This window comes from Aedes albopictus, chromosome 2 (assembly GCF_035046485.1).
Source record: "Aedes albopictus strain Foshan chromosome 2, AalbF5, whole genome shotgun sequence".
Taxonomy (NCBI): domain Eukaryota; kingdom Metazoa; phylum Arthropoda; class Insecta; order Diptera; family Culicidae; genus Aedes; species Aedes albopictus.
Genome location: NC_085137.1, coordinates 136,458,992 through 136,531,080, shown reverse-complemented (window position 1 = coordinate 136,531,080; position 72,089 = coordinate 136,458,992). Strand labels below are relative to the sequence as shown.

The following is a 72,089-nucleotide window of genomic DNA, read 5'->3' as shown; positions in this document are numbered from 1 at the left end:
CTGGGGAGAAAACTGCTTCGCTGGCTGGGCTGTTTGTTCTATTGGTAAGGGGTTGATTCGATTCAGCATATTAGACAAATAAATAAAGTCAACAAAGTTGGCAGCATCCGAGTCCATCAATTGGGATTGAAGATGAAGATGAAACAGGGCAGTCGCTACTGTGAGGACTCTTGAGTGCAGGAGAAGCAGAGTAAGGATGAAATGTCCTTCTGGTATTGGAAGAGAGGGTGTGTTTTGGTTAGTGATAGACACGGAGGAAAATTGACAAGAGCATTTAAGGACCAGAATGTTCATGAAATCTTCTTTTCTAAATCTAGCTTACAGTGCTAGCGCACCTTACCTTGACACTTTGTTGGCTACAAAGTAACTTTACTCCAACGCCTAACGTATAATAGAGCACTACCTTCGTCAGTTATGGGCGATAGTCCTTCAGTTACTTTGGACGTGTATTTAGGGATCGCAGATCATCTTCAAACGCATGTAGCCAGCTCGGTCACGGCCGCTCACGAAGTCACAGACCTCTACCTGATTCCCTGCGGAATATTGCTTTCGCTATTCTTTCTTCCGACAGACTATTTACGTGTCAAGTTCATAAAAGTCTGCCGTAGTTTATACGTTTCACAATATTCAGATCTTTGCACACTTGGTACAATTTGTGATTGGTGGTCTGCGCCACACTTCATTTTCTTATTTCCCAGCGAGCCACGTGACCTTAGAGGGCACCCGGAAAAATCAGCGTCTTCTAAAGAGGGAGCTTCGCTGGCGTTTGCCAGTTACGGGATCTAAACTGGTTACGCAATCCATAAAAGGCGCTATTCGCAGCTGAAATACGCCATTTCACTTCACGGGAAACGTCGTTGTCACATGTCAGAAGTGTTATAGGATAAACAAATTCTTCAACAACTTTAAACAGATCCCCATCAATCATTTCCTCAGCACTAACACCAATAGGCCTGCCTCTGTCCCTACCCGCTATCATGTACTTCGTCTTGGCAGAGTTAATCGTCAAGCCTATCCTCGCTGTCTCTAAGCTTCCTCCACAGTCCTACGATCGATGTGCCAGACCTCCTAATGTGTGTGTGAATTGTTAAACAGCAAATTTGAAAGAGCATCACCCTGCTTCAGTCCATCCAAGGACCAAGGCCATCTGCGATCCTAATACTTGATTCTGATCTATCCAGCGTTGCGCGTATCAGCCTGATTAGTTTCGCCGGAAAACCATGTTCTGAAATTATCTGTCAAAGCTTATTTCTTTTCACAGAATCGTACGCTGCGGATGGTGAATCCCCCCCCCCTCCCCCAATCTTTATAATAATCTGGTGGATTGATTGATGTAGCTGCTCGCTTCTGTGCACAAGAAGTTTCACCGGGATTTTGTTCTCCCTCTGCTTGACTGTCATCCATTATGGTAATCCTATTTCTAATTGCTTCTTTACTGCTACTATTCAACAAATCTTCGAAGTGTTCTTTCATCTATCTTCCTCCATTGCTTTATATGTTAGCAAATTTCTTTTTCGGTCATTGCACATGGCGGGCACTGCCCAAGTAACATCTTCTTCTTCTTCTTTATGGCTTTACGCCCTCACTGGGGCTTGGCCTGCCTCACTTCAACTTAGTATTCTTTGATCACTTCCACAGTTATTAATTGAAGGGCTTTCTTTGCCTGCCATTGCATGAATTTGTATATATTGTGAGGCAAGTACAATAATACACTATGCCCAGGAAGTCGAGAAAATTTTCCCGACCAGAACGGGAATCGAACCCGCCATCTCCGGATTGGCGATCCTAAGCCTTAAACACTAGGCTAACTAGAGACCCCAAGTAACAATGGATGCTGAATAGTGAGAGTATTAGCTGAACATTGTTTGATAAAAGGCGCTTGTAGCTGAACAAAATGACAGCTGAATATTGGTCTGAAGTAGACCTTGTTCAACCTCTTTAATCAGCCAAACCAGGATGGCTGTCTATCAAGTTAAATAGGGTAATCTTTAGCTCTGTTATCAACATTAAAATATTCACAAAGAATAAATGAACTGTTGTGCAACTTTCAATCAAATATTTTTTGACAGCTGACCGGCACAAGTTTTCGTATTTCCAACTTCGCTTGTTCAGCCTCAATGCAGAATTTGTTCAACTTAAATTTTCGGTCAAGTTATGCTTCCTAAGTCTTTCTTTCAGTCAAATTATGCTTTCTTATTCGAGAACGTATATGCAATTGTATGTGGTTGCAATTCTTAGCGGTGAGTGACTATGAATCAGGAGGTCCAAGTTCTATTCCCAGTTTTTCACATAAAATTATTTATACATTCTAATACGTCTCTTATGCGAATTGTAGGTAATAAATGGTGAAAAAAGCGAATTTGAGTGTTTATTTTTATTTTCGACTACAATAATGATTTTTGGTTAATTACTGATCAAGTGTGAGATAACGATCGAGAATGCGGAGATGTTTCCTACTTGAATACAGGGAACAGACTGATTTATTGTTCATTTCGAACCTAGCTGCTTGGGCCCTAATGCTGACTTTACCTTTTCTGATTTACTCGGACTCTGAACCACGGACTCAGTCCATGCTGCTTTCAACTGTATGGTGCCAGGTTACGCCGCCGTTGACTGTCGTTCTTCTAGTCGTTGAAGTTCGCGTTGCAAATCAGATTTCTGATGTTATTCTCACTTGTTGTTGTTGAAGAATGTGCTCTATCTTCAGCTGATTGCTTACTGATGCTGGATGATTACGTCTGTAACTCGTATATAAAGCCTTAATGCAGCTTCCCATAGAACCTCAAATCAGCTAAAGACTGGGTAAATTGCCGGGGCCCGTGGCATAGTGGCTACACGTTTGCTTCATAAGGAGATGGTCATGGGTTCAATCCCAGCCCCGGCACTTTCGTCAGTTGCTCTTTCCCCCTGAGAGCAGCTGGCAGTGACCCTCTTCTGAGCCCATGACTCAAATGAACCCAGATACTAAGACATCGGCGAACGGCAACCCACAATGGACCTCCAATAGGACTGTTTAACGTTTTGACGTTTTTCATCTTTTTAAGTAAAATAAAGTTTGAGTTCAGTTCGACAAACTTGGATAAATATGTTTTTTTTTCTCAATATTTAAGGTTTCTAATTCAAAGTTCGTTTCTTTAAATTATTACTATTTTAGTTAATTTGCAGCTTTTGACGTTTTTATCTTTTTTAAGTAAAATCTCATTTGAATTAGATTCGTTGAATTTGACTCTGAGTTTGAACCGTTTCATTTAGTAGAGATTATCCGTTTCATATAAGGTTTATGTCTAGGCTAAGCTAATGACGATTCATGTTATGCATCTTATAGGACTTTTTCGATGGCGCTAAATAGTTTTTACGGCCATGTGCGATTTAAATTTGGCGCACTTGTATATAATAGTTTTTAGATTGAATAGACGACTGCTTCAATAGCAGGAAATTTACTTGACAAGAAGATTAGACTTCACTCCATCACTTCATAGTTAAGTCGACTGGAGAGCAGAAGTGAGCTTCGGCGACCTTCTCCCAGTTTGTACAATTTTAAAGGTGTGTAGTGATTATTAGAGTTGTAGCTTAATAAATCAGTGTAGTTTGAAGTGAATTTAAATTTATCCCAAGTAACAATTATACTTTTGTGGTAATCCTGAAGTAATTTCTAAGATTGAATAATAAAACTTAGCTATAAAGCTCTTTGTTCTGCAAATTCGAGATAAAATAGGTATAAACTATCCATAAGACTAATCTGGCCCACTCTTCAGGAGATCTTCAAGACTGGTTTTGAAGACTGCTTTGAAACTAGTTGTATTTATGTACTAGCACTGATGATTGGTTATAAGAACTTCATAAAACTTTAACAAGAATAGCTTGAAGCATGTTGATCTTTTAGCTGTCTTTCTCAAAAATGCTAATAGTGCATGATAAATGAAATCTTTTACCTCAGCATTATGCAGATGCGAACTAGTTGTGTTTCATGGATGAAATGTGAATTGAACTGCGAATTAATTTTCATCAAATTGAAATGGCTAATGCATCAAAATTGCCTGACAGATCATTGATGACAGGGAATCAAAATTTTCCGTGCCATACCCACTTTGTCGTTGATATGCCACCCAAAACATACGAAAATAACGAAGCGCCTCAAAAATAATATCATTCATTAATATACGAAGACATAAATTTCCTGTAAAAACAAAAGGCTACGCCACTTTTTCAATTCTTTCTAAACATGGCTGCCGTTCCAGGCGAACAAAACTCATGCAGCCGCCATCAATTGTTATTACCTTTAATCCAAACCACCTCAAAACAATGATGGAACCAAGTCACCTTGCATGAAATCTACAGCATTTATTGAAGATTGTTTTTACTAGTGATGATCTTAAGACAGATTTGTTCGTCTTAAATGAAACTTATTCGTTTTATTCAAGAGTAACAGCCTTCGACAATTGTTTGTTTACCTTTTTGGAGTTAGAAAGTTGTTTCTGTACATTTTGCTTCAGGAACTGCTAATTCTATTATAATTTCGTCTATTTAATAAGTGCATTTCTAAAACTTACTAGTACATATTACACTATTTAGCATACGCACGAGGAGAGTCACAGTAAGTACCCATTTTAGTTTCGATTCAAGCTGCTGTGGCCTGTGTGAGTAACTGGCTGAAGGTTGGACGACCTCAGCAAGCTACTCGCATTTTTGATTGGCTATAAAATGAATATTTCGTCGATATGATTACTTTTGAGCATCAAAACGGCAAAATTAACAGTGAGCAAAAATGTTTGAGTGTTTATATTTGCATAAAAAAGCCAATTTATTGCATAATTTATTAATTGAATTAATAAGATTTTATTACTCCGCTTAGTTCTTGTTCCAGATTAGTGGCTCTAGCTCAAGAATTGAAAGCTTTAAGAAGTTTTTAAAGGAGAATAACTCAGATGAATTGTACTTGAATAAACGAAGCATATACTTTTAATAAAGTTTGTTGATGTTATGTGTTGAAAATAACTTCAAATGCGTCTTAAAACTCATAATAAGATCAAATGCCTTAGGGAATCAAGTTGTTTTATGCGGAGTTTTCAAAATTAACTTGAAGAAAACTTAAAAACCGCATACAAACGGAGATTATTTTCTCTTGATAAAAACAACTATAAATGTTTCATGAATTCTTCATGCTATGATAAAGCTTCCATAAAAATAAACAAATCTAAAAGGAATTTAAATTGTTACTAGTTTGTTTTTCGTTTTGTAGTTATTTAAATTGTGGATTTAGTCGCCAGGGGCAGACACTCTGTTCCCTAAGCATTTGTTCGTTTTTCAAAAGGTAATTATTGAAAGTGAATTCGTTTTAGTGTATATTGTTTTAATTTGGTGTCTCGTCTTTGGACCTTAGCGTCCAAGACGCTTTTTATTTTGGCTTCAAGCCTTTTTCGCTGCTCCTCGCCCGCCAAAACTGGCAGTTAAACGGAGAGTAGGGATGATATCTGGCCTACCCGCGTGCGGTTTAAGCACGATCGGGCAGAGTACCAGACCGCCGACACTCCCCCTCCGCACCTTTAGTACGGCGAACGTTTTGGAGAGCGAACCGACGTCGACGACTGGCCACGACGAAGCACCGACAACGGAAAAGCCTGCGCAGGTACGTCGTTTTTGAGGTTCATAGCCATGATATTACACACACACACACACACACATACACACACAACACTTGACGAGCATTTTTGTGAAATAATATACATTTAAAATGAATTCGATTGTTTATTGTTCTTGTTTTCATTGGTTTTGTGTTCGTTCTTTTGATTAGTTAATTAATAAATTCACTTCAAATACTTTTGATCGGTTGTTGTAGTTTATTTAGTTCTTTAGTCTTTTTTTGAGTAAGTTTCCGTTATTGTTTCAGTTGTACGGTTTGTGTATTGAATTTAGTGCGTTTAGGGTTAGATTCGAGCCAGCGACCGTTCGAGAAAGCCCTTGAGAAAAGAGTCGTCAATTTAGTCGGGCAAACTTTAGAATGAACCGGTGGTCTCTCGTCCGCGAGAGTGGCGCAAAAGCCATCGCGTTTTGAGATTCTCTCGAGCTAATTTGGCGAACGGTTACAACTGGAAACAGGAACAACCAACAGCCACACATCAACATCCTCGAGCTCATCATTCTACCATGATAGGGTAGAAAGTGAAAGCAGTGCAACGGCCACCAGTTCGATGTAGTACAATTAGAAATAGAATAAATTTAGGCGCTGTACACAGTGTATGTACAGCTACCAAATGGAATCGCTCACGCAGTGTCCAAGTGGACAATAGAGCTGTAAATTAGGTTAAATGATTGAAGAATAAATAAAAAGGCTGGGTAAAATCACCAAAACTAGATGTTTAGGAGCTGCGCCCGCAATGCTCAGCTTTTGTCCAAGTTCAAATGAAGGCTGCTTTGAAATAGTTTGAAAAACGTTTGTACAGCATCAAATTGTTACCTGGGTGCTTGTGCCGCGCGCCATTGACAGTCGCATAAAACCTCCGCATATCGCTCCTGTTCATAGTTTCCTGCGCTTCAGCAATCACAATCTTTTCATACTGCCATTTTTTATACTGCGGTGGATTCGTTTCTTTTCTGCTCTTGCTACCCTGCCTGTACCGCTACCTATATAGGTGGCTTTTGGTGAACTTTAAGAACTTTAATAGAAACTCCTGACGGATTTTCTTGGGGAATCATGAAGCAATACCAAAAAGATTTTAGGAGACATTCTAGGTGAAATCCATGAAAAAAATCCCTGAAAAGTTCATCAACATCTTTCTGTATGAATCAATGAAGATGCTCCTGTAGAAATCTCTGAAGGAGTCCAGGTGAAATCTTTGAAGGAACTCCTTGGGAAATCACTCCAGCAATTTCAGGAGAAATCTCTGAAGAGATTCCTGGAGAAATGCTCGCAGAATTTTTTATAAAATCACTGGATTACAGGAAATGTATTTGCAGCAAATACAGAAAACTATCCAGCACTTTCAGGAGAAATCCAAGAAAAAAAATCTTTAAAAAATTCCTTAAGCACTTCTTGGTGAATCCTTGAGTCCCTGAGGGAGTTCCTGGAGGAGCCCTCAATAAATTCCAGAAAAAAATCCCCAGGAGCTCCAGGCGAAGTACCTCAAAGAATTCAGAGAGAAATTTCTGAAGGAATTCCTTGAAAAATATGAGGAAAATCCTGGAGGAATTGCAGAAGGAGTCCTGAATGATCTCCTTCAGAAGTCTTTGAAACACCTTTTGGAGAGATCCTGGAAGAAATTTGAGAAAACAGTTCTCTGAAGGAGCTCCTGAAGAAATATCTCCAAGATTTCCGGGAGCAATACCTAAATATAACCAGAGAAATTCTGTGAAGAAATTCCTGGAGGAAGTCCTGCAAAATTCTTGACAAAAAATCATCGAAGGAGTTTCTAGACGAGTCTTCGAAGGAATTTATGAAACAATCTTCCAGGAAAAATCCCACAAAGAATTTCACAAGAATTTGCTCAAAGAACTCCAGGAGAAATCTATAAAGGGAATCCTAGAAAAAAAAAATCCTAGGTGAATACATGAAAGAACTGGTTTAGGAACCCTTGAAGAAGTTCCTGGAGAAATATTTCAAGGAAATCTCTCAAACGATTTCAGGAGAAATTTCTGAAAATATTAAAAGAATCCCTGAAGGGTTTCCTGGAAAAATATCTCCAGAAATTACTTCTTTTTACTTTCAGTCCTGAGTACCCTTGGTAGAACAGAGGGCCTCAGCAGTTACAGGAAAACAAACCAGCAGTTTTAGCAAAATTCTCAAAAAGAATTTTAGAAATAAGCTATGGAGGATTGCAAGAAGCAATTCCTGAAGAAATCCCTAAAACATCTCGTGGAAACCCCTGAAGCACTTCCTGGTGAATTCTTGAAAAAACCCTTCGAGAAATTCCTGGAGGAGTTCCTGAAGGAGTTTTGAAGACTTCCAAAAAAACCCCTTAGGAACTCCAGACGAAACTCCTCGAAGAATTCAAAGCAGCATTTCTGAAAAAAAATCTTGAAAAACCTCAAGAAATTCCTGGAAGAATCCCAGAAGAAGTCCCTGGAGGAGCTGTTGGAGATCTTGGAAAATAAATAGTTCCAACATTTCCGGAAGAGACCCCTTCAAGAATTCCTGGATAAATTTCTTGAAAAATTCCTGGAGGAAACAGCTCAAAAATCGTAAAAAAATAAGCAGAAATCACCGAAGGAGTTCCAGAAGAAGTCTAGACCAACATTTGAAAAGGGCGTAACAGCCATTTCGAATTTCTGCTTCTCCCATCCCTCCTAGGCTTACCCCCTATTATTCATGAAATCATTTACCAGTAACAGATAGATCTGACTCCCCTCTATCTGTTAACGGGAAAAGTTAGCATAAAAATATTGAAATACGCCCAGGAGGAACGGAACAAGTGAGAATTTGCAATGGTTGTTCCGCCCTTTTCAAATGTTATTCTAGAAGTCCCTAAATAAGTTTATGAATAAATCTTTAACGAATTCCAGAAAAAAAAATCCCGCAAAAAAAGCTCCAGGAACAAGCCCTCAAAGAACTCCGAGTGAAATTCCTCAAAGTATTCCAGGAGAAATCTTCTAAGGAAATTCTGGAAAAAAAATCCTAGAGTTATCCCTGAAAATACTGCTGGAACCTCTAACGAAATTCTTAGAAGAATCGCTGATTAAATTCTTGAAGGAACTCCTGAAAGAAACTCTAAAGAAATTTATAGAAGAATACCTGAAAAAATCTCGGAGGAATCGCAGCAGACATTCATGGAAGATTCTTCAAGGAGTTCCTGGAGAAATTTCTGAGGGAATTTGAGAACAAATCCCTAAAGAAGCTCATAGAGGAATTCTGGATAGACCTTAAATAATGCTAGAGGAAATTCCTAAAGAAATTCCAAGAGAGATCTCTGACATAGTTCCAGAATAAATCACTGAAGAAGTTCCTGGAGGACTCCGTGAAGGAGCGTAAGAAGAAATCCCTCAAAGAAATTACAAGAAAAATCTTTGAGAAGTTCCTGGAGAAATCCATGAAGTAGTTGCTGGAGAATTCCCTGAAGCAAGAACTCCCTGACGGAATTTGAGAACGAATTCCCTCAAAAAGTTCCTGTAGAAATCTCAAAGGTGTCCAGGTAAACCCTTGGAATTGAAGAAGTTATTCTTAAGGGAATACTTGAAGAATCTCTGGAGAGATAAAAAGGAAATGAATTTTTGAAGATATTGCTTAGGCCTTCCCGAAAATATTCCCACAAACAATTCTTGGAGAAATTCCTGAATTAATCCTTGAAGATACCATGGAAAAACCCCTGCAAGGTCCCTGGAAAAAATCTCTGAAAGAGCTCCTGGAGGAATTCCTGAAGAAGTTCCAGGAGGATTCCCTCATGGAATTCCAGAAGAAACTCATCGAGAAATTCAAGGGGAAATACTTGAAGGGATCCTGGAGGAATCCCAAAAGAAGGTCGTGGAGGAATTTTTGAATGGTGTTTTGGAAATAAATACTCAAGGAATTTCAGGACAAATTCCTCAATGAACTCAAGAGAGTTCCTCATAGAATTAAGGGAGAAATCTCTTAAGTAATTTCTTGAAAAAAAAAACCTGGATGAATCCCTGGAACAGCTTCTGGATGAATATCTGTTCAAATTCCTAGAAAAATCGTTTAAGAAAATGTTTGAGGAATTCCTGAAAAAAAAATCAAAAATGAATCCTAAAAGAATTTTTCGGAGGATACCATGGAGAAATTTCCAGATGAATCTTCTATAGAATTCCTGGAGGAATTTCCGCAGAACGTCTAGAGGAATCTTGAATTAAAACCAGTAGAAACCTGTAACGGATCTTCTAGAGAAATGTCTGAACGACTCCTCGAATAAATTACTGGATTAATCTCTGAAGAGTTTCCTGCACCAATCTTGAAGGAATTCCAAAAGGAGGCTGCGAAATTTCTGTAGAAATTTCTGAATGAAATCCAGGAGGAACCCTTTAAAAGGAATACCTAAAGGAAAGTCTTGAAGGAATCTCAGAAGAAATTCTTGGAGGAATGTTTGAAGGAACTACTAGAGATCTTGAATAGATTTCAGTCAAATCTCCAGGGGTTTTAAGGGAGACTCAAGGGGTTTTAAGTGTATACTGGTAGATCTCAGGGGCGTTTAAAGAGGGACCGAAGGGGGTTCAGGAGGTCCCAAGGGATTTCAAGGGGTACCAAAAGGTTTCAGGGTCTTTCAAGGGGGTGACAGGCTTGTCTCAGAGGTGTTCCAGGGGGTTTTATGGAGTTTCAGGAAGTACCAAAAGATCTCGGGGCGTTTAAGAAGGTCGCAGTGGCTGTCAAGGGGCACCATGAGATCTCAGGGGCCTTTCTAAGGGGTCCCAGAGTATTCGAGAGGGACCCTTTGGAAATGAGGCTCCCTGGAACGCCCCTAAAATCCCCTGAGACTCTCTGAAACGCTCCCAAGACCTCATAGTATCATCCGAACATCTTGCGCCCAGAGCTGCCAAATATCAGTCTTGTCAGTTGACTACTGATTTTACACCATCGTCACTATCACTGTAGGCCGATCAATATCAAAACGATAGTGACCGGCAACGACTTGATACTGACCAAACACTCCAGAGCACTATCAAAGCAACTGAACTGATATTTTTGCGATTTTAGTCAAAACTCAAAATGTTTTGTGACCATCATACTTTTTATTCTGTACAACATATTTAAATTTCATCACTTTAAGTGTTTATTTTGATTTTTAAACGAATTTTAAAGATGGTCTGTCAGTGATATCTACCCACCATCGTAATCACTCCAGTTGTGATGGGAAAAGAAAAGTGGCGGTGACGCGGTGACTCAACAGAGCACACGCTGACTTGGATCGCAGTCAGCCTATCAAAATCGGCAGTTTGCCTACCATTGATAGTGACAGATAGCAACTCTGCTTGGGCCCCCTTGAAACATCCATGAGATCTCCTGGTAGCTTTTAAAACTCCCTAAAACACACCTGAGACATCCTTAAACGGCCCTGAGTTCCTCCACAACACCCTCAAAACTCCATGAGACCCTTTAAAGCGTTCCACTTGGGATCCCTTGAAGCGCCTCCAAGACTCCTTTGTACCCCTGAAATCCAATGGGTACCCTTTGGCATACCCCTAAGATCTCCTGGAACTCTTTGAAACGTCCCGATCTATTGGTACTCCCTGAAGGGCCCCTGTGATCCTCTGGATCTATCTGGACCCTCATGAGACCTTTGAAGCATGCAAAGATTCCCTGGACCCCCTGAGACTCCCGAAACGCCCCTGAAACTCCCTGAGACAACTCAGACCCTTGTAATGCCTCATGGTACCATCTGAAACCCCTTAGAAAACCCCTGGGACTCCCTTGATACGCCCCTGAGATCTCAGCTTTTTAAAATGCCCGTGAGATCCACTGGGTCTCCCTAAAAATACCTAAAGCGCCCCAGAGGCACTTTGGAATTTCCCTGGTGCCTCTTGAGACCCTTTTAAGCAACCCAAAGCCCCCCAGCACCCTCCAGGGACCCCTTGAAACGCCTCTGATACTCCTTGAAACACCACACACTAAGATTCAGATGTTCCAGCTCAGTATTTTTTTCAACGAGTTCAGTATTTTTTCCATCTTTTTACTGAGTTTTCAACAGCAGATTTATCTCGGTACACTCGGTAATCGTATTTACCGTTCACCAGTGACGATATTTATCGTGCATCAGTAACTTTTGACAGTTTATTAGCTGAGCTCGGTAATTCATTAACGGAATATCCGCAAAAGAAATAACCGAGCGTACCGAGTTAAATCTGCTGTTGAGAACTCAGTAAAAAGATGGGAAAAATACCGAGCTGATCTTAGTGTGCACTGAAATCCCCTGGAACACACCAGAGACTCCCTGCAACCCCATTGAGTCTCCCTGGATCATCCCTGAAATGACCTGAAACGGCCTGAGAACCCAGGAGCCCTTTTGTAACCACCTGAAGCCCCCTGAAACGAGCCTGATACCCCCTCGAACCATGCGATGATCCTGAGACCACATGGTACCCCCTTAAACCCCCTGGAATCCCTTGAAACTCCCCTAACATCTCCTGATGCTTCCCCTGAATCGCCCTTTAATCCCTCTGGAACTTCCCTGGAATTCCTTATGAAGCGTCTCTGAGGCCCTCTGGAACCCCGTTAGGTCACTTGGAGCGCTCCTGAGACCTATGAAGCAAAAGCCAGTGAGACCGCATGGAACTACTTAAAACCACCTGAGACAACCCTGAGACTCCCTTAAACGCTCCTGAATTTTCTCGTGACCCACTGAAACCCCCTGAGACCCTCTGAAACGCCACTGGGATTACCTGGTACCCTCTGAAACCACCATAAACGCCCCTGAGATCCATAATTGAATTTTATTGGCTTTTCTCGGTGAACTTAATACTACTCAAAGAAGGAGGGAGTAACGAAAGTAATGAAAGAAACGGTGGATAGAATCGCAAGTGTGCGACGAGAGAAATTGAATAGAAGTTGAAAATTAACAGAGGGCCATAATTGAACAACACAATCACAACGACGACCCCTTTGCCTAACGCTCTCGTGTTGAACGTTCAACACGAGAGCGTTAGGCAAAGGGGTCGTCGTTGTGATTGTGTTGTTCAATTATGGCCCTCTGTTAATTTTCAACTTCTATTCAATTTCTCTCGTCGCACACTTGCGATTCTATCCACCGTTTCTTTCATTACTTTCGTTACTCCCTCCTTCTTTGAGTAGTATTAAGTTCACCGAGAAAAGCCAATAAAATTCAATTATGATAAAGTCATGCGGTGATTAAACCTAGAAAGTAGCCCCTGAGATCCTTTGAAGCGTTCTTGAGACCATCTGGAAATCCCTGAGACCGCTCAAAGTATCCATAAGTACCCCTCTGAGACCTGCACAAACACCCCTTTTTTTGGGCTCACTGGACACCTTACAGTTTCAAGAGCTTCAGTACCTGATGTTGTAATTTTTTTCAAGCGGATTTCCCGTGAGAATAAAATGGTGGAACTTTAAAAATTTCTTGGCAAGATCCTTCAAGGATTCTGAGGATTTCTATAGTAGACGGATTTTAAAGTGGAATATTTTGATGCTACTTTGAAATTCCAAGTAATTCAAAAAGCCGGAAAGGATGTTGAAACAAAATTAGGTTTTCTCGGTGTAATCCTCACAAGTATGTTACTCCCCGTCGTTGGCAGAAGCTTCCTAATCCGCTAAGGGTTTGTTTTTCGGTTTGGGTGTCATCCACTAGGGATCAGTTTCCACCGCTTTGCCACATATTCTTCTAGTCCTTCAACGACAACAACAACAACGGCAGCAGCAGGTCGCCGTGGTGGAAACGAATCTTCTGCAAATTTTCCCTCCACGCCGCCAGGAAAAGAGTTCGTTCGTTCCGCTTCGCTGGCAATCAAAACAAAGAGCGAGAAAATGGGAAAAACACCCTCAACCCTTCACCCTGACACGGAGCGAGCCATACACAAACTTCTCAGTATGAAAAATGCTTTATTTAAAACACATGTGACATATGTCAGGTTGATCTAATGGTTCTCTAATACAGTGTGGATCTTCTGCCAGCAGCTTGGGCTTCTCCGCTCCGGAAAACGAGATTACGCTGAGAAGACGAAAAACTCACCAATTGGATTCCAAACAAACAGGGATTTCTCCTGCCGATGGGAAAGGAAGGTTTCTGCAAAGTCGGCATCATCCGACGAAAAATGTGATTTGCCAACGAAATGTCGTTTCGGTCTTTGCTTGTCTTTCTGGTAATTTGGTGAAGTCAGTTGATTTATGAACCCATCAGCAAGTTGCTTCTCTTTTGGAGTTTATGACAGTTTTTGTGATTTTGAGGGGGATTCGTTCATGGTAATGAGGGCAGCCAGATATGGAACCATTTGTTTAGAAAGTCTCACCATAAGTACTTCCTCGTCTATTACAAACTATTAAACTGAGAAACAATTCTATAACAAAAGAAAACTCCAATTTACCTCCGGAAATATTAAGACTCATTTGGGGCCTCTCTAATAGGCGCCATCCTCACTTGAACTAATTTCTTAATCTACAACCGACAACCGCGCTCCTAAACGATCGCTCTACTTACGGATTATGAGAAAATATCCACGGAACAATCACATCAATCGCTAAACGGCTTTCCTCAACTCAACCAAGGCAGGCAAGGCAGCTAAAGCAAAGTGATCAGCGCGCTTTCAACTGTGTTGATGATTTCCTGTGTTCTACGACAAGGCACAAGCGCTTCAATTGTTATAGGCAGGTATAGGCACTTCTTCTCTCGCTAACGATGCCCAGAGCAACGAGATTCCCATCATTCGGTGACGCGGCTGGAAGCGCGATCATTCCCAAGTCATGTAAACCTCCTGATCAGAGGAAAGTAACATGACTGAATAGAAAAAAATATGAAGTTTCTGAATTTCTTCTGGATCATAACATCAGAGTGGTTTGGAAATATCTATGGTATTGGTTCCCTTATTAAACATGTGGCTCCCATTTTCATCCTACGAAAAACAAAGGATTAAAGCGCTGGTTGTTTTGTTTCTTATTTTTTGTTAGAAGTAAGAACAAACAAAAAGAACGGAATCAATCGGTGCCGTAATCGCTTGTTTTCGAATAGGATGAATATGGGATAGTCAGATTTCTGATGGCACACATACCCTACACATGAAAAAAAAACAGAGATTATTGATTCATACGGCTTCTATTTTTGAAAACACTTCGGTAATTCCTTCTGATTTTCCGAAAATTTCATGGGCAGCTAGATTCTACGACAACTTACTTTGGCAATTCATTCAGGATCTCTGGACATTTTTCACACAATTCTTTTTTTTTATCTGTGTTTACTTCCCTTCCGAAGGAAGAACTCACATTTTGCGAGTCTGTCGGGAGTGGGATTCGATCCCAGGTCCTCGGCGTGAAAGTCAAGTGTTCTAACCATCACACCAGGTCCACTCCTCACACAATTCTTTTATTTCAGAAAGAATTCACAAAATAATCACGTTTTCCTAAATTTGTTTTATTGGAAATGTCAGAGAAAAAAACCGTAGAAGTTTTCGAAAACTTCCTGAAAAGTTGTCGCCCTTTCGAAGAAATTGTCAAAGAAATACCTATAGGAATGACCGAGGGAATTCCTTATGAAATTTCAGAAAAAGATTCCCATGGAGTTTCCGAAGAAATGTTAAAAGAAATTTCCTCAAGAATTCAATAAGAAATTACAGAAGGACCTCACCAACAATATGCTGAAGAGAGATTGGAAAGGATTTCCAAAAATAATATTGGCCGAAGGATTTAAAATTTAATTCCAAACAATTTAAAAAAATGCCGCAGAAATTCCTAAAGGAATTGCTTGAAAGTCTCGTTAATAAAGACAGTAAAAAGAATAATAAAGGAATTGCTGAAATACTCCTCAAGGCATTTTCAAGAGAATTACCAAAGCTATTTCCAAAGGAGTTTGCAAAACACAATAGTGAAAGAGCTTTTAAAATAAATTCTAAGAAAAACCTGAATTATATTTGCCTTTTGACAACGATTTTTATTATTATTTATTTTTAACTTTTTTTAACAATTTCAAGAAAAGGCCATTCAAGTAATATCCGTAATTTTTAAATCGTTTTCAAACAAGTACAAAATCCGTGACAAAACCTCTTGATTTGTTCAAAAACATCGTTAAAAATAAATTTTAAGCTAAATGCTTCTCCGGAAAAGTGTCTTGATGGGGACTCGCCCAGGGATGAACAACAACCAAGATACTCTGTCTGCAAGCGGATATCAATCAAGGGAAACCCCAAGGACAATATTCGACTTGGGCATAGTTCTTGAAATCTGATAGTTTCAAACAGCATAACCAATTTCAATAAAATATCTGAAAAGAAATTCCATCATAACAAAATATTTACAACCTAGAATAGGGTCTCGTACTATTTGGGCAGGTGTACCTATTTTGGGCACTTGCCGCTATAACTAAGTCAATTTCGAACTGATTGATTTGAATTTTTGTATAGAGTTAGGCACGTGCAGTATCTAACTCTATACAAAAATTCAAATCGATCGGGTTGAAATTGACTTAGTTATAGCCGCAGGTGCCCAAAATAGGTACACCTGCCCAAATGGTGCAAGACCCTTTCTCAAACAGATACAGGCCTAAAAGTTTTCAAAAAAGTTGTCGATGAAATTCCCAAAGAATGTTTCAAAACAAGATCCAAAGGCGTTTGCGTAGACAATCTCAAAGAAACTGGCGAAGAGATATCCGAAATCATAACTGAAGAAATGCAGAAGAAATTTAAGATTTTTTTCCAGCGGTTGCCAAAAGTTCCCTCTAACTGTGGAGATCTTTTTTGTAAAAAATTCTGAAAAATGCCATTTGAATTGCCTCGGGAGTTTCCATAACAATTGTCGAAGAAGTGTTCAAAAAAAAAGTTGTCGTCATAAAACCTAAGGGAATTGTCAAAGGAATTCCTGAAGTAATATAAAAAAAATGGAAATGCTGAAGTACTCTACAAGGCATTCTCAAAGGAATAAATGAAGGAATTAAAGTAGCTGTTTCCGAAAGAGTAGTAAAAAAAAGTTCTGAAGGAATTGCCGAAGAAATTTTCAAAGAAATTCCCAAAAATAGACCCTGAACAATGTTTGCCTGCGAATTTTAAAAGTTATTGCCGAAAACATTCTCAAAGAAATTGTCGTGAAAATTCCCAAAAATATCACTGCAAAATTCACGGAGATGCAGTCTATTGAATTAGTAGGAATTATAGGAGGAATTCACAAAAGAAACTTGCGAATTTCTTAGGCAAGGATTTTTAAAAGGGATTGCCGAAAGAACCCCCAAATGAATTGCTAGCAGAAATCCGAATGGCATTGCTGTAAAAATTTGTGAAGAATTTTAAGGAAAAATGCCCAAAAACCCGGAAAATGCTGCTAAAAAAATGCCAAAAGAATTTCCAAAATATGCGAATAAATTACCAAATTAATCAAGAATTACCGAAGGAATTCGTAGAGGGATTGCCTAAGGGATTTCTTGGTAAATACCTGAAAATAAAATGGTCAGAATAATCGCAAAAAAACTAACAAAAGAACTGATGAAGCAGTAAAAAAACTATGAAGGGTTTGTTGACTGGCCAGCGACTCACCGATGCCCTTGTTAATAGAAGGTAATGGCCGCATTTGTTTAGAAAATGTTTTTTTAGTCTGTATTAACGAAATTTTCAATCCTAGGCCATTTTATACACATTTCATACACATTTTATAGGTCTGGGATTCACTATAAGTAAATACTCTGTAATAATCTCGATTGTATATTGTTTTAGTATTTCCAAATATTTCTTCTCGAATTCCTACAGCAATAATCCCTTTCAAAATATACGAAGCTTCATAGGCACTAGAAAAACGAATTTCAAGTATTTCTATCACTATTATTTCGTTTTATTTTTTGTGAACTTTTGGCAATTTCACTATAAACTTCTCAGATAATTTATTTGAAAATTCAAAAGATTTCGAATTTTAAAAGGAACTCCCCAAGAAATTCAAAAAGAAAATTCAAAAAAATATAAAAATATTCAAAAGAATTTAAAAATGGAATTACCGAATCATTTTCCGAAGGAATCTTGCTAGTAACCTAGAAATATGAAGGAATTTCCAAAGAAGTGACCGTAGAATTTTTTTAAGAAATATCTTCAAGAATTGCAAACACAATTTCCAAAAAAAATATTCCTATGGAGTTGTCAAAGGCTTTTCAAAAGAAATTTCCTAAAGAATTCAAAAATAAATTTCTGAAGGACCATTCAAAGAATATGCCGAAGCAATTTTGGAAAGGATTCAGAAACGAAGTGCTTGAGGAATTTTCATAGGAATTATTACATGATTTTCCCTTGACAATGCTACCCAGACAACCAGTAATCGTAAAAGATGTTGCATGAAATGATAACGTGGAGGCCATATGCGTGCATGCCTCCATTTGGGCGCATATAAAATGTACGCATATCGCCTCCACTTTATCATCTTATTCAGCATCTTATACGATCACTGGTTGACTGGGTAGAGAAGTTCCTAAAGGAACTGCCGAATGAGCTCTGAAATAATGACCAAAGAATTTTTTAAAAAACCTCTTGTTCTCTCCTCACAATTACTATGGAAAAGAGTTCTAAGGTACACATGTTTGTATTGAAATAAAACAGAGGGGTTGTCGCGATGAATGTTATTCCACGAAAACATCATCGTGAAATATTTCTGTAATTGTCAATTCGCTTTATTTTAGAGACTTTCAGCCTTGGGCTGGTTCATCTCTTGTCGTGGAAGGGCCAAGCTTACAGGAATTGTTCAATGGATTCATCCAAGAATTCTACTAGACTATATTTCTTCAGAATTTTCGCTAAGATATCCTCCTTGGACACCGCCAAAACTTCTCCAATGTTTGTTTTTCAAAATATATATATATTTTTTTAAATTCATTCCTACACAGATTCTTTCAGGAATTTCTCGATTAATTTTTATTGGGTCTACTCCAGGAGTTTTTCAAGAAATTTCTCAATATATTTATCTTGAAATCAGTTCACGGTTTTTTATTCTGAAAATCCTCCATAAGTAGATTTTGGGGTTGCTTCAGGGATTCTTAAGGAAATTCCTTCAAAGATTGCTGCAAAAGTTCAAACATGTATTTCCCCAAATATTAAAAAAATCCTCGAGGAGCTTCTCTTTAATATTTCTCCAGGAGTTCTTGTAGAAGTTTTTCGAAAAATTTGTTTATGAATATTTCCAGGGATTTCTCCAGAAATTCCTCTGATGATTTCTTCATAAGATGCAATTCCATGAGATTTTTTTTACAGAGCTCCAACTCTTTGAGAAGATTGCTTTAGATTTTAGGATTGATTCAGAAATTTCTTTGAAATCTGTTTTCCTTGAGAAATTTATACTTTTTTCTGGAACTCTTTCAGAAATTATCGCTGGGATATCGCAAAATTTCAAGGGAATCTTTTGAAATAATGGTTTATTTAGACTTTTTTTCAGATTTTTGCCGATGAAATTTCTGAAATTTCCCCGAAGATTCACTCAGAAATCGCTGCAAAAATTACTGCAGAATCTATTCTTTGGCAGTTCTAGTAGAATTTTTTAAGACATTTTTCTACAAATACCTGCAGGGAGTTCTCCCTAGTGGACTCGTTGAAGAAATATCTGTACACCAAAACCTTTATTTAAGTAATGAGTCGGGACTGCCTAGATATAATTTTTACCTAAATGGAATCAGTTTAGGGTGGATGTACTAGTTATGGCACTACCAAGGAAAACTATTTGAACAAAAATAACGAGAAGACCAACGGATTTCATCAATATGTTAAAAGATAGCTAAGTTTCCACACTTTACAGGAAAAATATAGAAACGGAGCCAAAACTACTTTTAGTAATTATTACAGCGTGTGCCAATGATAGGAACCCTGTACCAATAATAGTTACATTTTTTAATTTCGGTTCCTTTTCACACTATTTGCATGCATTCCTTATGGGATTAGCCATAACTGGTACACTATAGCGAAAAAGGGTGCAAGGAAGCCGAAATTTTAAGGAAAATGATTTATTTCTACCATAATTTGAGCATAATGTGGAGTTTAAATGAGTATTTTGGTACTATATCCATGATTGGAACACTTACCCTATTGCCTAAATGGATTTGAAGATTGCAAAGAAGTTTAAGAAGGGAAAGTGGCCTGGAAATTCAGAGGGGTCATGCGGGGTTTCAGAGAGCTTTCATGGGAATTTCATGAGTAGAGGGGGGTGGGGGATGTCAGTGGCGTTGCATGGGGGTTCCATGGGCGTTTCCGGGGGGCTTCGAAGGGTCTAAGTTGCGTTATATGGGATCCGATGGGGTTTTGAGGAGATTTCTAAGGCATTTTTATATGCTTTAGAGGATTTCAAGAGTGTGTCAGAAGCGTTACTCAGGCGTTATGTAAGCGTTTTCGGGGGTTTCTAAGGGTCTCAGGTGCGTTACATGGGGTCCGAGGAGTCTTAGGGGGATTTCGAAGGCACTTGAGGAAGCTTCAGAGGATTTTCGGCGGGTTTCAGAGGCGTTACGCAGGTGTTATGTAGGCGTTTTTATGGTTTCTGAGAGTCTCAGGTGCGTTACATGGGGTCCGAGGGAGTTTTAGGGGCATTTCGAAGGCATTTCCGAAAGCTTTAGAGGATTTTTGGCAGGTTTCAGTAGCATTACGCAGGTGTTTTCGGAGGTTTCGAAGGGTCTCAGGTGAAAGACTCATCCCCATCATTGCCCCTCTCCTCTCCCTGAGCACGCCCTAAACTCACTTAAGCTCCTCTTCCGTAAACCAACCTTATCCCTAATCTAAAACACTCCAACTACTCTGAAGACAATCAGATTCCATTTAGGTAACATTACCTAAGTGGAGGGACCTAAATAGATTTCACCTAAATGGAGATTTGAGTGTACTAATTTCTGAAAGAATCTCTGGAGATATTTCCGAAGGATTTTCTAAACGAATCTCTAGAAGAAGTATCTGAAGGAAGACATGAAAAAATAATTTCAATTTTCATGGAAGAATTTATGATGAAACCGCTAGAGTTAAATCGTTAGATAAGACCGCTAATCGTTAGAAACATCATTGAGCAACTCGTTACATAAACAACAACTACAGTATCGGACAATAAAAATGCACCAAAGCCGTTTTTCCATACAAACTAGTCAACTTTCGATAGCCATATCTCAATCATTTCTCAACCGATTGTTTTCGGCCTTTCTGTGACGAACTACAAAACGTTTCAATTTTTGAAAACTATTGAAAAAATTCGGTGATAACTATTGATAGAAAAGTTACAGATAGGTTGAATTTTGACAATAAAAATGCACCAAGACAAAATATTTTTAGCAAAAAATGCTGAAGTCAAATCATGTTGGTCTCTTCAGCAAATTTATTCATCACCACACAAGAAACATATTTGCCGAAGACACCATAATGATATGACGTGACCATGTTTTGCTATAGCATTTTTTGTCTTGGTGCATTTTTATTGTCAAAATTCAACCTATATGTAACTTTTGTATCAAAAGTTATCACCGAATTTTTTCAATAGTTTTCTAAAATTGGAGTGTTTTGTAGTTCGTCACAGAAAGTCCGAAAACAATCGGTTGAGAAATAACTGAGATATGACAATGCAAAGTTGACTAGTTTGTATGGGAAAACGGCTTTGGTGCATTTTTATTGTCCGATACTGTATGTGTATGTGTATACATTTGGTTATTATTCTCCCCTCGGGTCACCACAAATTAAATGCCCATGATGAAGAGCCCACGATCATCAGGGCCTAAAATCGGACGCACAAGAAACCAATTCCATCCCGGAAGAGCCCATCTCTATCCGTCGCGTCGTGTTGCGCATTCTCCGGCACTCATCTCCGGCGTCGTCCCCAAAGGGCCGCCAATCATTAGTGTTTCCTAATGTGTGAAAAGTCATTACATTCGTCAGAATACACATTCATCAAAACCAAGTCCCTCCGGGACCCTTCGGCTGCTGCTGCCAAAGTTTGATGATCCATAAAACAAGACGCGCGCAGCTAGTGGTGAAGGACCTTTCCATCCGGTCGTTCGTTCGATTTCGCCTTGGAGAAAGCGCAAAGATTGATCATTAACAGAGAAGGAACAGAAAAAGGCTTCGAGGCGAAAACGAGCGAGTCGCGTATTACGCAGCGCTTCGCAAACCGCACCAGAGGCGGAGAAATAAAATACAGGGCCAAGGACCCACGAGGTGCTAAATTTATGCGTCACCAAAGAGGAGTAGTAGTGTGAGGTTACGATCGGAGCTTGCAGCACTGTTTTAAGTGCGAGAAATGATATACTGACTCATAATGGGTACTTATTTAATTGGTAATGTAGGGAACATCAACCGCGAGAACAGAAGCTGAAGTAGTCCGCCGGCCGTGCTGATTGACAGACGGATGGCACGACTGCTGCCAATAATAGTCCATTCGGTGTGGTCCCCAATGATTTATACGCAGCGATTTGCGAGAATTTTGCCGCCCTGTAATGAAAAAAAAGATTAAAAGATACATGTATAGTTTTCGATTTAAGATTTGACGACCGTTCATGGGGTGTTCAATGACTATCAATTACGCATAAGTGCGTCGGCAGTGCTGTAAAACGTGAAATGGAATGCGTATGACCTTTACGACATAACCTACTAGAAAGAGCCTATACAATCTTTGACGCTATTTTGTGCTCTTCCTCAGGAAATTTAACGTTTACTGTGTCCCCCTTTTTCAACCTGCAACTGTTCCGGCCATCATGCTCGCTGCACTCCAGGTCTTCTTGAGTATAGTCGTATAGTTTAGGTCTCGAGCCCGTAGAGAATCATCGATTTTAACAACGCCTACGCTTTAATCATGGTACATTCGGTGCGAGGGTCAATCTTTTTCGACCGCTGATTTTTGTGGAGCCCCCGAATTCCATTTATTTCAAGAATTTAAGGTAGACGTAATCTTCCCCTACCACGAACGTGTTCCCCTCTATCGTAATACATACTGCTGTGTAGGCTTGCCCTCCCGGATAAAAACTAACCATAGGGTATTTGGTGAAATCCATTCCTGTACCATACAGTGTACCAGCTACAATATAGTGTATAGTAATGGAATGGTTCGCTAAAAGCTGTACACATTGGTAGCTATGTACTATACATTTACATCCCATCTTTATGTAACAATATATTATACTGTTTTTCTTACGTTTGAACCATTCACTATTCCGAAACAATCTTTTCCGTGCATTTTTAATTATTTATTCAGTTTATGATTTTTTCCGTGCTTTGTTTTGTTGATGTTCGTGACATTTTTGTTGCAAATGAAATGAAAGAGAAAAAGTGAATAAGTTGAAACATCTATTTAAAGTCAATAACATGTTTAAATAGTGGTAAACCAGGTGTCCTAAGGACTGCATATCCAAGAGACATGGCGGGCTAGGTATGTAGAGTGCGATGAGAGGAATACGAATGAAGGTCAACCCGGAAAGACGCAGGCCAGATTACCGTAAATCAGTGGATGAGTTCAACACGATTCTTTCTCTTCTTCTCTCATGTGAACTTGCCTTGTACCACAACCGAATTAAATGCGATTTATTTTTGACTGTTGGATACGTTTATTCGGACTCCTCAGAGAAATACGCACTTATGTCTGTGTAGTAATTCTTGAAGCTGCAAAGGCAATTTTATTTCATCAAACAACAATTCAATTAGTAATTATGTTACACAACTTACAAATTGGCCCTTCTGCGTATACCGAATCCAACAAATTATTTTTAGCTAGCGTGCGATTATGATCAACCTAAATTTTAACGATTGCGATTTAACTCAAACATTATCGAAAATAAGAATATGAATTACTTACAGTTCAACCAGAAATAAGACCAGGCCCCTGGCATCAATGAAATTTATCGTAGCCAACATCTTACTGCCTTATACTCATATTCGTGCAAATCGAAACGAGCGTGTAATCAATAAATGCAGCTTTTGTTTGATGTTGTGAGTCACACACGAAATCACATTCACAATGCGTGTTTGTTGGGTTGCTTTACTCAACTAATCACATGCTCCTCTTACCGTACATTAATATTAAAGCAAGTTTGAAGTGTTTTGTGATCATAAGCGGTGAAAAAAATGATTCCAAAAACTGATCAACAAACCAAAATAAACGTTAAACAAAAAATTGTTGATGATTTCGCATTTGACAGTGGGCGCTATTTATTAGCGCCCAGGACATCCTGTCTACCATAATTCCAATGCATTGATATAGGCCGTGTCAGGGGCCAGAATAAGACCGACTGACTGTACACTAAACTATTTGTAGTAGGTGAACTGTAACTGCTGTAATAATTAAACTGGGATTTCTAATTCAAGTGATTAATGCCTTTCATTAGCTAAGATTTCAGTATCTAGAACATCCACAATGACACAGCAAATCTGTCGTATCGTTTTCACCATCTGACTTTACAACCAATAATAGTATGTCACCCAACCCTTCTAGACAGTTGCGCCTTATCGATGCTTATCAATAGCTAAGAAATAAAGGGGCAGTCTCCGATCGTTTCTGACTCTGCCGGCAGTGCAGCCAGTGTTGGCAACATTGACGTAGAGCCATTTTTAACATAAGAACGACTTCTGATATAAGTTCGTCTTCGCTTTTTAACCTAACTTATAGTTGAATCGAACTTGACAGTTTTCTCATGAGTTGTTATGTACATATTTCATAGTTCAGTCAAACTGGAGCCTCAATATTGCAATAACGGTTAAGCACGCTGTAATTATATTTATGTACCTCGTCACCCACTTCATGCAACTACATTAGTGGTCTAATAACACATAGCGCGCTAGGCATAGTTCCATCATGCCGCTCAAAGTGTTGCCACAAATAATGCTTAGTTTGCAAAACCCGGTTATCTGGCTAGTGGGACATGGGAGCCTAAGCTTCAACTGTTAATGCAATCAGAGGCTACTCAGACTTAGACGAGTTTAGGTTAGTTTGGCTAGAACTGCCATTAACGAAGGAACATGACGAGATAATATAACACTATATGGTTTATCTAATGTTAAACAATATAACATAACAAAAAAAGAACCATTCCAAAACCATGATTAAATTTATAACCAGTAGTGAAATTCAATTAAAAACAATATATTTACGGTACATTTTAATGTTTGAAACCATACGTGTACCATACAATGTACGGTATATTAAAGCCCACGTATCAGTATTTCTAACAATTCATTTACAATAAAATGTATGGTTTTGTAAAAAAATATATATGGAGAAAAATATTTTTTTATATTGTTACGATACTAAACAACCCGTATAGTATATTGTAAAAATCTTACTTACTATTCACTGTATGGTGTTTACACCCGAGTAGCACACATGTTCTACATAGGTCTATGCAACTCTTATATGACCAAATTCAGTCATATATAAGTTACATAAACTTGTATAGAACTTGTGTGCTACTAGGGCATTACATCTTATTGTTTTTGTATTTTTTTATTTTTACAGTGGTGTTTATTGTAACAATATGGTTGTAAATAGTCCTGTTACAATACAACATTCGGTTTTTCTACTATATTTTTTATTCGGACTGTCGTTCGCGGTTTCACCTGTGACAGCATGTACTTTGTTTTTAACATTTTCGTCGTCAGTCTAATCTTTGTTGGGTTACGTTTCAGGCGGTTGTACACCGTTCCAAATGTTGTAGCAATAATATAGGGTGACAATGGGTATTATCGGCAGGTTTGTTCTCTTCGTCATGGGGGGTTTTTGTCAGCCAAATTGCCTGAAACTTGGCCATATAATTCTGCTTAGTTGGGAAGGATTTGAGACCAACTCTGAATTCAATAGGTTTCAAAAAACCCCCAAAGACGAAGAGAACAAAACGACCGAGAATAGGTAATTTCCCCTACATGTCACAGATGGATTGGCTGGATTTCGTGAAATGGTGCCCCAGCTGTTGAGTCCGGCTCTCCCACTAACACTTTCGAGGGCGATTGGGAATGCAACATTTTTTTCTGGAATTCAAGAATTATTGTTTCTTTTTTTCCAAAGTTTCCTTAGGTATTATTCCATATAAATCTTCAAAGACTCTCTTAGGCATTCATTCAGAATTTTTGCTTGAAAATCTCAAGAGAATTTGAAAGTTACTCCAGAGATTTCTCAAAAAGTTCCTCCAGGGATTGCTTGGGGTTTTTTCAGACCTTACTTCAGGTATTCTTTCATTATTTTTTTTTTTTTCGGTGATGATTCAGAAGATTCAGCAATTGTATAGAAATTTCTGCAGAATCTATTCTACGGGATTTTTTAAAGAATTTATTAAGAAATCCTTCTCTGAATACCATCAAAAGGTTCTTCGAAGTATTCTTTCAAAAAATCTTTCGAAAAATTCATTCAGAAGTTATCCATTTTTTTTGTTTTTTTTTTTTTTTTTGGATTTTCTTCATTAATTTATCCTTCAGGGAATTTTCTTCATTATTTCTTAAGAAATTGTATGAGAAATTCTGCTATGGATTTCTCCAGAGATCCCACGCTGGAATTCCTGAAAAAAAAAACTCTGAATAAATCTCCAGACAGAATACTGGAAAAACTTGTAATTAGAAGGCACGAAATGTTGCTAATTGGCAAATTGAGAGATGAAATTTGTGAAAAAAATCGCGTTCGAACCCACGACTCCGTATTCGCTAGACCGGCGCTTTAACCAACTAAGCCACAGAACAGGTAATGGTTCTGCGGAATAGAAAGCCAAACTGACTCCGAAGCCGAACTGGCTTCTGGACCGCATCCACGCCTCCACAACCTTGATCGAGTGGTCGGTAGTCAATTTCACCTCCTCGATCGTTTCACTGTAGACTTCGAGCGTAATGTCGTCGGCAAATCCGACAATCTGCACTCCCACTGGGTACTCTAACCTCAAAACCTCGTCGTACATGACATTCCATAACACCGGACCCAGCATGGAACCTTGCGGGACTACTGAGGTTATGTGACAGCACTTCCGACCCACGTCCGTGTCGTAGACTACCCGAGCAGGAATGAATAACTGCCACATAACTTGAGCATACTAAAGTCAGGTATCAAACCAAGACAAGGTATTGGTCGGTTGTCCAGGTATTGAAAATAACTTATTTTGGTATTATGTAGGTATTGAAAGAATACCTCAACAAGTTATTGGTTTGGTGTTGAGGACTGCTTGAGGTATTATTCAATTATGGAAAAATCGCTATTTGTATGGAAAAACCTCCTATTATTATTTAGGTATTGCCATACCTGATATCATTATTCACGTGTTATGCACAGAATACACACCAGTTATTATTTTAGGTATTTTACCTCTTATGCAGGGCTACTTAATACCTCATTCAGGTTGTAGGTATTCGGTTTTCCATACCTGAGTTAGTTATTCTTCAGCTATTTTCTAGTGCTCGGGTAGTACGCGATTCTGAAAGTAGCTTTTAAGAATCTTGTACAAGTACTCCGGTATCCCCAGACGCAAGAGCGCATCGGCAATAGCAGACCAGCTGGCGCTATTAAACGCATTTCTTACATCCAGAGTCACAACCGCGCAGAAGCGAATTCCCTTCCTCTTAGGATGATCTTTTCGAGCACCTTCCCCGCCGTGTCAATCAAGCATATTGGTCTATATGCTGACGGATCTCCGGGTGGTTTCCCCGCCTTTGGCAAAAGTACCAGGCTCTGCCTCTTCCAAGCTTCTGGGAAAACTCCCTCGTCCAGGCATTTCTGCATAGCAGACCTGAACATCTCGGGAGCCTCTGCAATAGCTGCTTTTAAGGCCAGGTTCGGAACTCCGTCCGGACCTGGGGCCTTACCTACGCTACGGTCTGAATTCCTCCGCCTGGCTACCTGAGTATTTAGGTTTCCTATGATGATCTTTACGTCGTGCCTTGGACAGCTATTGTTCTCTCATTAGAGCTACGCGTAGAATCATCAGTACTGTCGGAGTGAGGGCTGTGCTAATTGACTACGACAAAGTTGAATAACCGGCCCTTGACCCTCAACTTGTACATTATTTTGTTCATCGGGCACCAACCGATCACGTGCCTTTGCATATTGCCCATCACAATAAAAGCTGTTCCCAGATCTGGTTCGTACCATTGATCCTGTCCAACACACCTTCCACAATGTTACAATGCCGAACCCGTGGTCCTTGAGTTTATCGGCAAGTATGCGGGTGCTTCCGATGAACCTAACCATTTGCGTATTTAACCAACAAGTGTTGGAGGTTTGTCACGGTAAGTGTCGGCGCAAGTTTCCAAATCACCCTTTGTTTTTCGAATGAGTGTAAACAGTTTTGTACCTTTTAATTCCGCCATAATTGCTTATCCTTTGACAGATACGCGTATTTCGACTACCACTTGTAATCTTCCTCAGCGTCAGTTATCCTCAGTGGATAACTGATACTGAGGAAGATTACAAGTGGTAGTCGAAATACGCGTATCTGTCAAAGGATAAGCAATTATGGCGGAATTAAAAGGTACGAAACTGATTACGCTCATTCGAAGAGGGTATTCTACTCAGAGGGTTTGAAAAGTTGGTACAAGATCACCTTTTGTTATTATACATTGTTCTAGCATAAATATTGACAAAATAATTTGAATGGTTCGTCATCTTCGGTATGGGCATGTGTAATGTTTTAGTCATAATGAATACGTGTGTTGATTCAAATAAATGTTACATGAATCACATTACTTACCAAAGTGAATTCAGATCATATGACTTCCCTTCCTCTCCACTAACAAAAACTCTTTCCCGTGACAGTCGTGAAGAAGATGAGATGAACTCGGTCTCTAGTAGCAATATACGTCACACTACTAACATTCCTTCACTTCCTCGATGACCGCGAGGACGTGGCCGGCGCCGTTATTGCCTTAATAAAGTTTTGAATTCTCGAAAATGCACATTGAGAGCGGCAGCTACTCCCAAGCTTCGTTTGTTGGTTCCCTGTGCAATTTCGATTGTTCTGGTCCATCACGGAGTAGTAATTACAAATTGTACGGTCATTAGTGTGGGTCATCGGAACCGTTTTCTCAGATCAAAGCTTTTTTGGTTCCGTTTCGGGTCCTGAGTATCTGTGCAAAATTTGAGCACGATCGGTTGCGTCTACACTTTGCGCATTGCAGTTGAAATTTGTATGGGATTTTGTATGGGAAAACATACTTTTTTGAATTTTAGCCATAAGTTGAAAAAGTTTTTCTGAAACTTTTCAACCGATACTGTAAATTGATAGCCTAGGATGTTCTGAAAAACTTTGTTGAAGACCGCGAAGCGATCCGATGCTTGAGAAAATAGTTATAACCAACAAACCGCATGCATGTGTTTATGTTTTAACATGTAAAGGAATAACAATAACAACAAAATCATGCCAAGCAATTCCAACGCTATAACTTTTTTGATAAGCATCGCGGTCTTCGACAAAGTTTTTCAGAATACCCTAGGCTATGTTTTCACTTCATCGATTACTCGGTTTTAGAAAAATTCGAGCTTGTTATAAGGGAAATGCAAAAAAGGGTGTTTCCCATGTAAAACCCCATACAAACTTCAAACGCGATGCGCAAAACGTAGACATAATCGATCGTGACCAAATTTTGCACACTTATTTGGGTTCTGAAATGGGATCAAAAAAGCTTTGATCTGATGGGATACCATTTAATTTTTCATTTTTCCATATAAACGATGACCCACTCTAACGGTCATCTATGCTCACGCTCATGCTCAAGTATCCGGGTGCTCCCGATGAAATTGAGAGATCTGAAGTTCCACGTACCGAGCTTCCAATCGCAAGTTCTATTTGTTCGCTGGGGTCCTTCGTTTCGGTGCAGTATCCACTAAGTTTGCCGAGGTAAACCCTCCGTCCCTGTCTGTATATATCCAAAGTTCCCACCGCGGTTGGTTAGTTGGTGAGTTCTTCCCTAAGGTTGATCGTATCCCAGCCGATTTCAACTAGGAGTAGTGATCGGAGCTGCATGGCAGGAAGCTGAAGGACCTTACAAGATGTCTGAACCACTGTACCAGCTGCTACCGTGCCATACCGAAACGTTCAGCTGGTAACAATTCTTGTTTCGCCTACATAGAAAAGCTGCGTATCCGTTTATATTCTACACTCTTAAAAAATTAGGAATTTACACGTGACGTAAACCATCAACGTACGTAAACATTTTATGACTGAATGGCAAATTTGACTCAATTTTACATCCATCATGTAAGTTCGAGTTGATTGCACAAGATGTCAACAAACTTATCTGACCAGATAGGTAGAAACAGTTTTACATTTATCGTTTATCTCATAACTTGGTGATATAGCCGAAGGGTATAGTACGTGGCTCTCAATCAGTGGACCAGAGTTCGAATCCAGTTCATTATTTTACTTACATATGTTGTACCTCTCGCTTCGGCTCTAGCGATTGCTAGCTCGACTTTATTTGTGATAGAAGACGTTGTGTCAAACGGGCCGCTCCTTTTATGTGCATCCAAGTGAACTTAAATTTACATGATATTTTCTAAGAGTGTAGACTTATCACTTTGCCTTTAATTTCCAAATATTCTATTTTGTAGAAATCATACGAATAGTCAAACACCCCGTATTGTAATCTGGAGCCTAATTACTCTTTAAACGACTGTTGGATTGAGCCAATTCCGTAATGGATACTCTTGTCGGTCTCTCATTCCTATGCCCATGAAATGATTACCTTCTATGAGTTGGTGTCGAGGTGCCATCCATTTGTGAACCAACCACCAAATAGCCGAATATCGTTCTAATGTCATTGGCTGACTTTTTCCGTAAAAGTGTACAATCAGACAATTAAGATCAGCAATTTTGGAGGATAATCATCTTTACACATACCGCTGCTAAGTTGGTGTCTTTTCCCCCTATTGTTGAGTCCTCACGTTCTTTGTCAAGTTCGACAAGTTGAATGAGTGTGCTGCGGCGATCACGATCCAAACCGAATTCTTCAAGCTCGCACTTCGTCGTTCCCTCGAGCACACCAAGCCAAGCCAAACCAAACAAATCCAACTTGGCTTGCCGACGGGTCAAGATTAATTCGGACCACCACCCAAGAAATTTGATTGATTAGATGCTTATTGGTTGGGGCACCGAAGCTCTCTGACAACGACAACCGACCGGGCCTTCGAGCCCCAAACGCAGCAAATAGTTTTCTTTCTTCGAATCCTACCTGTCTTCGATGGACATGCGGGTTCGACGGTTGGTCGTGCCCTGAAGAGGAAGATGGATCCCCGGAATCGGATTCGAAATCCCCCATTGTGACGTGGTTCAGTCAGTTACTCTAAGGCTGCTCAGTCAGTCAGTCAGTCGGAGGAGCTAATTGTTATCGGGAAGCTGTGATCACGAACGAATCGTTCACCGATGGGGGGTGCCACACGGGATCAGCGTGACTTTGACGGTAGCTGACGCAACGGTGATTGCGTGGGGTGATGTTTTTGAAATACGTAGTTGATTGATTCGGACGTGTGTTGGAAATAATTTGTATGGTGGACGCATCGTTGAGGGTTGGTATAAAAAAAAATGCCACTGCATATTTATTGGTCGATCAAGGGTAAACGGTATGTTGGTTGTATATGAGACTATTGATCATTGATGTCTATGCTATGTTATACATACATGGTGTTAGGTTCCTGAGTGCAAACTTTTTAAAGGGTGATAGAGGACCATAAATGGTGAAAAAAATTGTTCTACGCATATGGTCAAATCTCAACCGTTACGTAGTTATTGAACTCCCCATGTTTTTGACTCTTATTGCCTTAACTGGCTATAACTTTAAAATGGTCAAACTTATCGCAGTTTTTTTTGCCCTTATTCGCAAGATTATTGAATTTTCTATCAAATGGCATTTTGAATCGATTGGTTTAGTTAAATAACTAAGTTTTCTAGAGCAAAATAGCAAAAAATAGTGTGTTTTAATTGGTTTATGTCAATTATCTTTGGAACATGCGTGATGAATTAAAATTCTTTCTTAAGCAAAGTTGTGGCCCCTGTTCCTTCCTACAATTCGTTCTCTGACGCCAAACTTCTAACTCTTATCGTTTTCTTGCAATTTTGATTTAAATGTGCTGCACAGTGCGCAAGAAAGAGCTTACCTTGACGATTTCAAATTTATGATCTGAAATGCGATGTTTAAATCGAATTTGCAAGAAAACGATAAGAGATAGAAGTTTGATGTCATAGAACGAATTGTAGAGTGGAACAGGGGCCACAACTTTGCCAAAGAAAAATTTTTAAATTATTACGCATTTTCCAAAGATAATTGTCAAAAACAAATTAAAACACACTACTTTTGAGCTATTTGCTCTAGAAAACTTAGTTATTTAACTAAACCAATAGGTTCAAAGACGCCATTTGATAGAAAGTTCAATAATTTTTCGAATAAGGGCAAAAACTGTGATAAGTTTGACCATTTTAAAGTTATAGCCAGTTAAGGCAATAAGAGACAAAAACATGGGGAGTTCAATAGCTACGTAACGGTTGAGATTTGACCATATGCGTAGAACAATTTTTTTCACCATTTATGGTCCTCTATCACCCTTTAAAAAGTTTGCACTCAGGAACCTAACACCCTGTATGTATAACATAGCATAGACATCAATATATATATGTATATGTATATGTAACTGTGAAAAACACTTAAAAAGTAAACCTCTCTTTATATAGGTTGTTTTTAAATACTTTAATTATAGCACCTACCTCAGAACTAATATTAGGGGTACTCACTAAACAGATTAAATTACTGCGTAAGCCATGATTTTCTGCTTATTTGAAATGTTTCATGATTTTGCGAATGAAATAATCAAAGATTGCCTTGGTGATCGCGACGTTTAATCAGTTTGATCAGTTTAAGCTGTTAAGTGAATCCCCCTATTTTGCATAAGCAAATATATCAATGACGGTAAATACCCCTTCTGGACCCAGACCTCCACCAGAAATAAACTGTCTTCTTGATTTTGATTCCCCCCAGCACAACAACTAACAATAAAGTGAACCGTAACATTTCATTGAATATTATAGATTTTTGCACCTTTGCCAGCAGTTCGAAATTTTTGGGTAAGCCGCGTATCATACGATTTAAGTCGCCTAAGATGCTATATTACTTCGCAATAGTGTACACCGTACATCGTATTAAAACCACTTCAAGTCATATAGCGTTAATATTGTCCCACTAATGCACATATAGCACCTCCACTTTTGTGCGCATAAGACACTTTTACTTCATCTTATGCGATGTAGCTTTACCGCGTAAAAGTACGTACACATAACATGGACATTAACTTCATCAAAAGTGCAAAATGGTTGACTGGGCAGTGGCGTTTTAAGATGATCCCAGAGGGTTTCAGGGGTATTTAACGGGGTCTAAGGGACGTCTCAGGGCAAGGGCGTAGCCAGAGGGGGGCAGGGAAGGGGTCCTGACCCCCCCCCCCTGGTCGACATTTTTTTTTTAAATTCGAGCCGACTCAAAGGTTATCAATAATTCAAGAGTTCCAGAAAAAAAATATTTAAAAAAAACTATTCTCTAGACTATTCTTATAATTGAGGTTTTTATCCACAATTATCAAACCTTTTTTTTCTTGAGAATCACAGGAAATTTCGCCAAGTATTTCTCCAAGAGATCTATTTCAATCTTATCATAAAATTTAACCACATAACAAGCTTGGTTGATTGATTAAATTTTGTGATGTTTATTCAAGGAATACAAAAACAGCAAGCCATGTTTCCGGTAGGGAAAAAGAAGCACTTTGTAGAATTATGTGCTACTGCTACACGAATTTTCCCTTGTATTCAATTCAAACAAACGTCATGCTAAGAGAATAATACCTGGGGTTTCTTTACAAATTCTTTCAAGGACATCTCCAGAAACTCTTTCAGGTAATTATTCAGAAACTTTTCCAATGATTCTTTCAGAAATTCCTCAATGGACATGTCCTTTCGTGAATTCTTCCCTGGACATCCTGCAGGGTTCAGATAGTTTTTTAGGGTTTGTTCCAAGAAATGATTCGAGAATTCCTCCCACGATTCCTTCAGTTTTTTACAGATACTTCTGCAAAGATACATCTATGAATTCCTCCAGGAATTTTTCATAGCTTCCTTCAGTGGATTGCTCCAGAGAGTTTTTCAAGAATTCCTGCATGGGTTTCACCAGACATTCCTCTGGGAATTTCTCCTGGGATATCTTTAGAAGTTCCATCAGTGATTGTTCCAGTGCTTTTTTCGATGATTCCTCCAGGAATTTCCAGGAGTTCCTTAAATCATTGTACAAAACATTCTTTTGGGAGTCCATCCAAAGATTCCTACAATAATTCGTCCAAAAATTTTTGCAGACATGGATGCTTTCATTTTTTTCCTACAGAAATTCTTCCAGGAATTTGTTAATAAAGCTTTCCTGAGATTTCCTAAGGAATTCATCTAGGGATTGCTTCCGGGATTCTCTAGGTTTTCCTTCAAGCATTCCTCCAAGGATTCACTCGGGAATATCTTCTGTGTTTCTCTCAGAAATAACTCCAGGAATTATTTAAAAAAATCCTCCAAGGGTTCCCCAAGAACACTTTTTAGAATTCCCTCAGTAGTTTTTCTTGGAATTCTTTCAGGAACTATTCCAAAAAATAATCCAATACTTCTTCCAGGAACTGTTTAGGAATTCCCCAGGATTTCTCCTGGGGTTTCTTCAGGAACTGCTACAGGGATTCCCCAAGGAGTTCTTCCACGAACTCTTCTTTGAATTCCTTCAGGATTTCTCCAAGGATTCCATCTGCAATTTCTTCAAAAATTTTTACTGAGGTTTTTCCATGAATTTCTTCAGAGATACCTCTAAGTCTTTTTAGGGTTCCTCCAGTAATTCCTCTTTGTATTTTTAAGGAACTTTTCTAGGAATTGATTCAGTACTTCCTCCAGGAACTGCTTAGGGATTCTCTAAGTAATTCCTCTTGAAATTTCTTCCGGGTTTCCTTCTGGAGTTTCTTCAGAAAATCTCCTAAAGATTCTTTCCGAATTTGTTCAAGACCTCCATCTGCGATTTCCTATGGAATTATTTCTGGTATTCCTATAACAATTCCCTAAGAGATTCATCCACAAATTTCTTCAGGAATTCCTCTAGGAATTGCTCCATGAAATCCTTCAGAGATTCCTTCAGAAGTTTTTCCAGGATTTTTTCTAGGAATACATTTTGGATTTTTCAAGAGATTCCGTCAAGAAATCTTCCAGTATTCCTTCCAGGAATTTCTACAGGCATTCCTCCAGGACTTGCACTAAAAACTCCTCCAGAAACTTTTTTAGTGATTTTTCCAGGGATTTCTTCAGAAATTCGTTCGAGGATTTCTCCAGAAATTCCTCCGCAGATTTCTCTAGAAATCCCTCCGGGAATTTCTCAGGCGATTTTTTCAGAAATTTCTCCCAGAGCTCCTCTAGAGATTCCCCCAGAAATTAATCCATAAATCCCATAGAAGTTCCTCTAAAGTTTCTTCCTGGAAATGCTCTGGAGATTTCTTCATAATTCTTGCAGGAAATTCCTAGAGGAATACCATCAGTATTTTTTCAGGGATCCCCCAGGGACTTCTTTACAAACTTCTTCTAGGATTCCTCCAAGGATTTCTTCAGGAATTCCTTCGAGGACATATCCAAGAATTCATAAAGGGATTTTTTCAGAAATAGAAAAATAATAGAATAGAAATAGAAAATTCCCAGAATTCTTCTAGCAATTCATCTAGTAATTCTGCCAAGAATTCTCTTAGAGATTCCTCCAGAAATTCCCAAAGGAATACCTCCAGGAATTTCTTCAGGCATTCCTCCAGGATTTTATCCAGGAATTTCTCCAGTAACTTCTCTAGGAATTGCTCTTGGACATCTTGCAGAAATTATGTCAGCAATCCCTCTAGGTATTTCTCCAGGAATTTCTCCCGATATTCGATCAGGAATTGCTTAAGGGATTCCTCCAGAGATTTTTCCATGGTATCTTTTCAGGAAATTCTTTGAAGATTCCACCAGGAAATCCTGCAGAAGTTTATCCAAGGATTCTTCCAGGAAATCCCCTAGGGATTTCTCCAGAAATTGTTCAAGAATATTCTCCATGAATACCTTCAGGAACGTTTCCTGGATTCCTCCAGGAACTACACCAAGAATTAATCAAGGAACTCCATCATAAATTATGTTAGCAATTCATCCAGGAGTTACTCTAGGAAATCCTTCAGGGATTCCTTCAGAAATTCTTCCAGAATTTTTTCTAGGAATACCTTCTGGAATTTTTCCAGAAATTCCACCAAGAAATCTTCCAGTTTTCCCTCCAGGAATCGCAACAGATATTTATCTAGAAATTCCGCTAAAAACTCGTCCAGGAACTTCTTCAGGGATTTTTCCAGGGATTTTTACAGAGATTTCTCCAGGAATTCCTCCAGAGATTTCTCTTGAAATCCCTCCGGGAATTTCTCACGGGATATTTTCAGAAATTTCTCCCAGAGCTCCTCTATAGACTCCCCCAGAAATTTATCCAGAAGTTGTTGATGGAGCTCCTCCAGAGATTCCTTCAAGGATTCCGCAAGCAATTCCCAAAGGAGAACTTCCAACAATTCCTCCGGGCATTCCTCAAGGATTTCATCCAGGAATTTCTCCAGGAACTATTCCAGGAAATTCTTCAGGAAATATCCCAAGAATGTCTTAAGGAATATCTCCAGCAATTTCTTTAGGAATTGATCCAGGAATTGCTGCTGGACATCCTTCAGAATTTTTTTTTTATCTGTATCAACGAGATTTTTAGCCCTAGGCTTGTTCATCTTGGGACCCATGCTTTACTTCCCTTCCGAAGGAAGAACTCACATTTTGCGAGTTTGTCGGGAGTGGGATTCGATCCCAGGTCCTCGGCGTGATAGTCAAGTGTTCTAACCATCACACCAGGTCCGCTCCACTCCTTCAGAAATTATGTCAACAATTTCTACAGATATTCTTCTGGTGATTTTTTACAGAAAATTCTCCAAGAATACCCTCAGGAATTTTTCAGGGATTCCTCCAGGAAATCCTCCGAAGATTCCTCCAGGAAATCCTCCAGAAGGATTCTTCCTGGAAATCCGCTAGGGATTTCTTCATAAATTCTTCCAGGAAATTCCTGGAGGAATACCATCAATATTTTTTCAGGGATTCCCCCAGGAACTTTACCCCAGAGATTCCTTCAGGCATTTCTTCAAAGATTTAACCAAGAGTTCATCTGGAAATTCCGGTACAAATTCCTCCAGGATTTTATCAAGGGATTTTTTCAGAAATAGAAAAATAAAAGAATAGAAATAGAAATCTCCCAGAATTTCTCTAAAAATTCATCGAGTAATTCTTCCAAGAATTTATCTTAAAGATTCCTCCAGCAATTCCCAAAGGAATACCTCTAGTAATTTCTCCAGGTAGTCCTCCAGGATTTTATCCAGGAATTTCTCCAGAAATAACCACAGTAATTTCATCAGGAACTCCCCCAGGAATTGCTCCCGGAATTGCTCCTAGACATCTTTCAGAAATTATGTCAACAATTCCTCTAGGTATTTTTCCAGGAATTTCTGCCGAGATTCCATCAGGAATTGCTTAAGGGATTCCTCCAGAGATTTCTTCATGAAAAATCTCTTCAGGAAATTCTTTGAAGATTCCTCCAGGAAATCCTCCAGAAGTTTCTCCAAAGATTCTTCCAGGAAATCCTCTAGAGATTTCTTCAGAAATTCTTCAAGAATATTATCCAGAAATTTTTCAGAGATTCCTCCAGAGATTCCTCCAGGGATTTCTTCACAAATTTATTCAAGGATAACCCCACGGATTGCTTCAGGAATTCCTTCGAGAACTGCACTAGCTAAAAATTCCTCCAGGAATCTCTCAAGGGGTTCTTTCAGAAATAGAAAAATAACAGAAAAAGAAACAGAAATCTCCCAGAATTCTTCTGGAGATTCCTCTAGATATTGATCCAGTAATTCTTTCAGCAATATCTCTAGAGATTCCTCCAGAAATTTCCACAGGAATACCACCAGAAACTCCTCCATTTATTTCTTCGGGATGTTATCTAGGAATTGACCCAGAAAATTTCTTCAGGAATACACCTCCAGGAAATACCAAAGGATTTTTTTCCGGAATACTCCTGGCATCCTTCAGGAACTATGCCAGCAATTCGTCCAGGAATTTCTCCTGGAAATCCTCTTGAGATTTCTTCAGAGATTCTTCCAGGAAATTCTCCAGGAATACGTTGAGGAAATTTTCAGGGATCCCTCCAGACATTCCTCCAGAGATTCTTCCAGGAATTACTTCAGGGATTTCTCCACGAATTTTTCGAAGGATATTCACAGAGATTCCACTAGGGAATCCTCCAGAAATTCCTCCAAGGGTTCTTTGAGGAAATCCTCAAGGGAATTTCTCAAGGAATTTGTCAGAAATTTCTCCAGCAATTCCTCCCAGAATTCCTCTTGAGATTTCTTCAGGAATTCCTCCCGGAATTCTCCTAGGGATTCCAAGAATTTACCCATAAAATTTCTCAAGGAAATTCTCCAGGAACTCCTGCTGGGTCTAATCCAAAAATTCCTCCAGGAATTACGCCAGGAATTTGCTCAGAAGTTTCTACAGGCATTCCTCCAAGGATTCCTTCACAAATTTCTCTAAGATTTCCTCTAGGATTTTTAAAGAGATTTCTTATGAAATTTTACTAGGGATTCCATCCAAAATTCCTCCAGGAATTTCTCCAGAGTTTCCTCCAAGGAATCCTCCAGAAATTTATCCAGGATTTCCTCATGAGATCTGTTCAGAAATTTCACTAGGTATTCCTCCCATAATTTATCCAGGAATTCGTACAGGATTATTTTCTGAAATTCTTACAGAAATTCCTTCTGAAATTCAAAAATTTCTGAGGGAATTTCTCCAGCAAATAGTGTTGGAAGATTAATGGACGCATACACGAATCAGGAAATTCAAGGTTTATCCTCAAAAGAATTCGTGATTTCCAAAAGAGTTCGGCTATTATTTCTGATGAATGATTTGTAGACATTGACAAAAAAAATCAGAGCAAAATAATGCACGAGTAAATAAAAATCCTTAATCTTCCAGAAATTGGTCACCGCTACCAGTACCAGCACCACGTTGATTTGTGTAGATCAGGCAATTTTTTTTAACGTTTTATACAAAATACAACAGGGTTAAGGGTTAAATAAAGCTTTTAGAATATAATGTTATTATATTCAATTTAATCGGGTTGCGTTTAGTTATAAAAGCTAGTAGGTACATATTTACGAAGGATGCTAGACCCCCCCCCCTGACCGAAAAGCTGGCTACGCCCTTGTCTCAGGGGGATCCACATGGTTTCAGGGAGCTCTGAGGTTCCAAGGGGTTTGAGGTTTTTAAAAGTTTTCAGAGGAGTTCCAAAGAGTATCATAGGCGTTTCAGGGGGTTTAGGGGGCACCATTAGATATCTCGAAGTCTTGGGAGCGTTTAAGTGGGTATCAGGTGTGTCTCCGGGGGTCTCACGGGGATTTCAAAGGGATCTCAGGAACGTTTCAGTGGATCTTAGCGGAGTTACATGGGACCTCAGGAGCACTTTATGAGGTCTCAGGGGCGTACCAGGGAGTCTCAGGGGCGTTATAGGGGTTCCCAGGGGGTACTAGGGGGAGGTCTCATGAATTCTTATTCTACTTGGCGTAACGCCCCCACTGGGACAAAGCCTGCTTCTCAGCAGTGATCTATGAGCATTTCCACCGTTATTAACTGAGAGCTTCCTCTGTCAATCACCATTTATGCCCCTAGGAAATCAAGGAAATTTCCTTTATGATTAAGGTCTCAAGAGTGTTTTATGGGGATTCCAGGAGGTCTCTTTACGCTTTATGCAGCCATATGCAGCAATGTTGCCTGCTGGGAAGATGGAGGATCACTGTTAAAGTTTCTCCAGTTGGATACAAATCGATAACTAATTAATGAGGCGTCCGATTTGAATGCGGTCTTCGGCAAAGTTGTAGCTGATAGAGTAGCCTAGGATTACCAAGCATCAACTAACCCACTAGGGTACTTGGGGAAATGCTACGGTCGATTGAATAAAAAATATCGTTTTCCAATAGTAATTCCCATACAAATTTCGAAGGGCTTGTGCAGTCTCAATTTTCAACCAAATGAGCTCAAATTTTGGGAGAAGGCATATAATCTGGTTAGGAATCGAACAAGCAGTGTGGGGCAAAAACGATTTTTTGAACCACGATAATATGTATGTACGCGATTCGCAGTTACTTTGCCTGCATGAGGATAGAGCTGATCGGGGATACTGAAAATATTCAACGAAAGGTTGCATTGTTTTGCGAACCAGCGTATATTGAACAATCTGAAGACACGGCAACGAACAAGTATGTCTCATAATACGTTCATCGCTGCAGAAGTGGTCTACTTCTAGTACAGAGGAAATTGTGGGAGGTGAGGACAATATTGAGTCATGATTTGACTGCACTCACTGACCCAGAAACAAAAAGCAGCTATGCAATAAGAAGAGCTAGCGTTCCACACGGCTAACACAACCCGTAACCCTCTGCGAGATTCGAAGGAACTCGAGAGTGTCTCTGAAACTCGAACTAGGTACATCATTCGATCCATACGCTGATTTGAAATCGATGAACAAGTGATGTGTGGGCACGTTGTATTCACGGCATTTGTGCAACACGTGTCGGATAGCAAACATCTGGTTCGCGTATAGCGTGTTCACCCATGAATCCATCCTGATATTACCCCTCGAACTCTCTTGCAATCCATGATCGACGGCAGCATAGAATTTGAGAAAGTATCACAAATTGCTGTATTAAACACATAAATGTGAAATATACCGTTTCGGTTCGACTAAAGGTAAATAAAACTGCATATCGCATACCCTTAACAACCGACAAGCTGCACGGCGTGTTCGCAGTCAACATATGAAGGAATGCTGAGTTACGAGAGCTACCAACAGCGACGTCTAAGACGGCAGCAATTCAACTTGTTATCGCGATCACCCCCTTCATGGGCATGGGTTGAGTCGTTCTCCTGTCTGGACGATCTGTCTTTATCTCTCTCGCACACCAACAATCCATAATCTAATGACAGCTCATCAAAGGGGTGGCAAGCTTCGGGTTGGGCTGAATTCGTCGTAGGATTATCATTGATGGTTTCTTTCCCTAGCACATAAGGTAAGATGAATGAGTCGTGACGGTTGCTATACCATTCCAATCGATATCCGAATAACTTGAATGAATAAACGGATCGTTTGGAGATTCGATCTCGATCAGAACCGGTCACAATTATTCCACGAATTATAATCCATTCCCCCAATTACCTCCAGACCAGCTGCATTTTCACCTAATACTAATCAACGCTAATCAACCTGCAGTTGCTAATGCACTCCACCTTCTTTCGGGGAAAAGCAATCAATATAAACAAAAATTAGTTCTAATTCTAGAGATTAGCCACAGCCCGATTCGAACCCAATCTCAAACCGAAAAAAAAGTTCACCGATCCTTCCCGGTGATCAGGTGTCGAATAATTACAGTCCCATGCACGCAAACCAACCAACCGAAAAACTACAAACGATCGGAAAAGGATCCTTCGCAAGAAAGTCTTGCCTGCGTGTTGATCTTATCGTCCGCATCACTATGAAAACATACAAATCTACGAAACTGTTGCTGCTGCTGCTGGTGTCGATGGTTGTGCTGAAGTTGCATCGGAACCATTCGGCGATGAGGCGTAATTACAAGGCACATCGACCGGAGCTCGAGAAAGGGCACTGAACACTCATAATATTTATTGTCCCAAATCAATAATGCCACGATCTGATGGTGAGCGCAAGATGGTTGACCGGTGATAACAGGCAGCAGAGTGACACGAACATGCGGCAAAAAAAATGATGAGATCGTTTTGGAAAACGTTGAGTTGACTCTGGCACTGGCAAGCCGGCAGGCAGGCAGGTACCCTTGACAAATTGGTTCACACTTGAAGTTGGCGAGAGCGCAATTTTCGGGATGGGCCTGGAGGGATGATGGTCAGCTGCGAACCGAGATGGACTGCCAGTGTGACAAATTGCTTTATCAGTTGCAGGCAAGCGATGAGAGTTGTTTGTCCTTTCAAGGGAAAATATTGATACAAAATTAAAAAAAGTCTTTTTGAAAAATGTTTGGAATGCATTGAAATCCATGTACATAGAAGTAACATGAGCTTGATGAACAAATTGAGATTTAAAGTGCGAAAAGAAATCCACGTGCTGCGATGGAAATAGGCTGCAAATTTGTGAGACGACGAGGAGAGCGTCCCACATAGCTCCGGTCCTCACAAGTTCCTACCTCATGCTTCCGCGGGTCAAGCGATGACAAAGACCGCCAGCTAAGAGTTGTGTGTTTAGCTGGTAGTGCAGTCTGGGCACTGTTGTCCTTCTGAATTCAGCTAGATTGAGGATGTACGTCCCGAGCATATGTTCACAAAAGAGGTGCGGCTCAAACAGCATCTGTTCTGGCATCCAGCGGCTGAGATGAAATGCTCCTCCACCGGAAGCTATACCTAAGGTGGCAGCCCCAAAGCGGTGGATAGGGGACATTAGGCCAACAACCTACTGTTTCCGAAAACCTAAAATCGTTACAGATTACGAACTGATTCAACGGCAACGACTTTCAGCGCGAAACAGCGAACAACAATTGGAAATTGGAAAGTATTTACCCTAGCCCAGCAGGGTAAAGTGGCACAACTAGCCAATGAGGAGGCATGCCATATGAAGCATGAGATCCTAGGACTGAGCATAGTGTGTCGGCCGAACTTTAGAGAACACAGATTGGAGTTGGGTCAAATTCTACTATACTCTTGTCTACGATGTGAACACGCTCCTCACCACCGTGGAGTTGATTTCCTGCTCAGCGCTCACGCCCAAGCTTTGCTCATGAAGTGGGAACCTATTAATAAGAGGATGATTGTAGCCCGATTCAGAATACGGGTTAGAAACCATACCATGATCCAATGTTACGCACCAACCTGTACTGCCGAAATTCAGGACAAAGAGAACTCTCACAGCCAACAGAATGCTGTCGTAGATAAGATTCCAAAAAGGGTATATTAAGATCCTTATGAGAGACTTCAACGCGAAGGTTGGTTGCGACAACTCGGACTATGAGCACGTTGTGGGACGTCATGGTGTCGGAGAAATGAGCGAAAACGGTGATCTGTTAGCAGCATTTTGTGGCAACAATGACATGGTGATTCGGAGATCGCTCTTTCCTCGTCGACCAGTGAACAAAGTGACATGGGTTTCCCGTGATGGCGTCACGGAAAATCAAATCGACCACAACTGCATCAGCGTAAAACGGAGACGGAGCCTTGCTGATTTGCGGAAGAAACGTGGTGCCGACATTGCGTTCGATGATTAACTCCTAATCGGCGAGATTCGGCTGCGCATTGCTCAAGGACGCCTTCATCGCCACCGGCGAGAATAATTTGGGTGAGCTACGTAGCCGGAGAAAGAAGTGGATCACAGATCATACCTGGAGGAAGATAAAGGTGCAACGGAACGCCAAAGCCGCGATAGAGCAAGCGAAAAGATGAGGAGCCAAAACCGCAGCCCGCCAGAGCTATTGGGCTCCCGAGAAGGAAGTGAAACGCTCTGTTCGGACCACCGGGGCTGAACGGTACGGTGTTGATTTGCCCGACGTTTGATTGTATTATTAAAGCAAGGAATACGTCAATCTAAATGACAATGATAGATGAGAAGAGATGAAAAGATTGAAAAAAACGTGCAGATGCAGATGTGATATATGTTTGCGGAATATTGAATTATTATAGAAGTTTTTGGTGAATTGGTGGCATTTATTTGTAATTTGCTGAATTATAGTAGAGTGGAGTGAGTAGAACATGTCTAAACAAGACAAATTATGCAATGTTTCATGAGTTTATATTATACAGATTAGGCATTACGGCAAACTTTATTGGGCGATACAACAAGACATCCCATTCATTTTCTCTTAATTCGTAAGTTTCTTCTTAAAATTAATTATGTACTGTACTATTCTAACATGCAAAACCCACAGTGGGATCTTTGATAGATATCGTTCTGAGCTCGTATAGTGGGATCGTCTGCAGAGGGAAAAACCAATGTAAGATGCTTTATACATAACCTAAAACATACAATAACTCTACAAATATATATTTCCCAGCTTTGAGCGAATTACCCTAAACCGCTTCAGGGAAGTTTTTTCTACCTACACACGAGTCCGAACAATCTCAAAGATTGCTTTCGGCAGCAAACGATGGCCCACAAACAGCCTATGAACGACAGCTATTGCCTATGCGAGTTGTGCCAGCAATCACCCTCCGCTGATCATGGTATGGTGGCTTGCGACGAATGTGGAAAGTGGTTCCACTACATGTGTGCCAACGTCGACGAGTCGATAAAGGACCACCCCTGGTGCTGTAAGGAATGCCTGCTGGTTAGATCTCGACGGCATCGAAGTGGAGGTAGTTCCACGTCATCGAGACGTCGGTTCCGGGAGCTGGAACTTAAACGGTTGGACGAGGAGTACGCTTTGCAGCAAGAATACATGCGGAAGCGGTATGAGGTAATGGCATTGTGTCTTGAGGACGAAGAAGACGACGGTAGTGAGGTCAGTAACTCGGTGACCAGCAGCATAAGCAGGACAAGAAAGTGGATCGACAGTCAGCGAGAGGCCGAGGGGAATTTTGGTCCCAGCAAGGCCTACAGTTTGCCTTCGATCCCGAATGTAGGTTTCAGCAACGCTGTAGGGCACGGAGCGTCCTACACAGTAACGCCGTTCGGTCGCCCGGAATCAAGATTGTCAACACGGAAGAATACAGTAGCGGACGGAATCCAACTCGAAAGAAATCTACCTTGCCACGTACCATCCATTCCAGATCCTGAGGGGTCGGTGTCAAGCCCACACGGGCTGGGGCGGAGTCAATCTGTAATTCAAGGGTCATATCATGGAGGATCGTCGGTTATGCCTGCCCTGTGGCAAATAGTCCCGCCAGGTTCGATTGCGCACAGCCTGCCAGCACAGCAGGCCAATCTTCAAGTTCCGCTGGTGAATCAGCCGTTAGTCTCGAGAGAATTGCGACCCGGTCCGGTGATCGAACCGCTGGGTGGTCCAAGTCCAAGTCAAATTTCAGCGAGGCAAGTGTGGCCTAAACGATTGCCGGCGTTTTCTGGAGCGGCGGAGGAATGGCCCATCTTCATTAGTTCGTATGAGAACTCGAACGCCGCGTGCGGGTTTTCGGATGTGGAAAACCTTATTAGGCTGCAGGAGAGCCTAAAAGGTCCAGCGTTGGAAATCGTCCGCAGCAGGCTGGTGCTACCAGCAAACGTTCCAAAGGTTATCGAAACTTTGCGTCGTGTCTACGGGAAACCAGAAGTCCTAATTCGTTCACTGATCGCTAAAGTACGAATGATAGATGCCCCGAAGTCTGATCGATTGGATACCATCATCAAGTTCGGGATTGCCGTGCAACAGTTGTGCGACCACTTGGACGCCGCCAACCAACAGGATCACCTCCGAAATCCCGTCCTGCTGGAGGAGATGGTAGAGAAGCTACCTGCCAGTTTCAAGCTGGAGTGGGTACGCTTCAAGAAGAACGAAAATCAAGTGTCCATTCGCACCTTCGGCGACTTCATGGAGAAGTTGGTGGACGAAGCTAGTGAAGTGACCCTTCTAAATGCGTCGTCTGAACCCTCGACGAAATCGGAGAGGAAATCGTCTACAAAGCCAAAAGGGTACGTGCACACGCACAGTGAGATGGGACCTAATGTTACTACTAAGTCAGAAGGTGCTAAATCAGGCGATGACAAGTTGTGCGCAACATGCTCTAAGGTCGGGCATCGCGCGCGAAATTGTGAGCAATTCAAAAGACTGGCACCGAAGGAACGTCTTCAACTGGTAAGGGATCGACAGCTATGCGAGGTATGCCTGTACAGCCATGGAACCATGCGTTGTCGCAATAAGATGTTGTGTAACGTCCAGGGCTGCAATGCAAAACACCATGCTCTACTACACCAGGCTGAGAAACCGGAGGAATTGAATTGCATGGTGCATCAGCGAATCAACAAATCGTCTGTCGTCTTCCGCGTCGTACCAGTCACCCTCATCAACGGATCGAAGGAAGTTGCAACCTTTGCCTTCTTGGACGAGGGTTCGTCCAGGACGCTATTGGAGAGCAGCATGGCGAAGAAGCTGGGACTTAAAGGAGCGGTCAGACCACTGGATTTGAAGTGGACTTCGGGAGTTACCAGGACCGAAAGAACCTCGATGAACGTACGTCTGACCATGTCAGGAAAAGGATCACCCACGCGATATTTGCTGGAAGATGTGCACACCGTGGAACGATTGAATTTGCCCAAACAGAGTGTGAGCTTCATCGACTTGATTGCGAAGTTCGAATATCTTCAAGGATTGTTTGTCGAGGATCAAGTGAACGCTGAACCTACTGTCTTGATCGGCTCAGACAATCTCGACTTGATGGCTCCGATAGAATCACGAATCGGGAGAACGGGAGAACCAGTCGGCCTGCGCTGCAAACTTGGATGGACAGTTAGTGGACCTGTAATCTCAAGTAGTTCAGAAGGATATTGTGGCGTACACCAATGCGATATTTCGATGGACCAGTCGTTGAAGAACTACTTCACCATGGAAGAGGCTGGAATTGCTTGTCCGTATCGTGTGGAATCCGAGGAAGACCGCAGGGCACGAGGAATATTGGAGGCTACTACGAAGCGTGTCGGGAATCGGTTCGAAACCGGCCTTTTGTGGCGAACCGACAAAGTTCAGATGCCGGACAGCTACTCGATGGCTTACCGGCGTATGCAACAACTGGAGCAACGTTTCCGAAAAAATCCGGACCTGCAAGTCAAGGTCGCCGAAGAGATTGAAGGCTTTGTTGAAAAAGGGTATGCCCACAAAGCGTTACCCGGAGAACTTCGAAGCAGCAAACCGGGGCAAGAGTGGTACTTGCCTTTAAACGTAGTGGTCAACCCGAAAAAAACAGGGAAGATTCGATTAACTCTGGATGCTGCTGCCAAGGCGGGCGGAACGTCTCTTAATGACATGCTGCTCAAAGGCCCCGATATGTTGGTTTCCCTGCTAGACATCATCAACCACTTCAGAGGTCGACGAGTCGGATTCGGAGGCGATGTAAAGGAAATGTTTCTTCAGATTCGGATGCGTCAACCAGATACACGTTTCCAAAAATTCCTATTCCGGCCAGACATTTCAGGCCAAACATGTCTAAAGGTCCAATCTGCAAAAGAGAGGTTCTCTTTGGTTTCCCTCTCTTTCGTTAATAGCTCAGCTGTTTATTTGTATTATTATTGTCTCCTTGCATTGGACGATGGTTAAACCAATCGTCTTTTGATTTGTACTGCAAAAATAGTTGAAAAGTGTACCATTACATTGCAATAATTGAAAGAGAAAGAGAACAAAGAGAGTCTCTCAAATGCAGATAGGACCTATTGAAATGTTTGGCCTGATTTCCAAAAATCCGGACGTGTACATCATGGACGTCGTCATATTCGGAGCTAAGTGCTCACCGTGCAACGCTCACTTCACGAAGCACACTAATGCACGTGAGCATGCTTGTCAGTTTCCAGCCGCCGCAGATGCCATCCTCAAGCGTCATTATGTCGATGACTATTTTGATAGTGCGGACAGCGAAGACGAAGCGATTCAGCGAGCACGGGAAGTAAGGGAAGTCCATTTGCTCGGAGGTTTTGAAATCCGCAACTGGGTGAGTAATTCACCTAAAGTGCTCACAGCGCTGGGAGAGGAAAATAGGTCCACTAAGGCACTTTGCTACGACAAATCGATGGAATCTGAGCGAGTGCTAGGATTGCTTTGGGAGCCCAAGGAAGACGTGTTCATCTTCAGTATGGGGCTGAAAGAAAAGTTGACTCCATACCTTGTGGACGAAGTTCGACCGACCAAACGCATCATTTTGCAGTGCGTCATGAGCTTCTACTACCCAGTAGGATTCCTCTCTCCCTTGCTGGTGCATGGCAAGATCATCATCCAGGAGACCTGGAGAAGCGGGACGGAGTGGGACGAACCGGTGACGGATGAAATCTTCGAAAGGTGGATCAGCTGGACGAGAGTTCTTCCAAACATCGAGACGGTGAAAGTACAACGTTGTTTCTTTGGGGACGAATCCATCAAGAACATATCTTCAGTTCAGCTACACATCTTCTGCGACGCTGGATACGATGCCTACGGTTGCGTCGCATATCTGCGCTATCAAGTAGCGGGAGACATCCGCTGTTCTCTGGTGGGTTCTAAAGCCAAGGTTGCCCCTCTGAAGCTGACTTCGACGCCTCGACTGGAACTGCAAGCTGCGGTAATCGGTGCAAGGCTGATGAATACGCTGTTGGCAACCTTGCCTGTTCCATTTCAGGAGCAATTTCTGTGGGTAGACTCGACTACGGTGCTCTCTTGGATTCGGTCAGACAACCGGAAGTACAAACCGCACCGGATTGCAGAAATATTACACACGACGGAGATCAATAACTGGAGGTACGTTCCATCCAAGCAGAATGTGGCCGACGATATGACGAAGTGGGGGCCGGGAACTACAATGGAGCCGGAAGGCAGATGGTTTAACGGACCGCCTTTTCTTCATCAACCGATGGATTTGTGGCCGGAGCAACCTCAGATTAAGTCGACGGTGACCGAGGAACTCAGAGCATGTTATTTGTTCCATCATATTGCCATCACGCAGCCCATCATTGACGTGACTCGCATTTCGAAGTGGAAGATTCTTCTGAGAACGGTGGCTGTGGTGTACCGTTTTATTTCGAACTGCAGGCGTAGACTTGCTGGTCTACCAATCGAAGCTTTGAGAACCGCTGAGGATACGAAATCGTCTATGTCAGCCGTGCTGGTGGAAATACAGCAGGACGAGTTAGCGAAAGCGGAATGTTTGCTGTGGCGGATGGCACAGGCCGACGCATTCCCGGACGAAGTGAAGACTCTCAAGAGGAACAGGGAACTTCCATTTGATCAGTGGGTGTGTATCGAAAGGTCGAGCCAGTTATGCAAAACTTCGCCATTTTTGGACGATGATGACGTTATTCCAATGGAAGGCAGGACAGCTCCAGCGGTATTCACCGCGGTTAGTACTCGATTCCCGGTCATACTGCCGAGAAATCACATCATTACAAAGAAGCTACTGGAGGATTTCCACATCAGGTATGCACATGGCTCAAAGGAAATAGTAGTGAACGAAGTGAGGCAAGGGTACTTCATTCCGAAGCTACGGACAGCAGTTGGCAAGGTGATCGGTAACTGCTTGAAGTGTCGACTACGCAAAACCAAACCAATGGTGCCTAGGATGGCCCCACTACCCATTCAGCGGATGCAACCTTTCGAGCGAGCATTCAGTTACGTAGGACTCGACTACTTCGGGCCAATCGATGTTACCGTGGGAAGGCGCAAGGAAAAACGCTACGTTGCACTTTTCACGTGCCTGGTCGTGCGAGCTGTCCACTGTGAAGTGGCGTACAGCCTGAGCACAGAGTCCTGTAAGCACGCAATAAGGCGATTCATCAGTCGGCGCGGGACCCCCGTCGAAATATTTTCGGACAATGGTACGAATTTCCAGGGGGCCAGTCGAGAGTTACTGGAGGAGTTGAAGAGGATTGGCCGGGATTGCGCAAACACTTTCACTGGCTCGAATACGAAATGGACCTTCAACCCACCATCTGCTCCTCACATGGGCGGAGTATGGGAGCGGATGGTGCGGTCCGTCAAGGAAGCGATGACGGCTTTGAGTGATGGACGGAGGATGACCGATGAGATCTTGGTCACGACCTTGGCTGAAGCAGAATTTTTGGTCAACGCACGTCCGTTGACTTACTCGGGAACAGAGGACGCCGAATTTGACATGATTACCCCGAACCATTTCCTGCTCGGATCTTCTTCAGGACAGCATCACCCTTTTCAAACGTCAATATGCGTAGCAGAAGAACTGAGGAGCAGCTACAAGCGGTCCTTGGCGCTGGCGAATGAATTCTGGACGAGATGGTGTAAAGAATATCTGTCAACACTGAATCAGCGAAGCAAGTGGAATGTAGATGGCAGATCGTTGAAGGTGGGCGACTTGGTTTTCGTCATGGATGACGGAAAAGGTGCTACAGGGGTTCGTGGCATAGTTGAGGAAGTTTTCAGTGGCGTTGATGGACGTATTCGACAAGCTGTAGTTAGAACGAACGGAGGAACCTTTAGACGACCGGTTGCGAAATTAGTGGTTCTGGAGGTAGGCGATAAACCTGGAAATACTTCCTGTAGGCAGCATGACCAGGGTTTATGGGCTGGGGAGTGTTCGGACCACCGGAGCTGAACGGTACGGTGTTGATTTGCCCGACGTTTGATTGTATTATTAAAGCAAGGAATACGTCAATCTAAATGACAATGATAGATGAGAAGAGATGAAAAGATTGAAAAAACGTGCAGATGCAGATGTGATATATGTTTGCGGAATATTGAATTATTATAGAAGTTTTTGGTGAATTGGTGGCATTTATTTGTAATTTTCTGAATTATAGTAGAGTGGAGTGAGTAGAGCATGTCTAAACAAGACAAATTATGCAATGTTTCATAAGTTTATATATTTATATAAGTATATATATTGGGCGATACAACAAGACATCCCATTCCCATAAAATTAATTATGCACTGTACTATTCTAACATGCAAAACCCGAGGAGGGAAGAGGGGGTCTGAGATGACCGAAAAAAAGACTACGTAGTTTATGGACAGCCCCTAACGAAAACATATGAGAAGCCCTCAAGCGCAAGGGTGTCCCTGAGAAAATCATCGGCCTCATTGAAGCACAGTACAGGGCATTTTCGTGCAGAGTACACAACGGTGTCTTGTCCGATCTCTTCCGGGTCATCGCTGGAGTAAGCATGGATGTATATTATCACCGCATCGTAATCGATGAGATCTTGGTAGGTGCGATCGATCGTGAACCAAATCGTGGGTTGCTGTTACCATGGAGCACCAAAATGACTTCGATTTGGCTGATGACGTTGCACTCCTAGCATAGATATACAGAGCTAGCTCGATGATCTTGTCAATCGCTCCTCAGCGGTAGGTCTCACCATCAACGTCAACAAGACCTAATCGTCGGGTGTGAACACGTGCAACCCTTCCAGCTTTACGGTAGCTGGGCAAACAGTGGAGAATGGTAAAAGCTGCCAATATCTTGGTAGCTAACTGGCGGCAGATTGCGGCACCAATATCTACATAGATGTGCGGATCAAGAAGACGGGTTCTGCCTTTGCGTTTTTAAGAAATGCATGAAAAAACAGTCAGATTAGTCAATGCACCAAAATCCGAATTTTTAACTCGTACGTGAATAGATGTCTGCGGTATATATTTCGTTCATGGTGGCCGTACAATTGTATCTCCAACGTGAAGCTCCATCGTCGATGTCATCTAAAGCCGATAGCGACAGAAATTCGGGAACAAACCTTACCTCATCGGATATATGTGTTTATTGGGACAGCGTGGTCATTGTCGGTAGTCCTGTGTCTGTTCCCCCCCCCCCCCCCCCGTTTTGCCGGCTAAGAATGAAACTACTCACCCAAATTCAAGTTGCCAAGTGACCTGTACCGAGGAATGACTGATTGAAGGGTTGTAAAAGATGTTAGATTGTTAACGCAACCTAAGGGGTAACCAGGGTACACCAGTAAGGACCTCAGGCAGGCCCTTATTATACTTTTTAAGTGACCACGGCCAGAACCAGTGAAGTCAAAGGTTCCGACGTCTACCCAGATGAAGGCCTTTGCTTTCGCGGGTAGCCTCAAAAGTGTGGCGGACGCTACTGCTTACGACCAGCAATTGCATAAGCCGTCAGGTGAGGAGCTACCAGGCGGCGCTCGCAATCGTCCCGGAAAGACGGGTAGAGTGGGCCGTAAAAGTAGCTTATATAGCTTGTGGAATGGATGTCATCACTATTTGTGATTGTAGACTGCACAACTTTCTTCATTCAATGCAGTAGCGTCTTCGTTTATGAGCAACTTTACCCGCAGGACGTTGTCAACGCAACACAAAATGTTCTCAGTTTTCCAACATCTGGAGTGCAGTTTGCTACACCAAAACCTATATTTAGGTAACGAGTCGGGACTGCCTACATACACACTCAATCTTGGTCTCCCTGTTCGGTAATTTATTTTACGGTTTATGATCCGCAAAATACAAAAAGTACTGAGTTTTCAGCTTTTTCATTCAATATTACTGATCTTCAGCAATACTTTTTGACGTTTTACTGAACACCGTAAAATTGCATACCGACAATTCAGCAAAAAATCAGATTTACTGAAAAGAATCAAAAGTCAGTAAAACCGTACCGACTTTTCGGCATAAGATCACTTTCACTGAGTTTTCGTCAAAATAACATGTAAACACTGAGCTGCGCACGCATCTAGCTGTCAAAATAATATTTCCAAAGAGAGCTTCATCTTCATCTGATCCAGATTCAACGACGGCATCGAAATATCTTCAGAATAAGAGAAGATTCTTATTTAATATTTAATTATTCCGATTCATGCGCTAATGCAGCTTTTTTGGTAAGTATTAGGAGGCATAAAACGGGAACATCTACCGGGAATAATTGATTAGGCAGCTTTCGGTTCAGCCACTACAGCTGCTGCACGGGTTGTGTACCGGCAGGATACTCCAGCGGCCTTGTGCGTTGCTTTTCAATATACACCGAATTCATTCTACTGGAATTGTGGCAAACTTCTGTACTTTACGGCGTTTGCAATCTTTTCATGCAAATCTGGCAGAAGCAACTACATACATCGGATGCTGGAAACAAATGGAAATTGAAAGATTTAGAAAACATGAAACTGGGGAGGGACCAAAAGCTTTTTTAGAACTGAAAAAGTCAGTAAAAAAATAAGTAAACAAAAAAGATACCGAAAAAGACAGTAACTATTACTGACTAAGTCAGCTTTTATTTTGACAGCATGATGTTTTTTGCTTCACTGAGTTTTCGGTACTTAGAAAATATTACTGAGTTAACTCTGCTGTTCAAAAACTCAGTAAAATTTTACCGACTTCGGTAATCGAATCTGAGTGTGTAGAATTTTTACCTAAATGGATTCATTACATAAATGGATTCTGTTTATTACCTAAATGGAGTACAAGGTTGCAAAGAAGTTTAGGAGGAGAGAGTTCCTAGGAGATTTAAAGGAGGTCATGTTTGGGTCATGTGGAGGGAGTTTCAGATGGTTTTCAAGGTGTTTCAGGAGGGAAGGGGCTTCAGGGGCGTTTTTGGGGGTTTTTGGAGGGTCTTAGATCAGAATTGTCATTCAAATGACTAGCTGGGCACGAAACACGAAAACCTCTGCAAAATTCCACCAGACTGAAAAATTATTGAATGTCGGGTCAATTTTTATCGTATGTCGGGCCATTGTTGGACCAACATCGAACAACTGTTGGGTCTATGTTGGGTTTGGTGGCCAAAATAAAAACAGGTGAGTGATCGAGTTTGACGTCATCAATGCTGGAGCTGATATCAATTGAATGATTGAATTGATTGATTGAAATTGAATGATCTCAATTTCAGCTGGAAATGACGCTGGATACTGACACTTTTCAACACTGCATGGAAGGGAGGGGGGGTTAAAGGGCATATCTCAACATTGCATCCCTCCTCCCCTCTCCCCACATCCGCTTAACACCACTCACTATTTCTTTCCCGTATGCGAACCTTATACCTAAAATTAAGTACTCCAACTGGTCTGAACACAATCAAATTCCATTTAGGTAACGTTACCTAAATGGAGGGACCTAAATAGATTTTACCTAAATTGATCCTACCTAAATAGAGGTTTAGTGTATCGCCAACGATGCCGTAATTATCGCCGGTAAAGATTTGAAATCCTCCACCGGATGTGGTCCGGATGACATCCCTTCACTCGTTAACGTTGTTTGAGCGCCCTTGCCGTGCCGCTGACAACCGTTTTCAACCTTTCCCTGGAGACCGGTGTTTGTTCCAATTGCTGGAAACAGTCACTCGATTTTCCTGTTTTTAGGAAAGGCTTTTATAGCTGTGTCAAACTACAGAGGTATTGCTTCTTTGTGCGCCACATCGAAGTTGCTGGAAATGATCGTTTTAAACGAGTTAGTCCAAGATTACGCACATTATATATCTGAGGATCAGCACGGATTTGTTTCAAAACGATCGACGACCTCCAACCTGACATGCTTTTCGTCGTACCTGATACGCCAGTTTCAAAGTGGCCATCAAGTTGTTTCTGCAACGACAGGTAGGAACTTTTGCCGTATGGTGTTCTTTAAATCGGATGTCACTAAATGTGTCGGAATGCTCTGTCATTTCATTCGGTCGTAAAAAGTCTATTTTCCACTTTGACTACGTTTTGGAAGGTGTCCGGTTGAAGCGCGAATCGACAGTCAAGGAGGAGTTCTGCTTGACTCGAAACTGATATTCAAAGACCACGTCGCCTATGTCATGGCGAAAGTATCGTCGCAACTTGGTTTCCTCTTTCGCTTTGCCAAAAATTTCAAAGACATCTACTGCGTGAAGACGCTATATTGTCAATTGTGCGGCCCATCCTGGAGTACTCGGCAGTCGTCTGGGCCCCTTATTACGACAACGATATTCAACGCATTGAAAGAGTTCAGCGAAAATTCATTCGTTTTGCGTTACGTTATCTCAGATGGAGGAATCCTCAAGTATTGCCAAGCTACGAGAGTCGCTGCCAGCTTATCAATTTGGAAACTTTTAGTGCAAAACGCAATGTGGCCAAAGTCAGCTTTATTGGAGATCTCCTGCAAGGTAACATCGATTGTCCCACTCTGCTTGGAATGCTGCATATTAACATTCGTCGACGTAGTCTGAGATCTCATCCGTTCCTCAATCTTCCGTCAGCAAGCACCAACTACAACGCTCACGAGCCTATTCGTGATATATCTCGTTTGTTTAACCCTTATGTGGCCGGCAGGGTTCCCGGGTACCCAGCACCCATTTAAAATACACGGTGTAGAAAAAAGCAAAAAGTTAGCCGGCCACATAACGGTTAATACTTGTTATTTTGTCTTCGATTTTAATGTATCACGTGAGGTCAATAAGCTATCAGGAAGCTTATTCACATGGTCTCTTCGGAATTCTAGCAGAATACTCAGTAGAATTCTAGCAGAATTCCCAATGTAATTCTAGCAGAATTCGCAGTGCAACTCTAGCAGAATTCCAGAGACGAAATCCTCGGAGGAATTCAAGCAGAGTTTCCGGAAAAATTTCAGCAGAAATCCCACAAGAACTCTAGCAGCATTCTCAGAGGAATTCCAGCAGAATTTCTTTGGGAAACCTGCTACAATACCTCTTGGAATTCTGCTACAATTATTCTGGGAATTCTGCCGGAATCGCTCTGGGAGTTATGCTAGAATTCCTCTACGAATACTGCTAGAATTCCTCTGGTAATAATGCTAGAATTCCTCTAGGAATTTTGTTAGAACTCCTCTGAAAATTCTGCTACCATTTCTCTGAAATTCTGCTAGAATTCCTCTTGAAATTCTGCCAAAATTCCTCTGGGAATTCTGTTAGAATTCCTCTGGGAATTCTGCTAGAATTCCTCTGGAAATTCTGCTACAATTTCTCTGGGAATTCCACTGAAAATTCCGCAACAAATCTTCGTGAAATTCAGCAAGATCTCCTCTGGGAATTCTACGAGAATTTCTTCGGGAGCTTCGCTTGGGAATTCTGCTTCAATTCCTCTGGAAGCTCTTCTAGAATTCCTCTGGGAATTCTGCTACAATTCCTCTGAGAGTTCTACAAGAAATCCTCTGGGGATTCTTTTAGAATTCCTCTGAAAATAATCCTAAAATTTTTCATGGAATTTTGTTAAAATTACTTTGAAGATTCTACTAGAATTCCTCTGGGATTTCAGCTAAAGTTCTGCTATGATTTCTCTGGGAATTTTGCTAGAATTCCTCCTGCAGTTCTACTATAATTCCTCTGGGATTGCCGGTAGAACTTCTCTGGGAATTTTACTAGAATTCCTACGAGAATTCTGCTAGAATTCGTATGGAATTTATGGTAGAATTCTAGCAGAATTTCCTCCGAGAACTCTGTTATGACTCCTCCGAAAATTCTGCCAATTCCTCTGCTAGAATTTCTCTGGAAATTCTGCCAACAATTTCTCTGCTAGAATTTCTCTGGAAATTTTGCTAGAAATTCTCTGAGAATAATTTGCTGGAATTCTTGCGGGATTTCTGGTCGAATTTCTCTGTGATTGCTGTCGGAGTTCTTTCGTGATTTGAGCTATAATGCTGATGATTTCTCCGGAAATTCCGCCACAATTCCTCCGGGATCAATTCATATAGAAACAACTCGGAACCAGCCCTGCAAAGTCTATTACCCCGCGCAAACACACCTTGTGGTGGTGACACACAATTAAGATTCAAGGTTGCCGTAAAAAAATAGGTTGTCTGAGTTGATCATTTTATTGGCGAGAGACGCGCGGGGAGAGGGGGAGATAGGGGGGTAGGTAGTTGCTGTTGCTTGGTGTTGTTTGTTGTTGTTGGAGTTGATCGGTGTTGTTTGGTGTTTCAACCCGGCATCGCCAAAAATATCACAACGTGAAAAGTGCCACAACACCGCAATCCAACAACGGGCAACGTTGTTGGCGATCTGGATAACCTATCTTCTTTAATTTAGCTTGTTGAGAAACCACCGGTAACAACAACTGGATCGTGGATGGGTCCTGAAAATGGCAGCGATGTGGACGAAGGGTACCCCTTCTAGGAGTTGGTGTCTACTATCTACGAAGGCTTCTTGGTTGCCGAACTAAACTGGATCTTCTTCTGTAGCTGTTATGCGTCTCCAGGGTGGTCGAGCAAGCAATTCACGCAGATGCTGTATGAATGTATGATGACCATGCTGAGAGGATAAAGGCCGGTGGTAATAGTCGGTGACTTCAATGTCTGGGCCGTGGAATGGAGAAGCTTTTTCGCGTACCAGTGGAGTCAGAAGCTGCTAGAGGCGCTAGTCATGCGAGATGCCGTTCTGGCTAAAATCGGTACCAAAAGTACCATTACCTGAGATGGAGCGGAGCCGATCATCAAGGTTACGTTTTGTAGTCCTGGCCAAACAAGTAGTTCGAACTGAAGAGTAGTTGATGCCCACACTCATAGCGATCATCTGAAGAACTTGCGGGGATAGCAAAATCCCTTAGCGTAGGTAAGGCCCCAGGTCCGGATGGAGTTCTGAACTTGGCCTTGAAAGTAGCTATTGTTGAGGCCCCCGGGAGGTTCAGATCTGCTATGCAAAAATGCCTGAATGAGGGAGTCTTTCCAGAGGTTCGAAAGCGGAAGAACACAGAAATCTTTGCTGCTGTATTCCAGTGAAATGTAGTGCATATCAGTGGAGAATACTCAATGGCTGCAGGTCTTTGACAACAGATGTCTACGGTATCTAATTTGTGTACGGTTACCTCACAATTTGATCACCAACTCTATCGTCGATATCATCGAAAGCAGATGGTGATAGAAATTTGGGAGCTTAAAAGGAGGTGGGTTGGCCACATTCTGCGCAGAGGTGGGAAAGAAGTCTGCAAGCCAACAGGACATCGTAGCAGATGCAATTTCAGAGACTCATGGAGACAAAAATATTACTGGCTAATGCACAAGACGATGGCGGGTAAACGCCTAGGATGAAAATGATCTGCTTCTGCCCTATGCTCCTCCATGGATACTCTGGACTGGAAGTAGTAGTAAGGAAAATAAACAAGAAAAAGCTAAATGGATAGTTAAAGAACTTGCAAAACTGCAACAAACTTAAACATTTCCCGAACAAATCACACAAACTTTATTTGCGTCGCTTACATAGGCCATTATTCTCGTCTACAGTCCCTGTATATCTTGTTAGAAACCAACCCAGTTCATAATCTGGGAATTATAAAATGTGCATCGCTGTTGGCTGAGCTTGGAGACGACCTGCCCAGTTACACGTACCACAAAATGGCAAATGATACTGCTCTGTTCCGACGATGTGAAGCAAAATTGTTTATACCTTCTCTGGTGCAGAAAATGATGGAATATGCGTCACCATCGATCCATACGCGGACTCTAGACCTTTCGCGTCGAGCGTCACTTCCCTTCAACCTGATGGGGATGAGGCCGTCGAAGGTGCCTGAATTTTAATCAAACCGAAACGACGCACATTAGAGCTGCTCCAGATGGCTGCTGCTGTTGCTGCTGCAGCCAAGGCTCACTTTTTCCATTCGTCGTCCTCGTCGATTGGTGAAAGCAACAAAGGCCCGCTTCTGGAATCGAGCGAGAAATTATTCCTCATAAATCTGATGGGGGTGTTATGCTCAACTAAATGTGTCGCTTTGTGAGCGAGTGTGTCGTCGCACCATGGACTGAAGCTGGTGAGCGAGGTGTGGGCTGCTACTGTAGAACGGTTGATCATCATCGTCGGAGTCGTTGTCGTTGATGCCGGATGATGTATGATGAGATGCGCCTGGGTTCTCTCCGGGTGATGATACCCATCAACCGGCGATGCCATGCCGCCGCAAGTCACAACCCGGACGGAGAGTTGATGGCGGTGGCACCCAGCGGAATGAGTTCATGTCAGGGGTCGTTAAATTTTGACGACTAATACGGGGAGCTGATGCTTGGCATACTGTTTGTCGCAGTAGAATGAACACGCCTGATTAAAATTTGCAAAAAAAAACGTGTAAAGCTCTTGAAATGGTTACGCCAATTAACAAATGAAAATAGTTAACATCCCACCCACTGTTTTTTTTTTTAAGTGTATATAAAGCGCTTGACAGTATGCATCGGAACAATGTGCAAAGGTTCTAAGCAATGTCAAACGGCTTGTGGCACAAAACTGCGCCACAGTTCACTAGTTTGAATTAGCACTATGAAGATTTGTTGAATGTTGTAACTCCGAATGGAACCCATCCTTTTGAAAAACAGTATATCTTGCAGTGCAACATTGTCGACGATAGCTGACTGCTTTGTTTCCGAACGAGATGGATGTGCCATGGGGGTGTCTTAATTAAAAGTACTGTACAAACCAACTAGTGCTGCTCAGAATTTACGGTGCAGACTGCGTTCGGTACGTGAGTGGATTGGGTTATCAGTTTTAGCGTACGGTACCATTATTAGAAACTTTGATTGGCATATTGCGCGCCGGTTTAGTGGTCATAAACCGAGCAGAGAGCGGATTCATCAAGATTGTTCCCCTTGGATTAACTAGCAAGATGTTGCCTGCACTTGAAGGCGCTTGTTAAAAATCAATCCACCTCCGAGTGGTCCCAATTTTATGTCCCATTTGCTCAACGGAAGATCAAAACAAATTTTCCACTAATGCATCGTTTATCTGAAATTATGCCTTCAATAAAGTCGTAATCCCGAACCGCAAACGGCCAAACTACCCCGGTGCCGTATTCCGCAAATGGACTGTTACCCTTTGGAGTTTTTTTCCGATCCACCAAACAAACCGTGCTCAATCGGGATAGAAATTGGCAACGGTTTCCCATTTCCGTCTAATCTTTCTGCTCGACCCAATCACCAAGGCCAGGTAAATTAAAGTGATTTCTCATCTTTACGAGCCGCATCCACACAACACACGGAGGTAACGGTTGGCATTTAGCATGTGGATTGCAGAGTGAGGCTGGCAATATCAAAGTCCATTCCGGCGAATTTCCGGTTCAACAACAACAACAACAACAACGACATCCTACACTATAAAGGCATGGAACGACCAGCAGCATCATCGTGTAGCAATATCGGCGCGAATGGTCTCAATGGTACACTTTGAATCTTGAGGAAAAACGTAATCAAAAGCAAGTTGTTTGATGTGTGGGATCGGGCGGCACAGTGGGAAAGCTGTGCAGGAAATATCTGTTAGCTAATATGATTTAGAAAAAAAAAGATAGAAGGCAAAAAAACATAAGAACATGAAGTAAAGAAAATAAAAAGAAGATGGAAATCAAAAGATGAAATTCTGTAAACAATAGAAAGAAGACAAAAAATATAAACCAACAAAAGAAAGACAGCAACAAGAAACAGGAAATTTAAGATAGAAGATGAAAGACATCTTACAGAAAACAAAGAACAAAAGACAGAAAGACAGGAAAGTCAGAGAAGACAGAGAAGACAGCGAAGACAGAGAAGGCAGAGAAGACAAAGAAGATAGAGGAGACATAGAAGACAGAGAAAACAGAGAAAACAGAGAAGACAGAGAAGACAGTGAAGACAGAGAAGACAGAGAAGACAGAGAAGACAGAGAAGACAGAGAAGACAAAGAAGACAGAGAAGACAGAGAAGACAGAGAAGACAGAGAAGCCAGAGAAGCCAGAGAAGCCAGAGAAGCCAGAGAAGCCAGAGAAGCCAGAGAAGCCAGAGAAGCCAGAGAAGCCAGAGAAGCCAGAGAAGCCAGAGAAGCCAGAGAAGCCAGAGAAGCCAGAGAAGCCAGAGAAGCCAGAGAAGCCAGAGAAGCCAGAGAAGCCAGAGAAGCCAGAGAAGCCAGAGAAGCCAGAGAAGCCAGAGAAGCCAGAGAAGCCAGAGAAGCCAGAGAAGCCAGAGAAGCCAGAGAAGCCAGAGAAGCCAGAGAAGCCAGAGAAGCCAGAGAAGCCAGAGAAGCCAGAGAAGCCAGAGAAGCCAGAGAAGCCAGAGAAGCCAGAGAAGCCAGAGAAGCCAGAGAAGCCAGAGAAGCCAGAGAAGCCAGAGAAGCCAGAGAAGCCAGAGAAGCCAGAGAAGCCAGAGAAGCCAGAGAAGCCAGAGAAGCCAGAGAAGCCAGAGAAGCCAGAGAAGCCAGAGAAGCCAGAGAAGCCAGAGAAGCCAGAGAAGCCAGAGAAGCCAGAGAAGCCAGAGAAGCCAGAGAAGCCAGAGAAGCCAGAGAAGCCAGAGAAGCCAGAGAAGCCAGAGAAGCCAGAGAAGCCAGAGAAGCCAGAGAAGCCAGAGAAGCCAGAGAAGCCAGAGAAGCCAGAGAAGCCAGAGAAGCCAGAGAAGCCAGAGAAGCCAGAGAAGCCAGAGAAGCCAGAGAAGCCAGAGAAGCCAGAGAAGCCAGAGAAGCCAGAGAAGCCAGAGAAGCCAGAGAAGCCAGAGAAGCCAGAGAAGCCAGAGAAGCCAGAGAAGCCAGAGAAGCCAGAGAAGCCAGAGAAGCCAGAGAAGCCAGAGAAGCCAGAGAAGCCAGAGAAGCCAGAGAAGCCAGAGAAGCCAGAGAAGCCAGAGAAGCCAGAGAAGCCAGAGAAGCCAGAGAAGCCAGAGAAGCCAGAGAAGCCAGAGAAACCAGAGAAGCCAGAGAAGCCAGAGAAGCCAGAGAAGCCAGAGAAGCCAGAGAAGCCAGAGAAGCCAGAGAAGCCAGAGAAGCCAGAGAAGCCAGAGAAGCCAGAGAAGCCGGAGAAGCCAGAGAAGCCAGAGAAGCCAGAGAAGCCAGAGAAGCCAGAGAAGCCAGAGAAGCCAGAGAAGCCAGAGAAGCCAGAGAAGCCAGAGAAGCCAGAGAAGCCAGAGAAGCCAGAGAAGCCAGAGAAGCCAGAGAAGCCAGAGAAGCCAGAGAAGCCAGAGAAGCCAGAGAAGCCAGAGAAGCCAGAGAAGCCAGAGAAGCCAGAGAAGCCAGAGAAGCCAGAGAAGCCAGAGAAGCCAGAGAAGCCAGAGAAGCCAGAGAAGCCAGAGAAGCCAGAGAAGCCAGAGAAGCCAGAGAAGCCAGAGAAGCCAGAGAAGCCAGAGAAGCCAGAGAAGCCAGAGAAGCCAGAGAAGCCAGAGAAGCCAGAGAAGCCAGAGAAGCCAGAGAAGCCAGAGAAGCCAGAGAAGCCAAAGAAGCCAGAGAAGCCAGAGAAGCCAGAGAAGCCAGAGAAGCCAGAGAAGCCAGAGAAGCCAGAGAAGCCAGAGAAGCCAGAGAAGCCAGAGAAGCCAGAGAAGCCAGAGAAGCCAGAGAAGCCAGAGAAGCCAGAGAAGCCAGAGAAGACAGAGAATACAGAGAAGACAGAGAAGACAGAGAAGACAGAGAAGACAGAGAACACAGAGAACACAGAGAACACAGAGAAGACAGAGAAGACAGAGAAGACAGAGAAGACAGAGAAGTCAGAGAAGACAGAGAAGACAGAGAACCCAAGCAACCAAAAGTTCGGATTCCACTTGAAGAACGAACTCAGAAGTTCAAGTTTGGTTTAATTCCGGCTTCGTTGAACTTAATTCTCCAAAAAGTTACTCATGAATTGTTTATGAACTTGGAAGTACATGTGCAAGCTTTAGACTTCTCTTCAAAGCGACATTAAAGTAGAAAAGATGTCCAGAAAAAACTTTTTTTGAACTTTTGAGCAGAGTTCAATTAAAATTTAACCGAACTCATGTTGAACTTTTGCGTGGCTCTAAAGCACAAATAAAGTTCAGTTGGACATATACCAACATCTTGAAAAGTTCCGTTTCGAACTTGTTTCGTACTTGTTTTGAACTTACTACTAAAAGTTCAGATAAATATTAACCGTACCAAAAGTGAACTTCAATTGAACTTCGGCGGCAGCGGAGCTCGGGGGAAATTCTCATTCAATTAAATCACTCGGAAATCGAGCTCAGCAGCCACAGCTTGTGTTAATTTCACAAGTACACTTTGTTTCACTATAATATTTCAACGTACTTACTTGTAATCAACGCAAACGCAAAGCAACGAATGCTATTGTGTGGCTCAAAGGCTGCCCCCGCAGCGGAAAACTGTTCCACATCGGATTCCGCCGGAGTTTTTTTGGCTCTGCATATTTTTTTTTTTCCAGCTATGCTGGATGTTTCCTACCCCGTCTCACTTGTCGCTGCAGCGCGCCGGTAATCGACGCGATCGTAGTCACTGTAAACCAAGCTGGAAACTTATAATCTTTTCTGGAAATCGATACACTGGGCCTAATTTCTTGCTTTGCACTGCGAACCACAACAAACTGAAAATGTCAAACTATGCAAGTTTACAAGAAGTTCCACGTGAACTTCTTTCGAACTTTCGACTTCGAACAGTGTTCCAAGTTCAGAAAAAGTTCACACGCGAACCTGATTGAGCTATACTAAATTACATCAGCACATTGAGTAAAATCCCACAGTGCCTAACAACACATACATGGAGTAGTGGTTAGGCACCGGCCTTCAACGAGGAGAACCCGAGTTCAAATCTCAGTAAGTAAAAAACATCAAAAAATATTTCAAGGTATTAGTCAATTTAGATTCCACATGAACTAATGTCTCTTAATAATAAATTACTTTTGAGGACTAAACACATTTTTTCATTTTTTTGAAGCTTATTTTTAAGCTGAATAGCGTTCCTTTCAGCGACACAAGTGTACTTTTTGTGAACTCAGGTTCGGTTAATTACTTAAAAAGTGGGCTGAATAGAATGCTATTCATCTTCCTTAGAATAGCTGATTAAGCCCAAACATGCTATTTTAACCGAACTTTTGGTTGCTTGGGAAGACAGAGAAGACAGAGAAGACAGAGAAGACAGAGAAAACAGAGAAGACAGAGAAGACAGAGAAGACAGAGAAGACAGAGAAGGCAGAGAAGACAGAGAAGACAGAGAAGACAGAGAAGACAGAGAAGACAGAGAAGACAGAGAAGACAGAGAACACAGAGAAGACAGAGAAGACAGAGAAGACAGAGAAGATAGAGAAGACAGAGAAGACAGAGAAGACAGAGAAGACAGAGAAGACAGAGAAGACAGAGAAGACAGAGAAGACAGAGAAGACAGAGAAGACAGAGAAGACAGAGAAGACAGAGAAGACAGAGAAGACAGAGAAGACAGAGAAGACAGAGAAGACAGAGAAGACAGAGAAGACAGAGAAGACAGAGAAGACAGAGAAGACAGAGAAGACAGAGAAGACGGAGAAGACAGAGAAAACATTCTGACGCTCTCCAAACACTATTCCTAAAACACCTGAAACTCCTCTGAAATTTTCAGAAGCCCCCATAGACTTCACCAAATTGAATTGCAATAATTCAGTGGAACAATTAATCATGATGTTTTATATACGATATGATACGTACAGTGTTCGAAAATTCACATGCATTTACTTAGTTATAGAAAAAAAAAATACTTCGGCAAAAAATTATCATGTGCACACTTAAACTTACCCTGAAGTTTCCAAGAAGCCTTGAAATTTATAAAAATATGCTTTGACACGACTTGAAGCCCTTGACTTGAAGTCTTCTGGAACCCTACGAAAGGCATTGAAACGCCTTGAGGTTTCATAGAAAATCTCCTGACAACCCGTAAGCATCTGTTGAACCCTCTTAAACCCCATGACTCCCTCTAAAGTTTTCTATAATGCAAGGAAGGGCCCTCAACCCCCCCCCCCCCTTAAACTTGTCTGAAGCTCCACTGAAACCCCCGGCAACGTCTCCCATAACCCATGAAAGCCTTCTAGACAACGACGAGTCGCATCAGGATGCACACAAACATTGTAGAAGGTACTATTTTGAGGTACTATCGCCTATATGTACGGTAGAAAGACAAATTTAATCGCATATGATGTTTTTTCAATATATTGCGATGTCGTAAAGTAAAAGTCGTAGTAAATAATACAATCGTATAAAAATACAAATTAACTTTAAAAGGTATGATTACATCGCAGTAAACGATATTCCGACGTTTTATTAAACTTAACTTATTCGCGTAAGTGTGTGAGCGAACTTTCAAAGTGTTAAATGAATTCGCATAACTGCGTGCTGCAATGATAATACGACTTCACTAGGTATGCCAGTTTAACTCTCATAGGTGTACGAATAAAATCGCATAAATATAAAAAATACACTCGATGAAAGTTGCATACAAACTCTCACAAGCTAGAATTGTTTACAGTTTCACGCACATCACCCCCACTGTCCGAAAGAAACGGAAACCTTCCTGCCTGCATCAAAGCAAACAATCGGACTCGTTAAATCTTATGATCTTTTCCCATTTCCCTTCTTAATTTCCCTGATGCTTGTGCCTGGGATCGACCATCTTTTGCTCTCAATGGAGTATGATATTTTATAAATATGTGATACAAAGCTCACTTTATTAGGATTTTCCCCTTCGGAGTCACTCGTCCACCCTCAATCACAGACCAGACGCGCATCGACCGAGCAAGAACGGCACAGCGCCGCCTCGGAGTGAATTTCCCATCATTTTGAATATTTGCATGAAAAATGGAGAAAACCGAAATGAAATCGTTCGAATGATGTCTCTTGCTTTCCCTTCCGGTTCCTAGCTAGCTCTAGCTCCGCAACCAAGCACTTCTTGAATCGGGATTGCTTGCCTCCCTAGGGGACCGTCGCCGCCGCCGTCGCCTGGAGGAGACCAAGAGGCTCCAGAGAAAATTGTTTGCGCTGTGTGCTGTGCATGATCAAATGCGGAAATAAAACAAATAAATGAACCCTCGGGATTGCTCCCGGCCGCCCTCCAGGGCAGGGTGCGGGGACTGCAGCTGAGAAAAACCGACAGCCAATAGCTATTGAGAAATGGAAGCACGTTTTCGTTCATCGTCTTCAGTTTTGTGCAAGAGGAGATGTCACAATTGGCTGAGGAAGGACATTTCATGCCTCCGAAGAATATGGGTTGTGTATCATGGAAAACAATATAGAATCGAAACATTCTTGTTTTCCAAAGAAAAATGCAGTTATAAGTATTTATGCATAAATTAAATAAAAGTATGAAACATTAAAAAAATGAACCCAAAATTTTCAAAAATTTAAAAACGATTAGAAAAACATCGGAGGAAAGTTAAAAAAGTATTTTTACAAAAATCGAAAAGAAAATGTTAATGAGAGATTAAGTTATAAAAAAAATAATAACAAGCCATAAGACTATGCAAAAGCAAACAAAAATATATTCGACTGCAATTTGAGAATGATGTAAAATTATCTAAAGAGTTTCAACCAGTCTAAACTCATTTATTTTCAGAACAATGCTTCAGTTTCAAAAAAAGTGTCGCAAAAACCCTTCCACATTTGTTTTGGACTTAGGTCCGAGAGGAGAATCCGACGTTATAATGGAGCGAGGCGGGAGCCAAGTGCTGGTAACACATGTGTGCCACTGTGCAAATTTTCAATTTAGATGACGAGGGAATTTTTTAATCAAAACATGAATAATGAATGCATAAGTCATTTCTCGATGGTGCTGCTGCTACTGGTGGTGGTAGATTAGCATCGGCGGTAAACGGTTCTATCGAATTGAATCAATCTAATTCTTGCAAGCTGTGGGGAATCTTTTCAAATCCCATCAGATATGGAGTGCGGTCCCGGAATGGAATGCGGAATACAGAATCGAATAAGTGCAAGGATATTAGGCGAGTTGTTTAAATGTCGCCGAAAAACATAATCGCAATAAAAGCTGTAAAAATAAATTTCGAATAAGTGCTGCAGTTCTTTTCGTAACGTTCCGAGAAACTCGCCATCCGAAGTACAGGGGCGTACACAAGTGTTGAACACTAGGCTCGCGATACCTTTATTTTTTTCAATGTATTATTTACTATTCTAAACGCTGCTTGTTGTTTAAATGGACATAGAAAAATCAAAAAGTTCAGAATATCATCAGAATTTCTTCCAGCGATTCCTTTAGATATTTTCTAGAATCTCTGATTTAAGAAATTCAAAAAAATTGTCCAAGAGTTTTTTTTTTAATTATCTATGGATTCCTTCCAAAATCGGTCTTAAAATCTACCAAGGTTTATTTCAGAAAATCCTCCGATAGATCCTTCGAAAAACCTATAGAAATTCCTATAAGAATTTCTTCAGCAATTTCTCCATGTATTCTTTTGAGAGTGAAACTCCAGGGATTTCTTTGGAAATTCTATTAGAGATTCGTTTTGAAAATCCGTTGGAGATTTTTCCAGGCATCCCTACAGAATTTTCTACAGGATTACTTCAGATATTCCTCTGGCTTCTATTCAGAAATTCCTTCAGGTATTTTTTGGAAAATGTTTTGGAGATCCTTTTAGAAAATCCACCAAAAGTTTCTTCAGACATTATTCAGATTTTTTCAAAAAATCTTTCATTCGGATGTTTTCTTTAAGTATTTCTTTAAAAATTCCACATATTCTATCAGTGTCACAAAGAATTCTTTCAAAGCATTTTGCATGATTTACTTCCGAAATTGTTCCATTTTTTTCCAAAAAAAATATCTATGAATTTGCGCACTCCTCCTCTAGGGATTCTTTTAAAAACTCGTTGAGAGGTTCATTCCTATTTTTTATACATTCAGAAATTACTACAGAGATTCCTTTAATAAAACTTTCAGCGCTGTCATCAGAGACTATTCCAGAGTTATTCAGAAAATTTTTCAAAAGATGGAGTTACTTTTCAAATTTTCCCAGGGATTTCACCTAAAATTCCCACAGCAATTTCCAATTTCCCCAAAAAAAATTCACTAGAGATTCTTCCAGAGGTTTCACAATGTTTTTTCAGATAATCTTTTGGGATTTCTTGAAAAATTCATCCAGGGATTCTTTAAAAAAAATGTGAGATCCATCCGGGAATTTTCTACAAGGAATCTTATAGAAACTACCCTAGGGATTCCTTCACAAATTTTACGAGGAATTCTTTCAGAAAATCTCCAATGTCTTTCATTATAAATCAGACGAATAATTTCTTCAGAAATATCTCCCGATATTTCTCCAGAGATTTTTTGCAAATTTCTCCACGGATTAGTGAAAAAAAACCCACAGATTTTTCTATAATTCTTTCATCTCCCAAGGATTTTTCAAAAACCTTTCTCATAAGGATTCTTACGGAAAGACTGTAAAACATTCTTGCAGAAATTCCTGCAGAAATTCACACAAAGATTTTATCAGAAATTCCGCAGGGTATTTCTCTACGTATTTTCTCAGAGATTCCTCTAGGATTTCCTCCAAGCGTTCCTCTAGGAATTTTTCTAAGGATTCCTCCCAGAATTCTTAAAAAAAAATAGTTTAGGATTTTTTTAGGGGATTTCTCCAGGATTTTTTTTTCTCAAAAATATCTCAACGGGTTTCGTTAGGTATTCCACCAGAGATTTCCAGATGTTTGTTCAGGTATTCCTCCTGGGATTTCTATTGAAAATCCATCTTAAAATTATTCATAAGATTCATTTAGATTTTTCCTCAGATGTTTTTTTTTTTCAATTCCTTCTGAAATTGCTTCAGTAATACTTTCGGAAATATCTTTAGAGACTTCTTCAAAAACTTCAGCAGGGATTCCTTCAAAAGTTGTTCCATGGATTCTCTAAGAAGTTGTTCAAACATTTCCTTCATTAATTGCACAAGCGGGTCCTTCAGAGATTCCTGCAGGAATTCATCCATGGGAATGTACCAGGGTGCTGAAATCAGGGAACTCTGACTAAGTTTCTTCGATTTAGTTATGATTAACTGGAGCACTGGACATAATATATCACATGTCATGTCAGTAATCTGCCGAGGCATTACAATGACCTTTTTATGGAATTTGCTACAGGTTTTGAAATTCAAACAAGCAGAGTACACGCCAAGATAGTATGAGGCATCTAAAAAAAATCAGGAATGAATTACAATTGTTGGCGAGGAAGTCATAAAAAATTTGAAAGAAGTTTGTTTAAAAGCTTTGGGGAAAAGTCTGGCGAATGGGCAGTTTGCATACATCCGTCAAAAATGATGCTATTTTTAAGGGATCTAAAAAAACATCGCCAGAGAATCACCTCATATTCCCCGGTTACCATGATTATCGACGAAGCGAGAGATAGTAGTTTTTCCATGCATTTCTCCAGCAAATTAATCGGAAATGGCTCTTGAGATTCTTTCAAAAATTTATTAGGATTTCCTTAGATTTTCCTCCAGAGATTGATTCAAGCGTACCTCCTGAGATTTCTGCAGGTATTCTGCTGGAGATTTATTCTGAAATTTCTTCATAATTTCATCCGGGAATCCCTGCCCGGATTCTTTTTGCAATTCCTGCAGGGATTACTTAAAAAAAACAAATTTTAGGAATTTTTCCAGGATTTCTTCAAAAGTTCTCCCATTAAATTTTTCTAAAATTCATGTGATAATTCTTCAAAACTCCTAAAGATTCCTTTGAAAGTTCGTCCAAGGGATCCTTCGGAAATTCCTTGAGAAATTCCTTCACATATTGTTTCTTTTGCGTATCCGTCACAAATATCTCCCGAAATTTCTGCAAGGGTGGTTTTAGGTATTTCTCGGATTTTTTTCCAAGAACTGCACAAAACATTACTGAAATAATTCTTGAAAAATTAATAATGGAATTTCTGAAGAAATCACTGGAGGATTGTTTGAACGAATCCTTTAAAAATTCTTGATCGTGTCTTTGGAAATTCGTAAAAGGAGTTCTTGAAAATATCCTGGAGGGGCTAGAGGACATAATTACTGAAGCAGTTTCTGAATTTTTTTCTTGAGGAATTCCTGGATAAATGCCTGAGAACTTCTTAAGACACCTCCTTAATTTCTACAAAAAAAAATCATGAGAAACTTGTGGAGTACTCTGGAAGTATTTTCAAGAAAAAAAAAAACACTTGAGATACACTTGGAGGAGAAATCCAGAAGAATTTCTGATGGATCATTAAATATGGAGGAACTCCTACAAGAATTGGTTATATTATCTCTTTCCAGAAGAAATCTCCGAAGGAATTTCTGACGAAACAATACATAAATCTGGAGGAACTGGAGCACTGAAGAGAACCATTGAAGAAATTTCTGAAAAATAAATTAATTTTGGAAAAACAATTTGAAAAGAATCCGGGAAGAACTGGTGAATTTCAGATATTCATAAAAGATTTTTTTTGAAAATTCCTTGAAAAATACCATGAGATGGATTCTGGAGCAATTCTGCAGGAATTGCTTAGAGAATCTTTGTAGAAATTTCTAAAGCATCATCCGAAAAATTTCCGAAGGAATTACAGAAAAACACTTTTGAGATTCCTTTGGAGGAATTCCTGAAAAAAAACATCAAATAATCCTTAATTCTGGAATTAGGAAGACATTTTAAGGAAAACTCCTGGGGGAAATTGAATTGATACTGCTGGAAGAATTCCTTCAGATATCAATGAAGGAATACTTGCTCAAACTTCTTAGTAATTCTTGAAGAAATTTTCTTAAATCCCTGAAGGAATTCCAGGACGAATTTCTGAAGGAATTTCTAAAAAAAAACTTGCGTACTGTATTCGAGATTTCTTTTGAGAAATTACTCGAGAAACTCAGGACCCATGAAAAATTCATGTAGAAATTTAGTAAATCTTTACAGAAATTCTTGCTGAAATCATTTGAGAAACTACTACAAAAATTTATTTTTTACAAAAATTCCGGAAAAAATGATAAATTAAAAAAAAAACAAAGGAAATATGTTCTCGCGTTGCCCTAGAGGCAATTTTTTTCAGCAGAATTGATAAAGATCATCATTATTCTGCCATAAATCCTTGAGTCCGTTGTGGGGATGCTTCTCGAAGAAACATTTTTTTTCAGGAATTTTTGAAGGATCTCACTAATGAAATCCAAAGAAGCATCTCTTGAGATACTCGTGAAAGAATGCCTGATACGGTCACATGCAAATCTCGTGAGAATTATCTCGTAAGTTGTATTTGAACCTTCTCTTACGCTTCTTTAGAAACTTCCTTGATGACCAACTGACAAAATTTCTATAACAATCTTATAACTTCTGGATCACTTGTGGGGGGGAATTTGTGAAAACTCTAGTAAAATTTTCAAAGTAACATCCACTCCAGAGCTCCCAAAGAAATTCGTTGAATAATTCCTGAAGGAATTTTTAGATAAAGTAAATCTTTTTGGGATTTTCTACCAGTATTTCCAAAGGATTCCATTCAATAAACCCAGTAATTTTTCCAGGTTTATTTCGACGTTACATCCGTGCATCCGGAAAGTGATAAAAAAATGCCTAATCAATGATCTTCCAGGCCTTCTTTGGAGGAGTTCTTCCAGGAGTTCCGTACATGATTTAAAAGGCAATTACACCGTCTTCGGCCAGAGGCTGCACAGACCGAACATTACTTACATTAGACAACGGTCAACACATATAACACCCAGTGGTCCAGTGGAGAATTTTCCGTTTGACGAAAAGTTTTCCCCGACTGGAGCGAGAATCGAACCCACACTCCGAGGTTTACGAGACACCTGAACGACTGACGCCGCTAACCGCTCGACCACGAATCCCACAATTTCTTTCTTTTCTTTTCGGGATTCCAAGAAAAATCTCAAAGAATTCTTCAAGGAGTTTCTTTCAGCATTTTTTTTCTGAAGTACCATGCGGATTCGTTCAAGGAGTTTTTTAGGATTGCTGCAGGAGATTCTTCAGAGAATCCTCTATAAGTTCCTTCTAGGATTCCTTATGGAATTCCTTCCCGAACGCCTCTAGAAATTTGTTCCATAATTTCTCTCTGAACTTTTTTCTTGTATACCTGCAGACATTTTTCATAGATTTTCCTCTAAATTTCTTCCATGGATTCCTCCAGGAGCTCATCCGAAGGTTGCATTAAGAGTTCATTCTGAAAGCCCTCCATGAGTTCTTTCCGTGAATTGCTTCCGAGGATTTCTTCAAGAGTTCTTTCCTATGGTTGCTCCAAAAGTTTCCTCCAGCAACCCTCCAGCCAGGACTTTCCTCCGGGATTCTTCAAGGAATTCCTCCCAGGATTTCTCCAGGAGCTCATTTCGGGAACCGCGAAAGAATTTTGTAATAAATTCTTCCAATGCTTTCTTCCCAGTTTCCTGCAGAAATTCCTTCCGAGATTCATAAAAAAAACATTCCTCCACGATTCCATCAGGAAATGTATCTCCGGGAATTCTCCTGGAATTCCTTCTGGAATTCTGCCAAAACTACTTGCTGCGATTCCCCCAGAACTCTTCAAGACTTTCTTTCGGGATTTTCTCAAGAGCTTCTTTCTCAGAATTTATTTCGGGATTCTTCCAGAAAATCCTTCTCAAAATTCTCCAAGAATTTCTCTTAAGATTCTTTCAGACGTTGCGTCCAGAACTCCTTCAAAAATGTCTCCATGGATTCCTCCAGGAACGTCTTTCGTGATTCTTTCAAAAGTTTTATCCAGGATTTCTTCCAGAATTTTTACTGGAATTCCTCTCAAAACGTCTCCACAGTCTCTTTCCTGGATTCATCCAAAAATGTTTTCAGGGATTCCTCCAGGAGTTATTTAAGGGATTTCTCTAAAAATTCTTCCGAGAAATCGCCAAGAATCCTTGGATTCCAGAAAGCCTTTTTTGAATCCATTCAGGCGTTCCAGCTTCAATTACTCCAAAAATGTCTTCATGGATGCATCCAAAAAATGATTCCTGGATTCCTCCAGGAGTTCCTTTCTAGTTTCTTCCGAAAGTTCCATTAGTTGCTACCGAGATTTTTCGAGCAATCCCTTACGAGAACAACCTACAAAACTTTTTTCCATGATTCACCAAGAGATCCTCCCTGGATTCCTCCAAGAATGTCTTCGGCTATTTCTGAAATTTCTTCAGTGCATCATTTAAAAAAATTAGCATAAATTTCTCTTTGAATTCCTTCAGGAATTATTTCCAAGATTCTCCCAAGAATTTCGTTCAGAAATTTCTACCGGGATTTTTCCAAGTTTTTTTTTTGGATTTCCCCAGGAGTTTTC

General features: G+C 41.1%; 1 protein-coding gene across 1 annotated transcript; it reads left to right on the top strand.

Annotated features, from left to right (window-relative positions):
* The first annotated feature begins 46,985 nt into the window (after positions 1-46,985).
* On the top strand, positions 46,986-49,859 carry LOC134286207 (uncharacterized). Its single transcript, XM_062847790.1, has one exon. The coding sequence runs from the start codon at positions 46,986-46,988 to the stop codon at positions 49,857-49,859; it is 2,874 nt and encodes a 957-aa protein (XP_062703774.1).
* Positions 49,860-72,089: the final 22,230 nt, after the last annotated feature.

Excerpts from the sequence above, each read along its gene's own strand:
- LOC134286207 (XM_062847790.1), top strand. The coding sequence starts at position 46,986 with ATGTTTGGCCTGATTTCCAAAAATCCGGACGTGTACATCATGGACGTC.